Source organism: Ornithodoros turicata, chromosome 10, assembly GCF_037126465.1.
Source record: "Ornithodoros turicata isolate Travis chromosome 10, ASM3712646v1, whole genome shotgun sequence".
In the NCBI taxonomy this organism is placed as follows: Eukaryota; Metazoa; Arthropoda; class Arachnida; order Ixodida; family Argasidae; genus Ornithodoros; species Ornithodoros turicata.
Window position 1 is genome coordinate 9,124,859 of NC_088210.1, and position 72,089 is coordinate 9,196,947.

Sequence of the window (72,089 nt, forward strand, 5' to 3'; positions counted from 1 at the left end):
GATGACTTTTTGAGCGCAATCGCTCTCAGTGCGACGAAAGGAGGTTCCGAAGCCAGCCCACAGAGTGATAGTAGAAAAAGTAACAGTTCCTAAATTGGGAGAGGGAAAGCATTATCGCAGCGAAAGTCGGACGTGATAAGCCATGCCTGTTTTATCTCCCTCTGCGACATCGGGGAGGGCTGGGTTTCCAACCTCCTTTCGTCGGACTGACAAAGATTGCGCTGAAAAAATCATCGTGCGCTATTCTGTGCGACCTCCGTAACGCATGATGTTCGGCTATTTTTTCCGATGAGATAGCTTCTGAATATCCCTGTTAATTGTCATTAATTTGACTAAATTAGACACGCTCTTTACATTGGTGGGGTAAAAAAGTGACCTTTACTAGGCAAATTTCCGACTTAAGCTCGCAAAAATTTACATAATTAAACTTACGTTACACGACATTCACACGAGGAGGTGGCAAAAACCGAGTAAGAACAAATGCCATTGACCGCATAACTCTAGGTGGTGTAGTTTTTTTATTATAATTCAATGACACGTTTTCTGAGACACCCTGTATACAGCTACTTTGAAGCAAAAGCGGTTCACTCAAGAAGGGAAGTCCCGGGCAGACAATTTGAGTAGAAGGTGTCACTGACGTCGCCTTGTTTCTGCTATGCGTTCTTTCGTATAAGCAACATCCATAAGGTATATGAAGGGGGGGGGGGATCAAAATATTCCTTCGATCGCAAACTCAATGTACAGAGTGAAGATGCGCTGGGGAACCACGAGACGTGTCTGGTCTCTGGGGCACTACGTAGATGACGTCTGTCCCCGTAGCCCTGCACTCTTAGAAATGAACTTCACTGCACTGCATGCTCCTTGGCAATCAGGATCTCTGATAATATCATCGTCTGCCCTGATTTGTTGTAAACGTCACTAAAAAAAATCTTTTTTAGTGACAATTATAAACAGCATAAGTGGCACAAAAGAAAAAGCGTACGCCTCCCGTTTTCAACAAATCAGGGCATATAACGATATCATTCGAGATGACAGTTGGCTTGGAGCATGCTATGCGGTGAAGTTCATTTGTAATAGTGCACGGCGCGAGGGCTCGTCGTTAGGGCTGAGAGCCAAGGTGCTCCCAGAGTTTCGCAGTCAGGAAGTGTTGCCCTCTGAAAGTAGATGAAAATAGGTCACATTGGGCCTCCATTTACCAGGTCAAAAACAGTCTTTTAGCGCCACGTATTATGGAAAGCATCACACATAAGAATGTGTCTCACGTGCTCTCTGAAGGCATGGTCGTGCACCGCTGAGAGCTGAAGCCTCTCGCGTTTTCTGTAAGCCTGGTATAGGCGATCTCATATATATGAGAGCAGCAAGGATTGGTTCATTCCTTGCAGTGCAGGATGGAGTAACGAGCTGGATGAAGCAACTTCCTCGATGTGCGTTGAGAGTGGTGCACCTCTTCATCGCTGTACTCGTGCGGCGACGTGCTCGATGAAACCGGCAACTCTAGCTAGCCTCGGTGGCCCTCGAAACATCGCTACGACAGGCGCGTTTGTAGTCGACATCCCCATCATGGTCCTTTTAAACTTTCGGGGCATCTTCCTCTTTACTTACCAGTCGATGTTGTACAGATCCTTTTTTTTTTCAAGAGTAAATGAAGGCAAGTAGAGGGCATCTTCAAGGTACGGGTAATATGCCATTTGAATTCCATTTGTTCAGGACGTTCCGGTTACATCTTTGGTGGAAGCATTTCATTAGACGTTCTTCTTCTTGTATTCCAAAAAGTTACCAAGTCGCCATGTGCCGATGTTCAGAAGGGAATATGGCAGTTGTTGTGTTCCCGTTTGGATAAAAGCTCTACACCTTCCGGTGGCTTAAATGGAACAAAAGTCTTCATGCATGGAATAAGCCTGTTAAAAATAAACCAGCAAAAGTCGTTTATTAAATTTATGACTATTGCATCTTACTTTAGCAATACTAACCACAGCCGCCTCTTCGACAGACGGGTGGTGTTTTATTATTTTTTTTTCAAGGTCCGAATAGCCCTCCAAAATAACGACACGTCACAAAATTAACCTCGCTCAGTCACACTCGGTAGCCTCTGGTCAGTTCGCGCGCGTGTCGGTCACGTGATCTTCCCAGTTTTCGTGCAGCAACGAGGCAGGAAACATGTCCGTGGCTGTCGTCACGCCCCCAATGCGAGATCCGCACTGTGATTAGTTTCCATCACACTGAAGGGCGTCGTGCAGCAAGGTGTATGGCCGGGATTTCACGAGTGAGAGTAAAGTGCGGAAATGGTGTGAACAATTCAGAGAAGGGCGTGCTGTCATCAGGAGTTGAGCTTATCCACGATAACGCCCGCCCTTAATCTGCGACATCTACTCTGAAACTCATCCAGCAGTTGAACTGGGAGGTGTTCACCTACCCACCGTACATCCCTTGACCTGGTGCCGTGTGATTTCCACCTCTTCAGTCGAATGAAGCAGTGTCTGGGAGGTCAGCGGTTCAGCACGAACGAGGAGCTGTAGACCGCCGTAACAAGATGGCTCAGTGGACTGGCGGCGGCCTTCTATGACCAGGGAATAGAAAATTTGGTTCCACGCTACGACAAATGCCTCAACCGGAATGGCGATTATGTTGAAAAGTAGAATAAAGACATTTGCTCTAGGTTCCGTGTTGTGGCTGTGTGGACATTGAAAAAAAAAAAAAAACCCCTCGTGCACCCCTCGTGCCTACGAAGTATGAGAGCATAACCCCTAAAAGCACCGCTTTTACTGTTGGAAAGACGACCACGTTATAATTTGTGAGTCTAACAGCTTTTGCAGGGGCACCACAGTAATAATATATGGTCGTTTAGGCCTTGAAAATATGCGGCCATCAACGAGAAAAAAAATATGTAGGAATACAAGGGGAATAGCGTCTAATCAAGTGCTTCCACCAAAGATGTAACCGGTAGGCACGAAGTCAACAAATGGAATTCAAATTGCATAATATTCGTACCTTGAAGATGCCCCCTTCGAGAGAATACTCACTTCAAAATTAAACAGCAATTCATCTACTCATGAAAACAGAAATAAAAAATGAATACCTGTGGAGCACTGACCAGAATTTGGGCGCAAAGTATTAAAGAAAAAAATGCCCCAAAAGTTCAAAAGCCACGACCACATGGAGATGAGATCTCAAAATCTATAATAGTGTACAAAAAATACGTAAAGCACGTTCTTCTCTATGTAAACCAAATTTCTTGACAACACTACTTACGATGCCCCATAGCCCTAGTCTCTTATTTGTTACATTGCGACATTGTGACAGTCATTCCCAGGACCGTTTTTCTTTTTTTCTCCTGCACTCCTCAGCAACGTTTTGCACCAAAATGCCCGTGCACCGAAATGTCCGGATCCCGTATCGGAGGTTGTGAACTACCGAAATTTCTCTCCTATAAGCCGCACCGCAGATAAGCCGCAGGACGCGTTTTTAGGAGCATTTTGAAAATTTTCTGGCAGATAAGCCGCGGGCAATAAGAGATGACTAATTTGCGCGACGAAGGAGACCATATAGAGAAGGCCATAAACACCGTGGTCCATACTTCGGGGTTAGCACAGTGTGGTCAGTGTGAGGTCAGGTCTATAGAGTTCTACAAAGATCGGATTGTGCACTTGTCGGGCGTTTTTCATGGATTGATGGGTCAGTGGTCTCCCAGAAGACGTGAATCACTGTCACCACTTTCCTTAAAGCTGCTTGGGGGGAATGCACCAGGAAGATCAATCTACTCGAATCTGGACCCGTCCCTGTTACGCACTGTTCGTGCATCGGCAGGGCAGTGCTCTTCCAGGGACACTGTCGGCCCTTTCGTTAAAGCCGGCGAATGAGGAAAATAGCAGGAAAAAATAGTCATCACATAAGCCACACCGGTGGATAAGCCGCAAAGCGCCCGCGAGAAAAAAAAAAAAAATCACGCATCATAAGCCGCGGCTAATGCGCGCGAAATTACTAACCGGCCGTTCCATTTTGTCCCGCAAGGGGCGCCGGTGACTGCCAGTGATTTTCAGCGCCTCCTGGACGAGAGCTATACATGCATATAAAACATGTAATTCGAGTTACAGGAAGAGGTTGCCGAATTAATTTTTAATCCGATTGAGCTATAGCTAATCTCGACTTACCTGTCGAGATGTAGATGGGTAGAAATCCAGCGAACCGGTAGAGATGTAGGAAGGGAGTTGCCTTAAGCGGCTTCTGTCCTGAGGCAACTCCCTTCCTGTCGAGATGTAGACATGGCTGATCATGTAGACATGTCTCCACCCCATAGGGGTGTTATCACCTTGGTGAAGAAGGACGACGATGACGGACGTCGGAATAACCAACTAAGGAATCACCATAGACAATGAGAAGGATGATACAAATTGCTCGCAATGCAGGCTGTTGTCTGTTCCTGTTGCCCATTGGTCCTCGTCGTTATCTTGTTACTTCGTTGGTGCTTCTGTTTGCTGTTGGTCGCCAGGTAAGTGCATCTTCCTTGCAGCTCTGTCGCAAGTTTGACCTCAATAACGTGTTACTGCATCTTACAACATCTATGCGGTAACTAAATACAAGTATGACTATGCCTAGCTACCTGTGTCTTCTTGTCGTCAAAGTACTGATTTGTCGTTTTCTGCATTTCCTCCCAATTACCGATTTCTCTCGAAACGGAATGAAAATGGAATTTGGTTTTTGACAAAAGCGTATTTTTTTTTTCAGGCATGAAGTTCCTCAACGTCGCTGTGACCATCTTCTAATGTTTCTGCCTGGTGGCCACAAAGTTTTTCTTTTGCCTTGTTATCTTCGAGGACAACGATGTCCTCAGGGCCGTCTACATGCTCTTAGGCCTGGTCTCACTGTTCCTATTCGCAATAACAGACGAGGACATCAGGGCCAGATTGTGGAAGAGTGAGACCGAAGAAGACATGATTCCACAATTGACAGTGGACCACTCAGCATCGGCTCACACGCCCACGGGTTGGTCCCAAGAAAGCTCTACGACTGTAACTGTGGGATGAGGTGGTGACGTGCTTGTAAATAGCGTTCGCTTTTCTTGTTTTTCTCGTTCTTTTTCGTTTTTTGTTTGTTTGTTTCTTTTCGTTTTTTTTGTTTTCGTTTTTTGTTTTCGTTTTTCTCGTTTTCTGTTTCTCTTTGTTTTTTGTTGAAATTGAAAAAAAAAGAACAAAAGGTAAATCAAACAAAAACTTGTACATAGCGTTTTTTTTTATGGGGGGGGGGGTTTGGAGGGCGTGACTCCGTTGGATGAGGGTCATCCAACTGAGTCACAAGCGAACCGGCCTCCACGTGGCGCCCTCTGGAAACGGCAAGCTAGCCGGCTAACGGTTCGCACTGGACAATTTGTCCTGGACTCGATTACGTACTAGCCCTTGGGAACAGGAGTGTCCCATGGTGTCGGCCCTGACGTACGCGGGACAACTACCACACAGTTGTGAAGTAATGAGTTGAAGGTTACTGGATGGAACTACTGTTGCCCATGTATTCCAGATGAAAATTTTGGAAAATTTGGAAATTTGTATAGATTTTATTTGGAAACTCTTTAGGAAACTCTGGAACTTTGGAAACTCAAACCACCTTAATATTTTTTTTTCCAAATATGTGGCATTTGCATTTAATCACACGTCCTCTACGCCTACCCCCCGTATGGGGGCAAAAGGTGGCCATTACAGTGTCGCATCGTTCATTAGGTTAACAATGCACCAGTTATGCTACTCCGTCATCGTGATAAGTACAATGGAATTGTGGCGGCCAGTGGACGACGATGACAACGACGTGCCTCTGCTGGCGCGCGCCACTGCGCCTGCCAGCCAGTTCTACCGGCACCGTCCTAGTGTGAGGCCAAGGCCATCTGCCCGCTGGGACATTCCATCATCGCCGGTCAGGACTCATGTAGGGGAACACCACCTCCTCTATATTTGGTGACCCGAACAACGAACACCATGTTCGGCGTAATTTGGCCATTCACCATCCTAAATTTTTCGGCAAACCAGCAGCGAACCACCACCTAGCAGGCAAGTCACACCGGGAACACTGTTCCACCGGGGACCCACAGGGAGACCACAGCAAGCTCAGCTTACGGCCTCCACCTGCTTCATGATGGTCCTCCCCGGCAGCAACAATCAACGCTCAGCAACAATCACTCAACGCAATCGGCAGCCACTCAACAGAATCAGCAACCATTCAGCACTCACACCTCATCTCTGGAACCTGCCCGGATCGCAGCGCTCTTGTTCCCGCCATCCCGCTGCTGCTGCATCAACAGCCACAAGCACAAGCCGTGTGCCCAGTCGTCCATAATCTAAGAGCCGTCATCATTCTCCTCTTCATGGTATCGACGCGAACCTCAGCCGCATGCACCGCTCCGCGTCTGAGGGGGGGAGTGATGTGGCGGCCCGTGGACGACGATGACAACGACGAGCCTCTGCAGGCGCGCGCCACCGCGCCTGCTAGCCAGTTCTACCGGCACCGTCATAGCGTGAGGCCACGACCACCTGCCCGCTGGGACATTCTATCATCGCGGGTCAGGACTCATGTAGAGGAATACCAGCGTCCTCTACAGAATACACAAGTCCCCCAACTGTATAAAATAAGATAAAATATATGTATAAAATAATATATGGCCAGTGTGATTCATTACAGGTACTATAAAGCAGCAGGCAAACTGTTAATATTGGCAGCAGCATTTGAAAGCTTATTCCGAACGAAACCCACACTGCGACAGATCGACGCCTGGTCGTCGTCGGGCAACAGTGTTACATGTCCCCCAACATCGGCTAAGTCATGGGCTAAGCAGCCGGCTTCATGAACTACTGCTGTCTTTGAAAAGTTTGTTCGAACGAGATAGTTCCCGAGATATATATTCTCTCAAAATATAAGAACATTGGAAGAGACGAGCCACCCTAGCGGCACTTAGGGGGAAAAAAAAAGAACCAAAGAAACGTCGCGATGATAACAAGAGCTGATGGTATTGCAGCACAAGTGGGACGGTCTAAGCACACTCTCCCTTCACTTCGCCTGAGTGCCGCTAGGGTGGCTCTCCTCCAGCTCCGCAGGTCGCAGGCGCGTTCAAATTAACTGTACTGCGAGCTGTACATCGTGGAAATAAGCAAACGAACTCTCTGTGGAATCACTATGAGTGTCACCTACGCAAAAATGCACCACGTCCGGCAATCCGGTGGTGATGGTAGCGGTCCACAGATGCCGCTGCACGCTCCCATTGTTATTGGCATGTTGATGTTCGCCGCCCTGCATGGCGACCTGCGGAGTTCGTGTGGGGTCTTAGACACAGGGTTGCCCGTAATATTAAATATGTATTATCTAAGGAACTACGAGGCGGATTCGAACGAAACTTGTGGCGTCTGTATGCTGAGCGCCCAGGCTATCAAATAAGCCAGCTGTATAAAATTGTGTGCCAGCTGCTTGACAGTACCTTTAAGTATGCAACTGAAATCCTTTGTACACGCTCGAAAAATAAAAAGTTGAGCTGAGCACGTACTCGGGGCCACGTGCATAGCAGCACACTACAGTAGCAGCTACAAATACTTTTTATGATCATTAAACGTATTCCTGCCTTATGTGTTTAAATGAATAGGACATTATGAGACTCACCTGTAGCAACCATATAAGCATCTGTGTCCGAAGTCCATTTGACGACGAATCTCAAGTCATATACGCTTTGCAGTACCCGTAAACCCACACCAACGTTCTGGAGGTTTTCGATCAGATAGACGTCCAGCATACCCGTATCGGGCTACCTGACAAAAAACAAACATCCACTTTGAACGCGAAGGAAGACTAACCTATAAGAGAACTTGTAAATGGCGCCACGACGCTGTGGCAAGGAACAGGCGAGGAAGGAACGGATTGGCTTGGCTTGACTTGGAAACCAAGCAATGTTGTCCCGCCGTCACCAAGTCCAAGAGCGAAGAATGGAGTAGGAAAAGTGCACGCTAAAAACGACAATATTGAAGAAAAAAGGGAAGAAGAAAGTATCAGATGTTACTATAATTAATAGAGGGAGGAACAGGAGCTTTTCCGTTTTTATGATGCAGCGCAAATAATTAAGTATTAGTCCATCTGATTGCCAAGTGACTCTGTTAGCGAAGCAGAGACAGGAAATACGAAGTGCGAGTGAGATGTAATACGCCACTGAGAGTTCCGGTTGAATCTGCCTATTTTGGCGGAAGAGTCTGGGTTGCTCCTTGGAGCGATCTTCTCACGGAGGAAGGAAACACAGGAGCGGCCCTTCCAACTTTTTGCCATTGGGACGGTCGTGCCTGCATTCTGGGATGTTCCTGTCTACCATGTGACCGCTCACGTGACCCCAAGAGCACGCGCAGGGCAGCTCCCGAAGCAGACGACGGGAGTCGTGATTGTCTTGGAGTTCAGGTGGGGCTAGAAACATCATTCGTGACACCGACGTTTGTGTGACGACGTGGCCACGTTTTGTGGGTTTGTTGCTGAAGTGGTAACGCATGCCAATTATAAAACTTGTTCAACAACGGAGGGAATCAAATGAACGTGCAGCTGTAGCACAGCGCCAGCTTGCAAACGAACGATTCAAGATGACTCCCTCACAGACAGGGATACGAAACAACCGATGAAGTACGTACTTACGAATGAAACGTTATTCCCGTGACAGAGCTGCTTTCTGTGGAACGACAGCCGTAACCGCGGTAAGAACACGGTAACAAAACGTTGTTTCCGGGATGGTGCTCACATTTTAAGGGTAAATGACTTTGGAAAGGCATAAAAGCACGGAAAGCAGCGTGAGCAACAAAGCGTTGCTAAACCGAAACTTTAGAGAGGATCACGTGGTGGACAGGAAGTAATGGCGGTTTTGACAAGAGCGACTGCCAGAGGGTCCCACGGAAATCTTTTCGGGGCGGCCGCTCCTGTGTTTCTCCAAAGCTCCCATTGGAAGACTCCGGCACTCTATTTCCAATCTGCCAGTAGAACACACTTACTCCCGGCGGAGCAACGATACTTGCTCCGGAAGCGTTCCGAATCTGCCATTGGAATTGAACATTTGTCGTCGGAGAGATGATCTGCATTTTCGCGTTAACAAAATTTCGCGGTCGCTCCTTTGCGCACTCGTGCTAATTAATTAAAAAAAAAAGGTTTCTCTGCCAAATACGCGTACGATGAAATAACCACGCAATGTCCCCCGTCAGCGGGTGAGCTCGGTCACTTGCATCCTCCGGGCGCTGAGTAAGGACGGCCCCTCTCTGTGTTCTATTGTTTGTACGGGGAATGCGCATGTGTGGTTGGAAAGGGACAACCAGTTATAAAGTTCATTGGCAGCCATCTCTTTCAAGGGAGACTTCGGAAGGATTCAAAAAAATAAAAATAATAATAATAAGGTGAGCATCACGCAGCGGTCTGTGGCAAAAGCTGTGTTTTGATCCCTCAGCGACGTATAGGGCTCATGAACAGCCCGCGAACTCAAGTCGTACCATCTCATTCTTAAGTGCCCCCCCCCCCCACACACACACGTCTAGAGATGCGAAGCCCCCCAAAAAACACCGGAAATTTTGGGGAAAAAACTTTTTTCGTTTTTTTTTTCTCGTCTCCGGAAAAATTAACCAAAACGTCCAGGCGACAAAATTCAAAAATGTAAATTTTCGTGCCTTCGATGCGTTCCAACCCGCCAACAGTGCCTTAGGTGCCTCTAATCCGCCAACAACCACCAACTTAGAGCTCCGTCTGGCTATTCCAAGCGATCGCCACCGCGTTCACATAATATCGGAGTTCTGGTCGGAGTGGATCGGGTTGTTCCAATTACCTATCGCTGAGTAGCCAGCAGTCTCATGGGATGGTCTGCTCCGCATTTATGCCTAGAGGGTGGACACTACTAAGGTTTCAGGCTCATTGTATGCTGTGGTTTGGCCGGCAATGCTTCGACTCAGCAGTAACCGTGTTTGTTTTCATTTTTTCCAATTTTTCGGAAAAAAAAACCGAAAAAAGAACCGGTTTCTTTTGCGATCCAAAATTTCCGGAAATTTTGCATCTCTACTCATGTCTCAACATCATACGCATTTCACTCATCTTTTTGTCTTTGCATGTCTTTAATCTATCTCGTCCTGCTTTCACCTTTTGTTGGTTTATCCTTTATTTTCCGGATTATTTTGTATTATTCTTTTGTTCTTTTCGTGGTTTCGCGGAATAGCAAGCCGACATGGCGTTCGGCTGACTCTTTCCTCCCTCCTTTGTTTCCTTTTGTTGTAATAAATATATCCCGTCTTTCAAATGTTTCCGGCTAATAAACTGAAATGAACAATATTCACGACGACGTTTACCTTTTCTTTTTTACTTTTACAATGTTTACGAAAACAGTAACGTAAAGATACGACAGACAAATGCAAAGTAAGATAAATATTTCCCAAAATAGTTGCGGTGAGCCCGAGTACGCAGGACGCAAGGAAGAGAAAGAAGATGCGTTGGTGCAATGGAGGAAGACCGCCGGCGACGCGAGCGTCAAATTTCCGTGTACACGGCCTTCGCGTGTGTCATCGCTGCCGTGGTGATCATTGCCCTGCTGGTTGCCGTGACGGCCAAGAAAGTCGTCCACCACAAGGCGGAGCGCTGGCCGGCTGGACCCTTGCCCTTCGACAGGCGCTACGACACGGGCGACCTCCTGAAGGAAGTGACCAACAGAAGCAAACCTGCCGTTTGTCCCACCTGCCAGTGGAATGACGCGTACCTCTTCGACTCCGAGAAGGAGTACAAAGTCAAAGACGTGTGCTCCAATTTTTACGTGCACGCGTGCAACAAGCGGTGGCTTCGGGGCACCTCCCTGGCCAATCGTCCCTATGCCGAATTCAGTGCGGGCCAGCTCATGCTGGACGTGGACTACTTCTTCAAGCGGTTCCTGTCGCTCCGCGGCCGCTCGGAGAACAATTTCCTCGCGCAAGCAATGTGGGTTTATGACAGGTGCAACGCCAACGACAGCGATGTTGAGTCCATACAGAGTGTTTTGAGCTCCCTAATGTTGCAAGACTGGCCGTTTGAGAACTGGGAAGGGGACCTGGTCTGGCACGTCGCGACAGCTGAGAGGACACTGAGGTTACAGCCGCTGTTTGAGGTAGTCTTCAGGAAGAACACCAGGAGTGCTCTACCGGTTATTCTGCGAGCACCGAAGACGTTGCATCAAAGGTATCAGCAAGGTGGCTTCGATGAACAATCTTATGCAACATATGTGGCCGCGTCTCTGCAACGTTATACAAAGAACAATGCGTCGGCGATAGCTCATGGCATTGTTCGACTGGAGAAGGCAATTGAGGCGTTTGCGGCGCAAGAAACGCCGAGCAAAGTGTTATCGTTAGAACAGCTATTCGCGAGCGAACGCTGGAACTGGATGAAATATTTCGACGTGGTATTCGATGGCAAATATTCCATGCTCAACCACACCATGATCGTCGTGCAGGATCCCGTGTTCTTCGCCAACTTGAGGCACATATTTGGAGGTCGCTACGACACTTCCGTGATCAACTACATCGGCTACAAGGCAGTCGCGGAATTTTCTCCGTTCTTAGGGGACCCCTTCTTGATGAGGTTGTCGCACGGCTACCGCCTGCCAGATCTGCATGAGCGACAGGTAGCTTGTATGGCCCTCTTGGAGAAGGTATACCCGTATGGATTGGGCATCGCTGCCAAGCTGACGTTGGGAAAAGAATTCGCGACAACGTACCGAACACACTTGGATAGTCAGATGCAGTTCTTCTTTTCTTTGTCGCGGAAAGTTATCGTGCAGTTGGTGCAGTCGCACAAATCGTGGATCGACCCCGTGGACACTGCCACGGCCGTTCGGAAGCTGCAAGCCATGCAGCTCCATTTCGGCACCCAGGCCAACCTGATCGAGTACGAGCTCTACCGCAGGACCCGTCCGGTTAAAGGCAACACCACGATCGAAGCGGTTCTGGGTCTGTACTCGCACGCTTCCGCGCTCTACTGGGACGTGGCGAAGGACGCAGGCTTCGACAACATGGTAGAACAGGACGTATTCCTGCCAGGATCGCTTTACCAGGAGGCGGACAACCGGCTGCTCGTGCCTCACGCCGTGGTTGGATTTTTGAACCATATCAGTAACCAGGTTCACCCCATCTTGTATCCGGCTGTTATGGTGCACATCATGCGCGGAGCACTCGCAGCTCTCGCACCGAGCGCTTCCTCCTTCGTTAAGGGTGAGCTGAGGAACTGGTGGAGTGTCAGCACGAAAGGGGCGTACGAAAATATTAGCAGGTGTCTCCAGGCCCAATACCCTCGCATGTCCTCACCGGAGTTGAACCTCTTGGACAATGCCCTCATGTACCCTCTGTTTCTCATCTACAAGGCCTCGCTCGAGAAACTCAAAGGAGTGCACGCCTCCGTCAATTCCGAACAGCTTTTCTTCTATAATTATGCCGTAGCGCTTTGTGAAAGGAAATCGTCCGGACCGATGCAGGGGATGTGGCGTGTGAACGTACCGCTACGGAACTTCCCTGCTTTCAGCCGGGCCTTTGGGTGTCAATGGAAAACTTACATGAATCCCGCAGAAAAGTGCATCATGTGGGCGATATCGTAGACAGGCAGCGCAGCTCTCCATCCAAAGTATCAATAAAGCGTTGCTCCAACTATAGTTCACCACATAACCCAACTACGGTAATTGCAATCGCGTTACACAAATGAGTTTCAGTAAACTGTGGAGTCGCTGTATGTCGACGGGCGATTCGAAGGTACAGCTTGGGGGGGGGATGGGGGGGGGGGGACGTTTACGGGAACCGGAGTGTCATATTTCACCATCGGAGCGACACGCAGGAGTGAGTGCATTGCACAACTAATACCCCTGTCACATGACACTTTCGATGTGGATTGAATTCGATCCGCATAGTCTCTCTCAAGAGAGTTCGGTGGCCGATGCTGCTACACGGTCCAACTGTAAGCGTATTGAAAGGTTCAGGCTCAGGTTCGTCTAATCCCTTTCGGCGCAGGGCAGGCACCTTGAAATGCTGCCACAGGTGAAAAGAAAAAGAAATTAACAGAAAAAAAAACTTGGAAACACAGACACAAATAACTTGGCTCTATATAGGCGTTCCAGGCAGACTAGTGTCCGTAACGTGGTTTTCCGTGTGCTGCTTCGCTTTCGCTGAGGGTTTGCTTGGCTTTGCTTGTTCGTATAGGGTCTCCCGGTCTGTTGGATGGTCCGCTGGTGCTAGTTGGTTGGGTCCTGCCGGTCCTGGTCTTGGATCGCTGACCGGACTGGCATTGGCGCTGGCTCTTGCTACCGTGTTAGTTTCTAGCATGTGCAGAGCAGTTTTCGTTTGTTCCCAATTTGTTAGGTGGCGCTTGCATCTGTCTGCGATATCGCTGGGGTTTTCACCATTTTGAGGGTATGGACAGAGCGCCGTTTGGATGTCTAAGCCCTCTAGAAGGGTTGTGTGGACGACCGGGCGTTGCAAAATCACTTGTTCTATGTCTTCTTTCTTGATCCCGCAAAGCATACATGTCTCGTCGGGGTAGTCGAAGAGCTGTGCGATTCTTTCTCTGGTCAGAAGGGCGCCTGTTCGGGCCTGGAATAGCAAGCCGTTTTAGTGGTCACCTCTGTAGTAGTTGTATGGGGCAGGTTCTCCTTTATATTTATTATAGAGGATCATGCTTTGTTTTTTGTTTGAACGTTGTCTCCAGCAGTGATGTTCGATTGCTTTCATTTCCTTGTTGATTCGTCTGTACCATTCTAGTACGTTTTTTCTTCTTGTGTCGTGTCGTTCTCTTACTGTACTTGGAGTTTATTTTACTCATACGTTTGATCCAGTTTGTTTTTGTGCCCCTATAACGTAGATGTTGGAAGACTCGTTTTAAGTGTCTGTTTTCTGCTAGGTGGGTTATTCGCCCCAGGTGACGTGTTTTTGATCCGGCCTCCCTGTATTCGAGGCTGGACCACGACAGTTCTTCTTGAACAGCTACATTTGCTGTGGCAAGGTTTCCTCCCCAGTATCCATTTACCTATTCCTCTCTGGTGGCGTTCCAACGTTTTGATAGTACCGTTGCTGTAGCACAGTGCTTCGTTGACATACGGTAGGTACCGTTTGGGACAGCTACCGTCTTCCATGGTACTCTGCCTACCGCGTACGGATTGTCGGGGTGGCGAGCCAAGTGCCACACATGTCCTTTCCTCTGTTTGATGTCGCTACGGCTATACTTTGTTTGTTTGTTTGTTTGTATATTATACGTTCAAGGCCCTCACTTGAAGGAATTACAGAACCGAGTGAGCATTTACAGAATACACGTGTAAATTGTGGCAACGAAACACACAATGACCGTGGTGTGAAATCACAGACAACAGCCCGACAAGAAAAAAAACACACACACACACACACACACACACACACATATATATATATATATATATATATATATAGGGTGAGGTAAGAGGATTATCAAACGGCCACGAAGTTTTACAGAAGTTCAAAAAAAGACGCGGAAACAGATTTTAGGGAAGTTACAAACACTAGTTTATTACATAGGGAGGGAGACGTTCAAAAGTAAAATGGGCAAGGGGTCGACGTTTCGACAGTGGCACTGTCTTCGTCAGGACAAAAGATGCGTAGCTGGTTACACATTACTTAAATAGGTTTGGTACATGACGTCATAATCGGTACGGGCACGACACAGGCGTTTGTCAATGAGTCAGATTCGGGAATATTCCAGAAGGTCAAGGTCAAGTCGAAGGAAGTCCGGGTGGTGATGTCATTCGCCGTAGGTCACTGTCCGCTTTGGGGAAAATTCCAGGCAGGATGAGCGCTGCTTCAAACTTTGCTGAAAAAAAAAAGAAAAGAGAGGAAAAGAAAAACAGAAAGGAAACGAAAAGGAAGAAAGTGTAGCTCATCTAGGCGGCCAGATTTCTTACCGTTGAAAGTGCTCCCAGATCTTCGTTAATGGTTGATTGGAATTTGTAAATGAGATAAGATTCGCGTTGTTCCCTGCACCGATCTGAGCTAAAATTTGACTGGAGAATAAAAAGTGACACATTATTTAGTGAATGACCTGGTTGCTTGAAATGGCGAGACACCGGGAGGTTTGGCTTTTTTGTAACGTCAGATCGGTGGTTGTTGAACCTGATCCGAAATGATGGTCAGACTAAAACATCATTTCGGATCAGGTTCAACAACCACCGATCTGACGTGCAACATAGAAAGGACAAATGCATACAATGCCTCAAGGTGCCTAAGAAATTAACGATGAAAGATGGAAGTCATTGGAGAGGTTAGCCAGACTGTAGGACTGGAACCCACATCTTCTGGATTACCAGTCCAGGGCTCTACCACTTGAGCTAAGCTAACACGCCTTCCAAGCGCGCGTCCATCTGAAGGGACAAATCAACCCCTCGCTCTCACTCATCCCCCTTTCACTCTTACATTTTCCTCACTCACGCACATTATTATACGACGGGACCGACGTAAGCGGCAACTGCTGAATATGAGACAACTGTTGTTCCAGCCCCGCAGAGCATCAGTTGTCTCATGTTCGAGAAATACAGCACCGAAACATAGTACGCACACGAAATGAAACATTATGGGCTTTTGTTACCTTTTGGTCTGGCTACATTGGGATTGACAAGTGGACAGATCGGGACAGATGCTTAGAAGTGACTTCACTTATCGATACTACGACACAATGAATTTGTAAGCGTCCCGCATCTTGAATGGTTGTTGCAGCGCGACGTCGAAATGACGTGTGGCTATTGTCGTCAGGGCATGAGCGCGAAAGAGTACAGTGAATATCCGTTCGGTTCAGAACGATTATTTACTTTTTGCGACAACTACACTCTTAAAAATGAACTTCACCACATAGCACGCTCCTAGCCAGCCATCACCCCAAATGACAACGTTCTCGCCCTAGATTTGTTGAAAACGGGAGGAGGAGCCTATTTTGTGCCGTGCATAATGAGCACAAAATAGGCTCCTCCTCCCGTTTTCAGCAAATCAGGGGCGAGAACGTTGTCATTCGGGATGATGGTTGGCTAGGAGCGTGCTATGTGGTGAAGTTCATTTCTAAGAGCTATCTGGACGGGAGGCCAACAACGGCAAGCTACCCCGACCCCCCCCCCCCCTCATTTCTAAGAGTGTACGTTTTGAAAGCTTTCACCGTATGTAGCGAATTACACTGCGTTAGAAACCACTGCACCCCGTATACCTATTTATTACCCCTTCACCACTAAGAAGGCGAAATTGATTTGCTTCCACACAAGTTTCGTACGAACACCAGCAACATATAACTTCATATGGCAAACTGCCTGCAGGTGTAGTCCGTTCGGGCATTCGTCTACAGTTAATCAATCTTTTTTCTTCCTCCTTGGTTCGGTTTTTTAACATCTGCTTAACCCAGGGGTTGCTATGCCCCAGCATGCAGAATGGTGTTCTTCTGCGCAAAGACAAGTCTCGAAAACTGGACCCAGATGCTTACCGTCCGATTATATTACTCACGAACGATTATAAGATCTTAGCTAAAACTCTTCTATTGCGCGTTTCACCTCTGTTGGAGAAGGTGTTACGTCCTTGCAGAGCATGTTCCGCCCCCTGGCAGGTCCTCAGACCTTCATAGAATCGTTCTTCGCGGTGCCATCCGCTGGATTAACAATGGGCATGCCCCCGCTGTGCTGGCGTCCTTCGATCAGTCCAAAGCATTTGATCGTGTACGCCTTTACTTGGGTCCCGTTTACATTTTTAAACCGGATAAATGTGCTGCAAACCGATGTACTTCCCGTAGCTGCTTCCCGGAGAACGAGGAATCAGTCACGCGTTTTGTACCTGCAGAGGAAGCATTCGCGGTGGTTTCAAGCACACAGTAGCAGCGTTCGTCAATAAGACCACGGTGAACCCCTGCACTTCACAACCTCAAAGCATGGGGAGCTCCGAAGGCGAAGCCACACTGGACAAGGAACAGAGCATTGCGGATCTCTCTGGATGTGGCCGACGCTGTTTGCAACTAGAGATGCGAAGCCCCCCCCCCCCTCCAAAAAAAAAGAAAAAAAACGGAAATTTTTGACAAAAACGTACTTTCAAATAAAAACAAAAACAGTTATTTTCGTTTTTTTTTCCTCGTCTCCGGAAAAATTGCCCAAAATTTCCAGGCGACAAAATTCCAAAATGTAAATTTTCGTGCCTTCGATGCGTTCCAACCCGCCAACAGTGCCTTAGGAAGGCCTCCATAGCTCCCCGCATTCGCGGCAGTAGAAAAATAAAATCACGTAATAGTCACGTGGTATTACATCGTCAGGCATCATGACGGATGCCCATTGGCCGAAGGAGGTTGCGCGCTCCGGGATTGGTTGACAAAGTTTCGAAATATCTGACAGCTCACTTTTCGCGGGCAGTCGGCCAGGCGGGCAGCTCCAAGCAAGGTCGCGGCCACGGTGCCCTCTACTACACGCCTTCGGGCTATGTAGGGTACGTCTGGAATAAAGAAGAATAAAGAAAAAAAAAACACCCGCACAGCCCAAGCAGCACAATGTACTGAAAGTCGAGTGCAATAAGGGTGGGCGGTATGTGTCTTAACAATGTTCTTTGTTTCACGAGTCTGTTCAAGGCTTTCCACCTACACTCTTAAAAATGAACTTCACTGCACAGCACGGTCCTAGCAAACCATCATCTTTAATGATATCGTTATCTGCCCCCATTTGTTGAAAACGGGAGGCGTACGCCTTTTCTGTGACAATTATGAACAGCATAAGTGTCACAAAAAAGGCGTACGCCCCACGTTTTCAACAAATCAGGGCAAATAGCGATATCAGTAAAGATGATGGTTGGCTAGGAGCGTGCTATGCGGTGAAGTTCATTTTTAAGAGTGTACCCGTCCACCCCTACTGCACTCGATTTTCAGTACATTGTGCTGCTTTGGAGGTAGCGCAAGATAAGAGAAAGCCAGACACATGGGCCGGCTTCCATATCAGAAAATCCCTTTGTGTCTCGCTATCTCAGTTCCTGTTGGCCTATATTTCAGCGTTCTTGTGCGTGTGTGTTTCGCAGCCTTGTTTCCAGGTGGTGGAGCTCAGCGGTGCTACGTACCAGGAAGAGTAGCAGGCCTGCTGAGCATGGCCAACCTCTCTTTTCCCCATAAACAAACAAACAAACAAACAAGCGCGATACACGCGCGAGCCCAGCTGGCAGCCCTCCCCCCTTTTTCTTCTGCCTGTTCTTTTGGTTTTTCTACAGTCACTGAATAGTAACTCTAGTTTTTTTTTTTCTTGCTTTTCTGTTTGGGCGGTTCAGTGAACTGCTATCGCATGCTCCACTTGTTGTACTCGGTATTTTTCTACATATGCATCCACATGCGCAAGTGGGCGTTGCAGTGTACGTTTTGTAACTCGCCAATGTCCCAGTTTCTCTTCCTCATTCCGCAGGGTATATAGTCCGTGTGAGAGACCGTCCTGCACATATTCTTCACGCTATTCTTCAACGTTGGCTCTGTAACATGTATGTGTTTTCATGAGTATTTCTACATTATGCATTCTGTTGTTGGCTCTACTTCTTTATTAGGGAGCGTGAACGGCGTTTCCTTTTCTGCTCACTGTACTTTGCCCGCTATTTTGCGTATTTTTACATGATTGTTGCAGATATTACACGCGTATTCGTGATATTCTTGCATGTGGGTTCTGTTGCGTGCATATGTTGTCATGGGTGTATGTCTTTTTTTTTTTTAAAGTCCGAAAAGGAAGTCCGGAACTCTCCATCAAGACCTTCGCCTTGGAAACAAAGAGACGCGATCGAGTTAGAGCATCGCTGCAGACAAATAACCTTTTGGTAGCTGAGGAAAGGTGCAATTGGAAGATGGCACGATACGCGTGCTCCAGAACTGTCCCATACAACTACCATGTATATCTTAGACCCACTGCACGGGCCAGTGGGTCGGGCGGGTAAAGCCTTCTTTTTGCGGGCCTCGGCTGGGCACGGGTTTGACCATTATGGGCCCGTGCACGTACATTGCCTGGGCTATAGGTCGGGCTCGAGGCTCCTGTTACACCACTGTTTAGCCAGTATCAATTTTAGAGACCGCATCTTTGGGCCGGGCCGGGCAGCCTATAACTTTCTCGAGCTCGTGCCGGGCCGGGGCCAGAAACCTAGAAATTCTTCGGGCTTGGGCCGGACCCGGGACAGGTATGGAACAGACGGGCGAGGACCGGGCGGGTAAATCAAAGGAAGGCGGGGCTCGCGCCGGGAATGGCCCTAGGAACGCGGCTCGTGCAGCGCTCTAATCTGTCTACGCGTAGCAGGAACAAACAAGGAACATGCATCACATCACCCAGGCATCACCAAGTCGGCTTCTGGAGCCAGGTTATCCTTTCCCCTCTTTCTTTCTTTTTTCTTTGCAATAAACCTATATCCCCCTCCCCCCAGGCATCACCCATCATTTAATAAACTTTCACATCCTCCCCAGGCAACCCGCGAGGAGGCCAGCAGGAGCATAGAGCTTTTCGCTCACATGTTCATCTTAATGCACTTCTGGTTATACCATACGGCTGCGCCTTGCAAAAGTGGCACTTAAGTCAATCGAGAATACATGACTGCGCAAGCCATGTGGTCGACGAGGGACGATTACCTCTGAATGCATGGTTAGGCGATGTAGGGGAAGCTTCTATAATTTGGATCCCCGCATAAAATGGACCGATGACATTTTCGCCGAACTGTGCGACTGTAAATGGGTAGAAATCCAGCGAACCGGTAGAGATGTAGGAAGGGAGTTGCCTCAGGACAGAAGCCGCCGATATTTCGAACAGAGACTGTTCTTCTTCTGGGCCCAGAAGAAGAACAGTCTCTGTTCGAAATATCGGCGGCTTCTGTCCTGAGGCAACTCCCTTCCTGTGCGACTGTAAGCGCGACTGAGCAGTGACAGTCTCCATGTAGACGAATGCATTGGTAAAGGTAGTATTGGTTGCCGTCGCGTTGATGTGTCAGTAATACGTTGTAGTATGCATCCAGGGCTTGCTTGGACGCATCTCATCCTGTCCATTGTGCCTTGGGGTAGTGGGCCGCACCTCATGTGGTGAATTTCCCTCATTCATCATCATTAATTTATCTGTTGTTGTTGTTGTTTATGTTTTGTTGGATTGCTTGTACCCTGTGAGAATGTCGTAGGAATGATATTATGGCTTGTGTACTCCGGCTTTTGAGTCACTTCATGTAATTTGTGTGTGTTTGTATCCTCTGAGGCATTCTGCGTTTTGTGATGCTGCTGTTTACACTCTTGTGTACTGCTGGGAAGTACATGCACTAAGAGTTTTCTGAGGCGCAGTTATTCAGGTACTCAAGCACATTTTCCGTTGGATGGTAAGTCATGGGGCTAGTTCACACACCCCGCAACTGCGGGCGTGGACCGCACAGCAAATTGCGCCATTTTCTCGTCGAAGCGAGCATTCTTACCTCTATTGGTTCAGTGCGCGTGTCTTTCATTGGACAATGGCACTTTTGCTCTATTTTGCATTGGGACTAGAGTGTGGATTTACTGTCATTATTCCCTTCCAAGATGCCGTCTCGACATATTGTGCGGCACGTCAGCTGTGTTAAAGTTAGTGGAGCTCAGAGAGAGTTGCCTAATTTGGACAACGACATCTGCAGTGACTGTAGTTGGGCTATGACACGACTACCTTTGCGTACTGTACACGTGACCTCGCCTTGTATGATTTTTTTTTATCTGTGCATATTTGGTGTACGCTATACGAAAGGCGTTTCAATGAGTGCTTCATACGTGATTGTCGGCGAGCCTTTGAGCTGTAATGCTTAAAGCAAAAAGAAAATGATCGGCCTCGGTGGCACAGTCGGTAGCGTGTTCGCCTTCTGATCACGAGATCGCGGGTTCGAACCCGGCCGAGGACGCCAGCAACTTGGTGGCAGGGTACAAGTTGCTTAGACACGCCGTCTTCCGCCAGGGACGTTAAATACGGGGTGCCGTGTAATGAGCTTTCATCGCACGTTAAAGAACCCTCAGGTGGGCAAAAGCAATCCACAGACCTACCGCTGTGGCGTCGCTCATGATGTCAGTTTTCTCGCGACGTAAACACCCAATTATTATTATTAAAAAGAAAATGAAACAAAGCCTTCACGTAGAAGGTATACAGGAACGTCGATGTTGAATTCCGGGAGCAGCTTCCTTTATAAGACCACTAGAGGAAATTTCGAAACAAAAAGGAGATAAATTTTATCGAGAATGCAATGCCGTTACCGAGATATCCGTGGCCGATTTTGTTCTGGTTCGGGCTTAATAGTTTAGGCGTAAATCGCGTTTTCCATTAGGGGTTCCAGTTTAGGCAAACTTACCGGCGGTATTAGTAATAATTTGTTACCACAGGAAATCTTGCCTACATTCGTATTGATGTTGTGGTAGCTATAGCGCCTCTGGCTAACCGGTCAATGTCTCACGAGTACATACGTACATACTCTAAGCAAAAAGGGGTAAAATTGGGAGTAATTGCAACTTCTAGTCCCCTAGATTGCATTTACTCCCCATTTTAGTCCCCCGACACTGACATTTACACTGCAAATTCTCACTAAACGTCGCAAATGGCCTTTTCAGTGCAATAGTCTCCGTAAATATGTGCTCTTGGTCGATCTGATGGCATACGGCTGTATAACTTATCCAACTTTGCAATTTTCCACCCACACGGAGTAAGAAACTGCGCTCCTTTCACAGCAAATTGTGCTCCATGTATGTATGTCGCAAGATTTGATACCACTCGATATATCGTGGTTTGATTCAAACTATTTTCATGCATGCACACGAATTACTTACCTGGGACTCTTTTGAACAGAGCGTGAGATACTCAGTGACGTTCATTTATACTCCCGAAAGGGACTGTTTTTTCTGGATATGCATTTAGTGTCCACAAGGAGTATTTTTTCCCTTAGAGTGTAGTTTAGCATGCGAGAGAAAGAGGACTGGTGTGACAAAGATAACTGAGGTGCTGGCCTTCTTTTCCAGTGAGGCCTTCTACGATGTTCAAGTACAGCTTCTTCTGTCTGTTCGTTTGCCTAATTGGTAAGCCTTGGTCACACGTCCTTATTCTGGCAGGTTGTCTAGCGACGTAAAGCCACGAATGATCACTGCCAAGCTATTCTTACAGAAGTAAGATACATATACGACGAATTTTCGATACATCACCCTTCATCGTCAATATATCATTTTTGTTGTTTTTTTCTTTCGATACCTACATTTTGCAATATTCCGAAATTCAAAACTACGTGCAGCGACAGTTCCTTTTGAGTCGAAGTCTTGGCACATTTTTGTACCTCGAGAACCCCCCCCCCCCCCTCCCTCCCAGGAAAATGTGATCTGATGTGATTTGAAGTTCTTTTTCTTTTTTTTTTCGCAAAAGCAAGGCATGCACGGATAGCTGAACGTGTCGGTCACGTTATTCTCGTGTTGCAACACCGGTATGGGTTGGTTTTAAAAAAGGACTCGCACACGTTACCGAAAATAAAAAAAAAAGGGAACGAAATAAGTTACTCAACAGCGGAAACGAACGAGTTCTCGTTGCTCGTTAAAGTTGGGGTCCGCAGGGAATCCGGAATTATAATAAAGTGAATATGATATCCACTTGGAGATGCCTTCCAAGAAGAAAACACACACACACAAAAGTTCCCGATGTCCGTTTGTGTTTTGTTTTTTTCTTAAAACAGCAAAAACATGGGATTCGAAACCAACTGCCAGCTTCCGATTGAAACGGCCTTTCCCAGCTTCGCCCGTTCCAGTGACGTAACGGAGGGTGATTACTAGAAAAGTAACTTATTCATCTTTTTGTAAGGAAATATACGTTACGAGGTACATATGCGAGACAAGTAGCTAAATCTTTACTTCATTCCTAATAAAAGGTAAACGATTTACCCAGGCCAGTAGCGTACCAGCCTGCCCTGAAACGCGCACTACAAGTGCCTGCTTCTACAATTCATTTTTGGCCTTACTAGCACATCTATCTACTCATGTGAACATTCTGCACACTCCCCACTAACCCTTTTTTTCTACTTCTCGAAGTCCTAGTTGGCGCACAGATAGGAGGGAATGGTGGACTCCCAGACATCGAAGAACAACAAGGTACGCTGCGCGCTCGTTGCAATCCTCGTAACTTCACCCTGTGGCAAAACAGATACCGCTACAGCCTTTTCGTGTTAACGTCATTCGGGTCTCGAATGACATTATTTTTACGAAGTTTGCGTCACACGACATTTGCTAATGATATTAAATGCCACGATGTCGATGCGTCCCACTCACTAAGTAAAATATAAGCTACGCTACTTTTAAAAACTGAACCCCCGTTACACATGCTGAAAATGCATGTGCTGTAGGGCAGCGTTTCCCAAACTTTTGGCGGTGAGGGACCCCCGGAAGCGATGAGAACCAATTCACGGACCCCCCCCCCCCCCCCCCCCCCACACACACACAAATATACCGGAATACGCGCTGTGTACACTGCATTGCAGACCGCGTTTAATATGCGCGACAGGGTATAACAAGGAACGAAATTACATTTGTGCAAGCATTAACATGGTCAAGTAGACAGAAGCGCAAACTTGTATGTATCTCGAGTACGCAATCAAAATACAGTATTTTAAATACTTTTTCCGGTATTTTGGTACTCTACTCAATACTTTTTGTGACAAGTATTGGTAATGTATTTGAAATACTTTTTTCTGTATTTGCTACTCAGCACTCGAAATACTTTCCTTCCCTCGTCAAGCCATATCCAGCACACTTCCCATCGTGCTGAGATTTTCACCTCCCTGGAATTTAACCCCCTCTCTTTCTTTCTTTTTACGGGAATTCGCGAATCTGTCATTTGTCCTCTTGTACAATAGGCTGGTCCCAAGCTTTGCCTTGCTTGTCAGTAGCCAGCTTCGTCAGAAAACCGTCCCTACGCATATTGCAAGGTGAATCACCAGGGGATAAGGTACAAGAGAATCCCGGCATTTATTTCCTTGGGTCACCGAAGCAATAAACACGCGCCAGAGGTTGAAAGACCCGAACGGACATACATGAGGGATGACGAAGTTTTGGGTCAGAACATATCAACAAAGTTTACATGGGTTCACCGAAGTGCACCAAACATTACTTCACACCAAGACGTTGCAAATGAAAGATATGCTTAAGCATGGCCGATGAAGTTTATTCCTTTCATTTGTTAGGACACGTTCAGAATACGCTTTTCACTTACTGCTAATACTAAAGTACTTTAAAGAGTATCTTAAATACTTCTTAGAGTATTTAGTACTTTACTCAAATTACTCTCAGTGTTGAGTATTTTGCACTCTATTTAAATACTTTTTACATAGAGTATTTAGTATCTTATTTCAAATACTTTTGCGCAGTATTTTGTACAAGTCTGTTAGTGAAGCGAAGATGACTTCCAACGCCGCGTTCAGTGCGAGGTATCATCTGTGGTGCCACAGTCGCTTCAAGAGGTCCATAGGCTGCCAAATATAAAATGCGCTAAACACAGGAACACTCTCAGTCAATTCGAACTAGAAGCAAAACGATATGACGCACCGTATTTCCCATGCTAGCCAGTCCATAATCAGGAACCTCGTCAGCTGCTGCGTGCTTTCGATACAGCTTCAGAAACGATTCCGGACTGGTTTCTTCGTCTTGTTCGTATGTGAATGACGCGGACAAACGTGCACTGCAGGACTTTTCTATCAGAAATTAGAAGCTAGCCGTTGAAGCCTGCTTGTAGCAATTTTGGAAGTTCCGGGTGTTTGGAAATCGGGCAGCATGTACGAGCGCGCGTTTGTGGGGACGATGTGAGAGACGGTCGCGGACCCCCACGGACACTCTCGCGGACCCCCAGGGGTCCGCGGACCACACTTTGGGAAACACTGCTGTAGGGGACACGGCTATTTAAAATCAGTACTTCGTGGTTTGTCTCATCTCAAATCTCCAGGTGTTGCAAGACTATTTCGTTCGAGCGATAAACACTTGATGCCCGTGGTCCACCTTCTAACACAATATTGGCACAACACTTTCAAGCGCAGCAGAGGTAATGTGGGCCGCGGAAGTACACTGTTAAAAGAGAACTTCACCACATAGCACGCTCCTGGCCATCCATCATTCCGAGTGATATCACTCTGTGTCCTGATTTGTTCAAAACTATATGAGACAAGCATAATGTGTCCAAGATAGGCGTCTCCTCCCATTTTCAACAAATCAGTGCCCAGAATGATATCAATCGGAATGATGGTTAGCTATGAGCGTGTTATGTGGTGAAGTTCTGTTTTAACAGTTTAATATTATGTAATATAATAATATCATGTGCGTCTTCCTCTGGAGCAGTTCTATGTATTTCATGTCGATGTTGGCTTATTTAAACAACATGTTCAGTTAACGTATTTGCCAACGGTTGCCAAATCCAAGATCAGGATAATGGCGGCACCCCTGGTTCGGCTCCCGAGAAAAGCTCACAACACCGCTCGACTCTTTTTAAATGGAACGTGTAGTCAATCAAGTCAAGGAAGTTAGTCAGTGTAAAATACGTAAAAGGCTCTCCTGACCTAACCTTGTTCAGTCTCGACGGGTGCATATTCTACATGACCTGAACCACTCCCCAACGTGTAAAATACGAAAAAGGCTCTCCTGACCTAACCTTGTTCAGTCCCGACGGGTGCATATTCTACATGACCTGAACCACTCCCCAACGTGTAAAACACGTAAAAGGCTCTCCTGACTTAACCTTGTTCAGTCCTGACGGGTGCATATTCTACATGACCTGAACCACTCCCCAACGTGTAAAATACGAAAAAGGCTCTCCTGACCTAACCTTGTTCAGTCCCGACGGGTGCATATTCTACATGACCTGAACCACTCCCCAACGTGTAAAACACGTAAAAGGCTCTCCTGACCTAACCTTGTTCAGTCCCGACGGGTGCATATTCTACATGACCTGAACCACTCCCCAACGTGTAAAACACGTAAAAGGCTCTCCTGACTTAACCTTGTTCAGTCCCGACGGGTGCATATTCTACATGACCTGAACCACTCCCCAACGTGTAAAACACGTAAAAAGGCTCTCCTGACTTAACCTTGTTCAGTCCCGACGGGTGCATATTCTACATGACCTGAACCACTCCCCAACGTGTAAAAAACGTAAAAGGCTCTCCTGACTTAACCTTGTTCAGTCCTGACGGGTGCATATTCTACATGACCTGAACCACTCCCCAACGTGTAAAACACGTAAAAGGCTCTCCTGACCTAACCTTGTTCAGTCCCGACGGGTGCATATTCTACATGACCTGAACCACTCCCCAACGTGTAAAACACGTAAAAGGCTCTCCTGACTTAACCTTGTTCAGTCCCGACGGGTGCATATTCTACATGACCTGAACCACTCCCCAACGTGTAAAACACGTAAAAAGGCTCTCCTGACTTAACCTTGTTCAGTCCCGACGGGTGCATATTCTACATGACCTGAACCACTCCCCAACGAGTAAAACACGTAAAAGGCTCTCCTGACTTAACCTTGTTCAGTCCCGACGGGTGCATATCTACATGACCTGAACCACTCCCCAACGTGTAAAACACGTAAAAGGCTCTCCTGACCTAACCTTGTTCAGTCCCGACGGGTGCATATTCTACATGACCTGAACCACTCCCCAACGTGTAAAACACGTAAAAGGCTCTCCTGACTTAACCTTGTTCAGTCCTGACGGGTGCATATTCTACATGACCTGAACCACTCCCCAACGTGTAAAACACGTAAAAGGCTCTCCTGACCTAACCTTGTTCAGTCCCGACGGGTGCATATTCTACATGACCTGAACCACTCCCCAACGTGTAAAACACGTAAAAGGCTCTCCTGACTTAACCTTGTTCAGTCCTTACGGGTGCATATTCTACATGACCTGAACCACTCCCCAACGTGTAAAATACGAAAAAGGCTCTCCTGACCTAACCTTGTTCAGTCCCGACGGGTGCACATTCTACATGACCTGAACCACTCCCCAACGTGTAAAACACGTAAAAGGCTCTCCTGACTTAACCTTAGTCAGTCTCGACGGGTGCATATTCTACATGACCTGAACCACTCCCCAACGTGTAAAATACGTAAAAGGCTCTCCTGACTTAACCTTAGTCAGTCTCGACGGGTGCATATTCTACATGACCTGAACCACTCCCCAACGTGTAAAATACGAAAAAGGCTCTCCTGACCTAACCTTGTTCAGTCCCGACGGGTGCATATTCTACATGACCTGAACCACTCCCCAACGTGTAAAAACACGTAAAAGGCTCTCCTGACTTAACCTTAGTCAGTCTCGACGGGTGCATATTCTACATGACCTGAACCACTCCCCAACGTGTAAAATACGTAAAAGGCTCTCCTGACCTAACCTTGTTCCGTCCCGACTGGTGCATATTCTACATGACCTGAACCACTCCCCAACGTGTAAAACACGTAAAAGGCTCTCCTGACTTAACCTTAGTCAGTCTCGACGGGTGCATATTCTACATGACCTGAACCACTCCCCAACGCGTAAAATACGTAAAAGGCTCTCATGACCTAACCTTGTTCAGTCCCGACGGGTACATATTCTACATGACCTGAACCACTCCCCAACGTGTAAAATACGTAAAAGGCTCTCCTGACTTAACCTTAGTCAGTCTCGACGGGTGCATATTCTACATGACCTGAACCACTCCCCAACGTGTAAAATACGTAAAAGGCTCTCCTGACCTAACCTTGTTCAGTCCCGACGGGTGCATATTCTACATGACCTGAACCACTCCCCAACGTGTAAAATACGTAAAAGGCTCTCCTGACCTAACCTTGTTCAGTCTCGACGGGTGCATATTCTACATGACCTGAACCACTCCCCAACGTGTAAAATACGTAAAAGGCTCGCCTGACCTAACCTTGTTCAGTCTCGACGGGTACGTATTCTACATGACCTGAACCACTCCCCAACGTGTAAAATACGTAAAAGGCTCTCCTGATTTAACCTTGTTCAGTCCCGACGGGTGCATATTCTACATGACCTGAACCACTCCCCAACGTGTAAAATACGTAAATGGCTCTCCTGACCTAACCTTGTTCAGTCCCGACGGGTGCATATTCTACATGACCTGAACCACTCCCCAACGTGTAAAATACGAAAAAGGCTCTCCTGACCTAACCTTGTTCAGTCCCGACGGGTGCATATTCTACATGACCTGAACCACTCCCCAACGTGTAAAACACGTAAAGGGCTCTCCTGACTTAACCTTAGTCAGTCTCGACGGGTGCATATTCTACATGACCTGAACCACTCCCCAACGTGTAAAATACGTAAAAGGCTCTCCTGACCTAACCTTGTTCAGTCTCGACGGGTGCATATTCTACATGACCTGAACCACTCCCCAACGTGTAAAATACGTAAAAGGCTCTCATGACCTAACCTTGTTCAGTCCCGACGGGTGCATATTCTACATGACCTGAACCACTCCCCAACGTGTAAAATACGTAAAAGGCTCTCCTGACCTAACCTTGTTCAGTCTCGACGGGTGCATATTCTACATGACCTGAACCACTCCCCAACGTGTAAAATATGTAAAAGGCTCTCCTGACCTAACCTTGTTCAGTCTCGACGGGTGCATATTCTACATGACCTGAACCACTCCCCAACGTGTAAAATACGTAAAAGGCTCGCCCGACCTAACCTTGCTCAGTCTCGACGGGTACGTATTCTACATGACCTCAACCCCTCAACGTGTAAAATACGTAAAAGGCTCTCCTGATTTAACCTTGTTCAGTCCCGACGGGTGCATATTCTACATGACCTGAACCACTCCCCAACGTGTAAAATACGTAAAAGGCTCTCCTGATTTAACCTTGTTCAGTCCCGACGGGTGCATATTCTACATGACCTGAACCACTCCCCAACGTGTAAAACACGTAAAAGGCTCTCCTGACTTAACCTTGTTCAGTCCCGACGGGTGCATATTCTACATGACCTGAACCACTCCCCAACGTGTAAAACACGTAAAAGGCTCTCCTGACTTAACCTTGTTCAGTCCCGACGGGTGCATATTCTACATGACCTGAACCACTCCCCAACGTGTAAAACACGTAAAAGGCTCTCCTGACTTAACCTTGTTCAGTCCCGACGGGTGCATATTCTACATGACCTGAACCACTCCCCAACGTGTAAAACACGTAAAAGGCTCTCCTGACCTAACCTTGTTCAGTCCCGACGGGTGCATATTCTACATGACCTGAACCACTCCCCAACGTGTAAAACACGTAAAAGGCTCTCCTGACTTAACCTTGTTCAGTCCCGACGGGTGCATATTCTACATGACCTGAACCACTCCCCAACGTGTAAAATACGAAAAAGGCTCTCCTGACCTAACCTTGTTCAGTCCCGACGGGTGCATATTCTACATGACCTGAACCACTCCCCAACGTGTAAAACACGTAAAGGGCTCTCCTGACTTAACCTTAGTCAGTCTCGACGGGTGCATATTCTACATGACCTGAACCACTCCCCAACGTGTAAAATACGTAAAAGGCTCTCCTGACCTAACCTTGTTCAGTCTCGACGGGTGCATATTCTACATGACCTGAACCACTCCCCAACGTGTAAAATACGTAAAAGGCTCTCATGACCTAACCTTGTTCAGTCCCGACGGGTGCATATTCTACATGACCTGAACCACTCCCCAACGTGTAAAATACGTAAAAGGCTCTCCTGACCTAACCTTGTTCAGTCTCGACGGGTGCATATTCTACATGACCTGAACCACTCCCCAACGTGTAAAATATGTAAAAGGCTCTCCTGACCTAACCTTGTTCAGTCTCGACGGGTGCATATTCTACATGACCTGAACCACTCCCCAACGTGTAAAATACGTAAAAGGCTCGCCCGACCTAACCTTGCTCAGTCTCGACGGGTACGTATTCTACATGACCTCAACCCCTCAACGTGTAAAATACGTAAAAGGCTCTCCTGATTTAACCTTGTCAGTCCCGACGGGTGCATATTCTACATGACCTGAACCACTCCCCAACGTGTAAAATACGTAAAAGGCTCTCCTGACTTAACCTTAGTCAGACTCGACGGTGCATATTCTACATGACCTGAACCACTCCCCAACGTGTAAAACACGTAAAAGGCTCTCCTGACTTAACCTTGTTCAGTCCCGACGGGTGCATATTCTACATGACCTGAACCACTCCCCAACGTGTAAAATACTACAAAGGCTCTCCTGACCAAACCTTGTTCAGTCCCGACGGGTGCATATTCTACATGACCTGAACCACTCCCCAACGTGTAAAACACGTTAAAGGCTCTCCTGACTTAACCTAAGTCAGTCTCGACGGGTGTATATTCTACATGACCTGAACCACTCCCCAACGCGTAAAATACGTAAAAGGCTCTCCTGACCTAACCTTGCTCAGTCCCGACGGGTGCATATTCTACATGACCTGAACCACTCCCCAACGTGTAAAATACGTAAAAGGCTCTCCTGACTTAACCTTAGTCAGTCTCGACGGGTGCATATTCTACATGACCTGAACCACTCCCCAACGTGTAAAATACGTAAAAGGCTCTCCTGACCTAACCTTGTTCAGTCTCGACGGGTGCATATTCTACATGACCTGAACCATTCCCCAACGTGTAAATTACGTAAAAGGCTCTCCTGACCTAACCTTGTTCAGACTCGACGGGTGCATATTCTACATGACCTGAACCACTCCACAACGTGTAAAATACGTAAAAGGCTCTCCTGAGTTAACCTTGTCAGTCTCGACGGGTGAATATTCTACATGACCTGAACCACTCCCCAACGTGTAAAATACGTAAAAGGCTCTCCTGACCTAACCTTGTTCAGTCTCGACGGGTGCATATTCTACATGACCTGAACCACTCCCCAACGTGTAAATTACGTAAAAGGCTCTCATGGCCTAACCTTGTTCAGTCCCGACGGGTGCATATTCTACATGACCTGAACCACTCCCCAACGTGTAAAACACGTAAAAGGCTCTCCTGACCTAACCTTGTTCAGTCCCGACGGGTGCATATTCTACATGACCTGAACCACTCCCCAACGTGTAAAACACGTAAAAGGCTCTCCTGATTTAACCTTGTTCAGTCCCGACGGGTGCATATTCTACATGACCTGAACCACTCCCCAACGTGTAAAACACGTAAAAGGCTCTCCTGACTTAACCTTGTTCAGTCCCGACGGGTGCATATTCTACATGACCTGAACCACTCCCCAACGTGTAAAACACGTAAAAGGCTCTCCTGACTTAACCTTGTTCAGTCCCGACGGGTGCATATTCTACATGACCTGAACCACTCCCCAACGTGTAAAACACGTAAAAGGCTCTCCTGACTTAACCTTGTTCAGTCCCGACGGGTGCATATTCTACATGACCTGAACCACTCCCCAACGTGTAAAACACGTAAAAGGCTCTCCTGACTTAACCTTGTTCAGTCCCGACGGGTGCATATTCTACATGACCTGAACCACTCCCCAACGTGTAAAACACGTAAAAGGCTCTCCTGACCTAACCTTGTTCAGTCCCGACGGGTGCATATTCTACATGACCTGAACCACTCCCCAACGTGTAAAACACGTAAAAGGCTCTCCTGACTTAACCTTGTTCAGTCCCGACGGGTGCATATTCTACATGACCTGAACCACTCCCCAACGTGTAAAACACGTAAAAGGCTCTCCTGACCTAACCTTGTTCAGTCCCGACGGGTGCATATTCTACATGACCTGAACCACTCCCCAACGTGTAAAACACGTAAAAGGCTCTCCTGACTTAACCTTGTTCAGTCCCGACGGGTGCATATTCTACATGACCTGAACCACTCCCCAACGTGTAAAACACGTAAAAGGCACTCCTGACTTAACCTTGTTCAGTCCTGACGGGTGCATATTCTACATGACCTGAACCACTCCCCAACGTGTAAAACACGTAAAAGGCTCTCCTGACTTAACCTTGTTCAGTCCCGACGGGTGCATATTCTACATGACCTGAACCACTCCCCAACGTGTAAAACACGTAAAAGGCTCTCCTGACCTAACCTTGTTCAGTCCCGACGGGTGCATATTCTACATGACCTGAACCACTCCCCAACGTGTAAAATACGAAAAAGGCTCTCCTGACCTAACCTTGTTCAGTCCCGACGGGTGCATATTCTACATGACCTGAACCACTCCCCAACGTGTAAAACACGTAAAAGGCTCTCCTGACTTAACCTTGTTCAGTCCTTACGGGTGCATATTCTACATGACCTGACCCACTCCCCAACGTGTAAAATACGAAAAAGGCTCTCCTGACCTAACCTTGTTCAGTCCCGACGGGTGCATATTCTACATGACCTGAACCACTCCCCAACGTGTAAAACACGTAAAAGGCTCTCCTGACTTAACCTTAGTCAGTCTCGACGGGTGCATATTCTACATGACCTGAACCACTCCCCAACGTGTAAAATACGTAAAAGGCTCTCCTGACTTAACCTCAGTCAGTCTCGACGGGTGCATATTCTACATGACCTGAACCACTCCCCAACGTGTAAAATACGAAAAAGGCTCTCCTGACCTAACCTTGTTCAGTCCCGACGGGTGCATATTCTACATGACCTGAACCACTCCCCAACGTGTAAAACACGTAAAAGGCTCTCCTGACTTAACCTTAGTCAGTCTCGACGGGTGCATATTCTACATGACCTGAACCACTCCCCAACGTGTAAAATACGTAAAAGGCTCTCCTGACCTAACCTTGTTCCGTCCCGACTGGTGCATATTCTACATGACCTGAACCACTCCCCAACGTGTAAAACACGTAAAAGGCTCTCCTGACTTAACCTTAGTCAGTCTCGACGGGTGCATATTCTACATGACCTGAACCACTCCCCAACGCGTAAAATACGTAAAAGGCTCTCATGACCTAACCTTGTTCAGTCCCGACGGGTACATATTCTACATGACCTGAACCACTCCCCAACGTGTAAAATACGTAAAAGGCTCTCCTGACTTAACCTTAGTCAGTCTCGACGGGTGCATATTCTACATGACCTGAACCACTCCCCAACGTGTAAAATACGTAAAAGGCTCTCCTGACCTAACCTTGTTCAGTCCCGACGGGTACATATTCTACATGACCTGAACCACTCCCCAACGTGTAAAATACGTAAAAGGCTCTCCTGACCTAACCTTGTTCAGTCTCGACGGGTGCATATTCTACATGACCTGAACCACTCCCCAACGTGTAAAATACGTAAAAGGCTCGCCTGACCTAACCTTGTTCAGTCTCGACGGGTACGTATTCTACATGACCTGAACCACTCCCCTACGTGTAAAACACGTAAAAGGCTCTCCTGACTTAACCTTAGTCAGTCTCGACGGGTGCATATTCTACATGACCTGAACCACTCCCCAACGCGTAAAATACGTAAAAGGCTCTCATGACCTAACCTTGTTCAGTCCCGACGGGTACATATTCTACATGACCTGAACCACTCCCCAACGTGTAAAATACGTAAAAGGCTCTCCTGACTTAACCTTAGTCAGTCTCGACGGGTGCATATTCTACATGACCTGAACCACTCCCCAACGTGTAAAATACGTAAAAGGCTCTCCTGACCTAACCTTGTTCAGTCCCGACGGGTACATATTCTACATGACCTGAACCACTCCCCAACGTGTAAAATACGTAAAAGGCTCTCCTGACCTAACCTTGTTCAGTCTCGACGGGTGCATATTCTACATGACCTGAACCACTCCCCAACGTGTAAAATACGTAAAAGGCTCGCCTGACCTAACCTTGTTCAGTCTCGACGGGTACGTATTCTACATGACCTGAACCACTCCCCAACGTGTAAAATACGTAAAAGGCTCTCCTGATTTAACCTTGTTCAGTCCCGACGGGTGCATATTCTACATGACCTGAACCACTCCCCAACGTGTAAAATACGTAAATGGCTCTCCTGACCTAACCTTGTTCAGTCCCGACGGGTGCATATTCTACATGACCTGAACCACTCCCCAACGTGTAAAATACGAAAAAGGCTCTCCTGACCTAACCTTGTTCAGTCCCGACGGGTGCATATTCTACATGACCTGAACCACTCCCCAACGTGTAAAACACGTAAAGGGCTCTCCTGACTTAACCTTAGTCAGTCTCGACGGGTGCATATTCTACATGACCTGAACCACTCCCCAACGTGTAAAATACGTAAATGGCTCTCCTGACCTAACCTTGTTCAGTCCCGACGGGTGCATATTCTACATGACCTGAACCACTCCCCAACGTGTAAAATACGAAAAAGGCTCTCCTGACCTAACCTTGTTCAGTCCCGACGGGTGCATATTCTACATGACCTGAACCACTCCCCAACGTGTAAAACACGTAAAGGGCTCTCCTGACTTAACCTTAGTCAGTCTCGACGGGTGCATATTCTACATGACCTGAACCACTCCCCAACGTGTAAAATACATAAAAGGCTCTCCTGACCCAGCCTTGGTCTGTCTCAACGGGTGCATATTCTACAAGTGAAAAGCTCACTGAGGCCTCCCTGTGCGTGAAGTAGGGCGCAGGCCTTCTGCTATCTTAGAGGTGTTGTGCACAGGAACTGGACGTTATTGGTATGGTGACGGCACTGCAGCGAAGGCTCTAGGCAACGGTGGCACTGAGCAATGTGAGAGAGCATGCTACAGCTTGTGCGTACCTTTAGCTTAGGTCGGGACTATAGCAAGAACAAAACGGAGTCACGTCACCACTTGGGTGTGTCGTGAAAAAAAGAAAGAAATAAAAACACGGTGCCAAGTCAGCCCGCGCTTAGTCTGCGAAGGGATAGAGCCTGCATTTAGGGTGCAACATTCGCATGTGCGAACGATGACCCTATCTGCACGTACCTCTGGACAGGACATGCAGAAGATTGACCACCTTGCTTTTTTTCTTCTACTCAGTGTATGAAGCTATTGTTGTAGGAAAATTTAATACGATGTGGAACGGTCAGTACATGGACAGCGCCTCAAAACAATATTTACAATTTATGAGCTATGAGGCTACGAGGGGCGATATATACATTGCTACGCTTCTATGGGAACCCAGTATCTGTGGTGCGTGCTCCTGGTTATTCTGTCGGAGCAAGTCGTTCTGCTTGTACTAACTGTTTGCTAAGACATGTTTCCCGTGCCGTGGTAGTGCGTATATACTGGTGTCTCGCGATACCTGAACAGGATAAAGGTGTGTAGTAACGTACACCGTTCAAACAGGCGTTCACTCCGTAGCATAAAGCCAACCACTATTCCGAATGATATTCTATCTCTTGATAAGTCGAAAACAGAAGGAGGGGCCTATCTGGAGCATGCATAATGTGTCCCAGATAGGCGCCTCCTCCCATTTTCATATAGTATCATCAGGAGTAACAGTTATATTCACAACCAGTTTCTTACATGCACTGTCAAGTGGCGACACTAAAACATAAGTATTTTTTGTTGCAGACGAACTTATCAGTGACGAGTTAACGAAAATGCTCGGTAACTACTGCTTTTCTTGCTTTTAATTTTGTAATTTTTGTGCTTTGAAAGCACCTTACGCAGTAAAGGGATAGGCCTAAAAACCCTAAACCAAGAAGGCGGTTGAAGTTTGGTAAGTCAATTTCAGTTGGTATTCCTTGAATACCGATAATGAAAAATGTGTAGCCTACATGTACAGCTCGCATGAGAGTTAACCATTCCGGACTCTGGTGTCGCTTACTAGAAATAATGACGGAGAGTGTTTGTTTGTATTTACAGTTAGAGGAGCGGCCCTCGTTATGAAGGCGTTGTTACAGTTAGCTTTGACGAGAGCCGTACATATCTACACTCTTAGAAATGAACGTCACCGCATAGCACGCTCCTAGCCAACGACCATCTCTTATGATATCGTGAAAACGGGAGGCGTACGTCTTTTTGTGACACCTATGCTGTCCATAATTGTCACAAAAGAAGGGGACGCCTCCCGTTTTTAACACATCGAGTCAGATAACGATATCATTCGAGATGATGGTTGGCTAAGAACCTGCTATGCGGTGAAGTTCGTTCTTAATGGTGTACTCTACGTGCATGTGTGGTTAGCATCGCTTTTGCACTCTCAGAACAGAACTTCACCGTACAGCACGTTGTGCGCCAACCACTGCCACGAGTGATAGGGTTATCGCTTCTGATTTGAAGAGAGAGAGGGGCGTACGCACAGTTGTAGCAATTATCATATATCCAACTTGTCACAAATAGGAGTACCCCCGTCGCTCTTGGAATCAGAAGCGGTAACTCTATCACTCATGACAGTGGTTGGTCTCTTGGTCTCTTTCTGCAGGAGGCGGGTCTTGCTCAACGACCCATCTAACACTTTGCTCTCCACGACTAGCTCATGCACCATCTACGCATCTCCACCCTTCATCCTCTATCCTCCATTCGTCTTTCTCTTCTTCTTTTCTTTTTTGTTTTTGCTATAGTCGTGACGACGCCGACTTCTGTGTGACCAACAACGGCGAGCCGATCCTGGCATTACCCCCCTCCCCCTCCCCCTATTCTGTTCTGAGAGTGACCTCTGTGAGACCGACGACGGCGAGCTCATTCAGCACTACCACCATCTGAGGGAGTGGGGTATGCGACTCAGGGGAAAAAAGAAACAGAAACCCAGGAGCATGTCTTAAGTTCTTTTTCAATATCACGCCGCGTTCAAAGTGTCTTAGCATAGGAAAACACACACACAGTTTCGACGGGTCAGAGGTGGATGATGATGTCGGTTAGGGTCAGGTCGCTCGAGGGTAGCGGAGCAATACTATCTAGCTTAATGTACTGCTGAATGAGCACTCTCGAAATTGATGTCCTCTTCTCGACTCCCTACGCACTTTATTATTATTATTTATTATTATTATTATTATTATTATTATTATTGCTACAACCAGTATACCCTCTGTCTCTGCGCCATCCCCGCCGTCTTTTAAGGAAGGGGGGATATGTTTATTAAAGATAAAGCGAAGGGGGAAAGGCCAGACAGGCCAAGGCCGACTTGCTATTCCCAAAAGAGAAAAAAGAAGCAAAAAAGTAAAAGAAAAAGTGGCAGGAGACGATGAGGTGGCTCAAAGGCTGGAAGGGCTGTTTATGTTCCACTTGGATAACCATTCTAATTACGAAGGAATCTAGACATTTACATGTTTTGGACGAAGCGGCACAGAAACATGGTTCGGACTCTCGTTCACCACCAAATCATATCCTTCTCAGCAGACCGGCTGTTCTAGATTCGTTCGTCACGTGCTGCTTGCGACGTACTTGTCTGAAATCCCACCCGCGGCCTAGCTGCCCCCTATAGGCGTTGTCGTACGCGAAGGAGCCGTACCACTATCCCAACCGAGGGGAGGCCGTGTTTCACACAACGCCATCAATGAGGAGAGATCAACTCCACTGTTCAAACAGGAACTTCACCACGTAGCACGCTTCCAGCCAACCACCATTACCGAATGGTATCATTCTGTGTATTGATTTGTTGAAAATGGGAGGAGGCGCGTATCTGGGACACATTATGTATGTCCCAATTGGGCGCTTCCTCCTGTTTTCGACAAATCAGGAGACGGAATGATATCATTCGGTAATGGCAGTTGGCTAGAAGCGTGCTATGCGGTGAAGTTCTGTTTGAACAGTGTGTGATACTTGGGCGTCGTCTGCTAGGATGGGCACACAGGTGGCACGAAAGTGTGCACGGCGATAGCAATGCATCCTGGACAGGTCCTGGTCACACGTCACAGCAAACGTCAACGCGCACATGACCTTGAAGATGGCCGCGCACGTGACCAGCTTCCAAACCGTTTGTAAACAACCTCGTTTGTTGTTTCTGTACGACGTTTCGGATCTTTCGACTGCTGTAATTATTTTTATCCAATACTCTCGCAGTAAAACGCGCAGTTTTGTACATAAGGCCTCGTACGGCTGACGACTTCCAAAGCTGTGGTGACGACCGCGCGTTAAGACGCACTGAGCCGATGCGATGTACTTAAATTAAGGAGAACTGGGCTACCATGTCGCGGAAGAAGCACCACGTAGCTTACGCTGGCAAAATACGTTCATCTCTTGGCTCTATACCGACAGGAATATGTCGGCAAGCGGTAAAACGACCTGTAAACAAAGTCACATGACCTCAATATGACGTTTTCTATGACGTGCGACCAGGACAAGATGTCGGTTTTGCAACAAGCTGCTCAAGCACGCTTGAGGGTAGTTACAAAAATGGCGGATTTATGTCACCCCTGTGGATGGAGGAGAGAATGCTAGCAGACGATGCCCAAGTATCATAGATGATCTCTCCCGATTGGTGGCGTTGTGTGAAACAGACGCCTAGGGTGCCTGAATACTAGCTCCCTCCCACGGTGTAGGGTGGAGTCACCCTTTGTAGAAGCGCATGCCGCCAAGCCGCATATTGACTACCACGCTTACGATGCATGAATGCTATGCACTAGAGCCCTGCACCATCCGCGGATGGAAGCGGATATCCGCGGATATCCGCAAGATACTTACGGATTCGGATGAAAATTCCGAACTTTCTGCGGTGTGCGGATCGGATGCGGATACGAAGGCAGCGGATCGGTAGCGGATCGGATGCGGATATACCGCGTGCTGTAATTTTTCCACCAGCAATTTATTTGTATTGCGCTGCGACAGCGAGCGAATGCTCGGGTTCACCTTTGACCATGCACGGCCAAGACGGGAGGGAAGGCATTCTGGCGTCTCGAACCGCGCTAGCACCGACGAGGTAGCGTTCCACGCGTTACAGAAGGCTCTCCGTAACGCGTTTGTTGAAATTTTTACCTTTGCTGGTCGTCGTGAGTCGTTCCGTGACAGCATGGAGGCATCCGAAATTATACCAACATATGCTTCCGGCGGTCTTTACGCGTCCTTCGAAACGTGCGGATTTTGCGGATCGGATGCGGATGGTGCGCTTTGGTCAGCGGATCGGATGCGGATGTAAACTGTTGTGTGTGCTGCGGATGTGGATCGGATGCGGTAACGGTTGCGCGGATGCGGGTCGGATGCGGATGCCAAAAATGTCATCCGCGCAGGGCTCTACTATGCACTGATTTTTTAAAACCTCCTTTGCTACAAATTTACTCAGCTCTAAAATGCACTGCGTCGCTAAGCGTATCGCTGCACTTTTGTGAGCGTACCGCGAGCTGTGCGTTGGAGTCAATATGGCGGAAATTCGTAGTAGACGACGCGGTTGTCTTCGTCCTATGCAGAGGGAGAGCTAGTACCCTAAACAGGCACCTTACACGGCCACCCCTCGGAGACGATAATGGTACAGCTCCACCGCGCGCGACACCGCCGATAGGGGACAGCTGCCTGGGCCCACGGGCTGGAGATTTCGGACAAGTATATCGCAAGCAGTACATTGCCTCTGTATTCTGGAGCATTGTTTTTTTTACATACTAACTTAAATCCATGATGGTTCCTTAGACCTTTTGGACATGGCTCCGACTTTCCTAGGAGGTTAAGGAAGGAAGGCCATCGCACCATGAAGAACGAAATGAAAGTGTGTATTCAAGAATAAACGTTCGACGACGCCTTCAACACCATGGATAATTGTTCTTCATTTACCGTGGAAGCTTTGTAATCGCCGAGGCAATCCGCCTCACAGTTAAAATAAATACGACGTGAGTGTGATCATGTGTGTTGGCCGGGTATGCCACGATATATCCCAGCGTTCAAAATCCCTGATTACAAAACCCACAGTACCAAGAATCACAGATCGCGAAATCAAAGCTGTTACGTACACCTGCGAGGTCTGAGAATGACCGGGTTTCAAAGTATAGGACATCGTTGAGCAACGTGGCAGCTTGGCGTGTTTTCGACGATCATCGAAGCCTTTTTAGTGAATGAAACGCACATTTAAGCGGAGGTTAGGCTTAGCATGGCGGATGCGCTGGAGCAATGCAACAAGCAGACTTGTACGTAACGAGTTAGTAATTACGTTACTAGTAATCAATTACTTTTTCAGTATTTTTTAACGTAATCAATTAATTTTGCGAGCAAGTAATTTTCGAAGTAATCCGATTACAATTTTCGGTAATCGATTACTGAGTAATTGATTCAATGAGTGATGATAAGTGAATGAGTGTATGATGAGTAATTGAATCAATTACTGAGTAATTACTGAGTAATTGATTGCTTTTTTAGCCTTCTCTCAACAATGGCAAACGTTTTCAGCAAGCCAGTCTGTTCTTCTGTTTCACCACCAATTCGACTGAAGCAATGACGCAGAGGTCACTGAGACATCCGTCTCTAGTCCACACGTGTTACACGTGCTACACACCCGTTATTACCACAGTAATATGATAATCCCTTACAACCGTGACCTACTGGAGCAACAGCAAAATAGGTGTCTGTATTGATAAATTGTGAGGGCTGAACGTAACAATAGTAGCAAAACGAAGCCGAAGTTTCGCTCTCGGTTTAAAAGTATATATAAATCTGTAATAAACGCGTGTATGTGCTTTGTATGTTGCTTTCAGATGTATTTGTGAATTTCACTTATCATGTATGTTGGTGTCTCATATTGGAATTTGCAACAAGAGCTGCATGGTTGCATTCACTGCAGGCTTGTTGGCTTTGCTATGGCCCACAATTTAGAAGTAACGGGGAAAGTAACGCATTACATTTTTCATCGGTAACGTGTCACATTTTTTATGAAGTAATTTGGAACGGTAAAGAATTATTCTTCGTGCAGCAGTAACAGTAACTGTAATCAATTATTTTTTCGAGTAACGTGTACAACTCTGGCAACAAGCAACGTTTGCATAGGTCGGCGCAATCATGATCGCCATGCCTTATCAAAGCCTGATGATCGCGTTCGTGAGTGCGATCACGAAGCACTAGCAAAGCTGCCGCAATCATGATCCAAAGCTGCCGCAATCATGATCAGGCGAACCTAGAAGCGATTGAAACCCGTAGCCAAAACGAAAGGCTCAAGCTTCTATACCTTATCCTTCATGATCACATCAAGTGCAGGTTGAAACACATTGTCGAGCCGAAAGATCACCTGCCATTAAGAGACCGCCATGCTTTTTCACTGAAAGAGTTCCGTTGTGAAACAGACTTATTCAGGCATTCATTCCTGCCAAGAACAATCTCGGACTGGAACCAGTTACCGTCCGACGTATGTGCCGCCAAATCATTTGTGCAGTTTGTAAAGCTTCTAGAAGCTCATCAAAAGAACTAATGAATTCCCAGATGACTAATGCTTGGTTCTTGCGAGTGTCACTCTTTACAACAGCGTTCTCGTACTGCTCTTTTGTATTGTTCATGTATTGTAATGCAAGCTAGCAGCTTTTAAAGGATTTAATTCCCACTCCTGTTATGGCTCTAGTGAGCCAACAGTATTGTGAAATAAATAAATAAATAAATGATCGCGCCGACCTATGAACGTTGGTTGTCACGATACACTTATATTGTGCTGTAGTGAGACCAACCAATGTTAGTTCAGGTTCCTTGAGTACAGTTCCCCTCGCGTGTTCTAGGCGCTGTAAGCATTCGACTGTGTCGATTTGGGATATTGAGGATTCTTAACTGTGGAATATCGGGGGAGGGATAGTGGGGTATGGGGACCCTTGCGTCGTTCCAACGACTGATGATCCAGCTAGAAATGCTTCACAGTATAAATTTCGACGAAGAGCGGAAGAAGGTGTCGATACAATCCTTACAGGGTAACAACAACAAAACGCGTTTGAACGCTGCCGACTGGGCTATGTATAAAGCGGCTCCTCTCGGCCGCTTTTCGTGTCTGCTGGAAGCAAGAATATATGGAGTAGTTTTCGCTTGAGAACACTTCCATGAAAACACGGTTGCGAGCAAAAGGTGCCCAAATCTTTTATTGACCCCAAAATCTGTACCATGGATCCTTGAACTGTAGACAGCGAACGGTCGCACCATTTTTTGCCACTATGGAAATTGATTGTGAAGAACGAGGAGGAGAGGACGTGGCAAGGACTCCAGTTTCTCCAAGCAGGAAATTGAAACAGCCCCCCCCCCCTGCTCCGGAAAATCGTAGATCCGCCCCTGGGTCAGATCCACCACTGCATGTCCCTGGGACGTCTGCGGTAATGCATGAAAGAAGGAACCGACATCGCAAAGGGTGCCGTACGTGTACTGGAAAGGAGATATGAAAAGAAAGGTGAGAAGCAGCAAGGGGGGAAATCGGGCATCATCATCAGGCATCAGGTGTAGCGCGCCCGAGCAGTTGAGTTAGGCCTTGAGTTGCCTGCGGAGGAATGCAACACGCTTAGAACGTTTGCGTTTATGCCCAACATTAGGCCTCTCCCTGCTTGTAAACAAATGACCTCATAGTGTTCGACAGCTCCACAAATTTGGTAGAGTTGAACTATACTCTTAAAAATGAACTTCAGCATTTTTGTGACACTTATGCTGTTCATAATAGTCACAAAAAAGGCGTATGCCTCCCGTTTTCAACAAATCGGGGCAGACAACGATATCATTCGAGATCATGGTTGGCTAGGAGCGTGCTATACGGTGAAGTTCATTTTTAACATTGTACGCTCGAAGCTAGAGGTGAACAAGGTCGCGCCAGAAACCCACGGTCTTGAGGGGATTACGATGGTCCCTGAAAGGGACGCGCCTTCGATCCTACTTTTCTTTCAATAGGAGGCAGCGAACAAATGCCCGTTGACGGAACCCAGCAATCTGCTTCCGATTGGTTTCGGCTTCAGTCTGTCTACCAACGTCATAATGACGTTTCTCTGGTAGAGCTCTATTCGAACGTTATGCATCTTACTCCTTCTGAGCGTACAATGCTTCAGCTTCATTTCAATGCAGCGGTTCTTACTTCCTAAATAAAATACTGTCACTGATGGGATGTCACGTTTTATGGCAAAAAGAACACCATGAAGGAACCAGAGGAAAATTAAGAAAATATGTGGACGTGAGAGAAAAGCAACTTAAAAGTAGCTTGGAACTTAACTTAACTAAAAAGGAACTTAGTTACAGTAACGAGTTACTTGTAACAAGTTACCTCGATCTGTGTGTGTGTGTGTGTGCATCAATGAGCAGAACCAGGACTGAAGTAGACGGTATTGTACAGAAATTGCCTTATTTCAACATAATTACAACTAATAACGGCATATGTTCGTTGCACGTGTGTTCGTTGCGGCACATGTTCGTGTTTGTTGCTCGTTCAAGAATGTGTGGCGCTCTGGCGTCCGTAAAGCCCCAGGATAGATTTCGTCTTCCGGAGTAGTAGTATACGGAGTGGTCCATTTGATTCCATTCGCCACCAGGGCTGCGCTACCATCGCGTCTGGGCAGACTTCACTCGCGTATTTTTTTTCCACGCGCGGCAGGTGGTGCGTGTGTGGAGGGTTGTCAGCGAGCTTACCGGCAGGGGAGGGCTGCGCGTGCGCTTATCGTAGGGTATTTTTTAGCCTGGGCCGACACACTCACAGTTTTTTTCACGCTACAACAGGTGTCCAGTAGACGGCTTACATGCAAGCATAGACATGCAAAGAGGAGTCATACACAAAAAGTACAGGTTGAAACATATTTATTAAACCCAACAGTGTTGGCATGTGCCAATACTGCTGCCAATTGTGATGCCAATTAGGCGAAGGAGGAAAACCCAGCCGAAAAACCTTCACAACCTGTAACAGAAGAAACAAAACAAAAGACAGTACCGGTAAAGAATATACTTACTCATTACCAATTTCACAGCTTCCATATGGGTAGGACTCAATGGCATTAAAGAGGTATCTCTTATCATACGGCATGAGGGCGAGCTTAGTTGTTTCCACTGTATACACGCTATTGGTGTTTACTACATATGGTCCTTTGCGGATGACTTGCCTTCACACTATTAAACAAAACGTCTTTATATACATCGTGATGCAATTCCGTACGAGCAATACTTTTCTTGACACCTTTTGCTCTAGCAATTTGGCTATCATCACTCAATCGGATAGAATACATTTTTGCTTTCAGAGCAACCACCTCTTCAATTATCCTACCTCCGTCTCATCTTTGAAGCGGAGCAATGGCCCTTTGTTTTTATTGCTATAGAGTGGATGATCAGTAGGATAGGACGAAAGATCAAGGTGATCATCTGCAATCTTTTTGATTTTCTCTTCATACTCTGACGTATGAAACACACCAGTGATAGAATACATGATGGTGATGGGACAATTCAATTTTTCCAAGAGAGTGCAATAGATAAATTCATACATTACCAGCTTACTGTAATCTAAAATACAAAAACCAATCTGCATTGGAAGGCTACATTTTACCTTCCTTTTCTTCATCTCATACAACGCACAGTTCTCTGACAATGTTCAAATCGAATGCAATCATTTCAGGAACTATATCTTTCGACCTCTTCTTTGGTGAATGCTGTCTTAATTGATCTAAATTGCCTGGGGAAAGTAAACAGTGACCATAAAGGGCATTACAGCTTAACTTCAGTACCTGCTTCTCAAAGTCTGTTTGCACTGCAATGCGTTGCCTAATGTTCATTTCGATATACGAACCAAAGACTGTACCGTGACGGAATTTCAATTTTGCTCCATAAATTTTGCTCACTCGCATACCTAACCTGCAATATAGACTCAGCAAATAATAATGTACAACATATTCTGTCTTATCATTATAAGTTAGAAATAACTTACCCTGTCCTGCAGGTTTGAAATTCAACTGGGGAGCCATTCTCATCAAAGTAAGCTACCTGCTTACTTTACACGTCACAAGCTGTTGGGCTGAGCCATCGCGACAAGCTCCACCTGAACGCTCCGCCCATTTCTAGGGACATTTATCCCCAGCGCATACACAGCATGTAGAGCATCACAGCTTAGACCTACAGTGGCGCTGTGTACCGGATTTAAATAGGTTGTATGGGGAAAAAGGAGAAACAATAGTACATCGGTTTAAACGTGCAGGAATAATTATGACGTCCTGATATTATAGTTGCTATAGAATATGTCTCATGAACGGAGCTCTGGCAATTTTGACGTGACATGTTTGACAGCGGGCTGCCGCCGCCGCTGTCTTTTTTACAGTCAAAAAGTGGCGCCACACCCAATACCGTGCTTCAATGAAGAACATTGCTCTTTGAAGCTGTCCCCTCGCTGTCCCTAGATTTTCCCTAGCTCACGGGGTCATGTTAAGACGTACGTCATTTTGACGTAGGCAGTGACGTAGTATCTTACTCTTTGCGCTGAAAAGTAAGCACCGAAAAGAGGGTGATTACTTTGAACGGGGACGGCGGTAACGATGAGAATGGCATACATGCCTCTGACCATGACTTTTATTTGACTCCAAATACGTTTCCACGACGGCGGAAATGGTGCATAGTGCATTAATATTTGCATTTCGTTGGAAGAATGGTCGGTCTATCCATGCTCATTGCCATGGTTCGTGCTTCACCACAATGCACCGCTCTCCGATGCAGAGTCGTTCGTCATATCGACGATTGAAGCGATGACGTCTATCATTAAACTAGTAAGAGTCTGTCCCTTACACAGACAGAATTAAGAATAATGTAGTGGTCGTTTCATGCTATTTTCTCACACGACTCATTACATATGGGGGGGCGCTGTCAGGGTTGTGGACAATGAAACATACGAATGCAAGGCGAAGACAACGAAATCAGTGTCAGTTAATAACAAATGGCGCCGCAGAGGCGTTGCGCATAAACAAGAAATGACATAAGAAACTGTAGTAGAATAGATAACTGGGGGAATAGTAATCTTTTCGCGGCCACTCCGCCTGTTCAAAATCTTGGGCACACACGAGCGGCACCTCACTGTTTACTTGTTCGCTATCTCGCTCACAACGCGATCGCTACACAAGATTGTTTTCCTATTTTTACCCCGTGGAAGTTTTTTAGATATTACTATCAAGCAAGTGAACTTGTCATGACCACTTTTCCTCCGCATTCCTCCAACCTTCTCTTTCAAGTTGTAGTCTTCCGTTTCTGGGGAGACAATCTAAGGGCGGGAAGGGCGGTATCCTGATGATCGTATCGTGAAAACACAGACACAGCAGCAAGGCTGGACGATCAAATTTTTCGGATTTTGCGCAGTGGTAACTTTCAGAGGAACTTGTTCCTTTTTCAGGGAACTTTGCCAAAGTAACTTAAGTTAAGTTCCAAGTTACTTGTAACTCGCTTTTCACTAAATAACGTCCACGTATATTCTTGTTTTCTCTCCGGTTCCTTCATGGCATTGTCTGTCATAAAACGTGATATTCAATGAATGACATTATTTTATTCAGGAAGTAAGAACTGCTGTCATTGAAATGAAGCTGAACAATTGTGCGCTCACAGGGAGTAAGATGCAAAGCGTTCGAATAGACCTCTACCAGAGAAATGTCATCATGGCATTGGCAGACAGACTGAAACCGAAACAAATCGGAAGGAGAGGGCTGTGTTCCACGAACGGGCACTTATTTGCTGCCTCCCATTGAAAGAAAAGCAGGACCAAGGGTCGCGTCCCTTTAAGAGACCATGTCGTAATCCCCTCAAAATCGTGGCTCTCCTGCGCGACCTTGTTCACCTCCAGTTTCGAGCATAGCTCAATTCTACCAAATTTGTGGCGCTGTCGAACACTATGACGTCATTTGTTTACAAACAGGGAGAGGTCTGTTGTTGGACATAAACGAAAACGATCTGAACGTGTTGCACTCCACCACAGGCAACTCAAGGTCCAACTAAACTGCTCACGCGCGCTGCACCTGCGTAATGCTGTTTTGTGTCCGAAGTAACTTGGGAGTAACTCGTTCTTTCTTTTAAGTAACTGAGTAACTGCGAGTTACATTTCAGGCTTAAGAACTTCGTTATACTAACTTAGTTACATTTTTCACACGGTAACTTAACTTGTAACGAGTTCTTTTTGACTGCATTTGGGCTCTCCTTTTCTTCATTTTCAAAAGACAAGTCAATACGCAATCCAAACAGCGAAAAAAAAATGTTCCGACGGAAACAGGACTATTAGGGGAAGTGTAAATTGGATTAGTGGGGTAACAGATTACACGATACCGAGGTTACACCTTTTTATAATGATAACCGTGAATGGGCTGAGTATGATTATGTCAATATGGCCCTGCATGATTTCAAAGCATGATCACGGTATCGATCCGTACCGATCGTTCACCGTATCGATCTACCATATCGATCACGGTGGCTCACATGTTGAGATGTCCCCCTTCGCTGGCTTGGTTTCTAGTTATTATGAGAGTTCTATGGCCTGCAAGCGACAGTGGCGGTCTCCTGCGGATGACGTCATGTGAATAAACCCTATTCATTTAATAAGGCAGGCATAGTACGTTTAATGATCATAAAAAGTATTTGTAGCTGTGCTGCAGTGTGCTGCAATGCACGTGGCTCCGAGTTCGCGCTCAGCTCAACTTTTTATTTTTCGAGCGCGTGTACAACGTATTTCAGTTGCATACGTAAAGGTACTGTCAGGCAGCAGGCATACAATTTTATACAGCTGGCATATTTGATAGCCTGGGCGCTCAGCATACAAACGCCACACGTTTCGTTGGAATCCGCCTCGTAGTTCCTCAGATAATACAGATTTAATATTACGGGCAACCCTGTGTCTAAGACCCCACAAGAACTACGCAGTTCGCCGTGCAGGGCGGCGAACATCAACATGCCAATAACAATGGGAGCTTGCAGCGGCATCTGTGGACCGCTACCATCCCCACGCCGGATTGCCGGACGTGGTGCATTTTTGCGTCGGTGACACTGATGGTGATTCCACAGAGAGTTCGTTTGCTTATTTCCATATATTCTCTCAAAATGTAAGAACATTGGTACAGCTCGCAGCACAGAAGGGACGCGACCCTCTGTCCTACTTTCCGTTGAATGTGAGGCAGCGAACAGGTGCCCGTCCGTGGAACCCAGCCCTCTCCTTCCGATTTGTTTCGGTTTCAGTCTGTCTACCAGTGTCATCATGACGTTTCTCTGGTAGAGATCTATTCAAACGCTTTGCATCTTACTCCCTGTGAGCGCACAATTGTTCAGCTTCAATTCAATGGCAGCGGTTCTTTGTTCCTGAATAAAATACTGTCATTGATTGAATATCACGTATGGTAAACAGTGCCATGAAAGAACCGGAGAGAAAGCAAGAAAATATGTGGACGTGAGTAAAAAGCGAGTTAAAAGTAACTTGGAACTTAACCTAAGTTACTTTGGAAAAGTTACCTGTAAAAGGAACGAGTTCCTCTGAAAGTTACCACGACGCAAAAGTACCGAGTTGAGTTAAAAGTTACCAAAAATAGGAACATAGTAACTTAGCCGGCTGTGCTGTCTAAGGTTTAACCTGGGTTTTCCGAAGACTTCCCAGACGAATATCGGCACAGTTCCCACTGAAGTCGGCTTCATCCGTCCCACATATGCTGCGGGGGTGGCTGCCTTGCCTCTGCGTCGCGACATTTGTTTCGTTTTATTTTTTATTTTTTCTCTAAGTGCCGCTAGGATGGCTTTCTTCCCGCTCCGCAGGTCGGGGGCGCGTTCAAGCTAACTCTGCTTCGAGCTGTACCAATGTCCTTACATTTTGAGAGAATATATGTGGGGAACTACCTTGTTCGAACAAACTTTTCAAAGACAGTTCATGAAGCCAGCAGCTTAGCCCATGACTTAGTGGATAGAGGGTTTGGGGATATGTAACACTGTTGCTCGACGACGACCAGGCGTCGATCTCTCGCAGTGTGGGTTTCTTTCGGAATAAGCTTTCAAATACTGCTGCCAATATTAACAGCTTGCCTGCTGCTATACAGTACCTTTAACGAGTCACACTGGCCGTGTTTTATTTTATGTATATATACTATATATTATTTTTTGTTTTATACAATTGGGGGACTTGTTTATTCCATTATATTTATCACGATGATGAAGTAGCATAACTGGTGCATTGTTAACCTAATGAACGATGCGACACTGTAATGGCTACCAACAGTTAAATAAAAAATAAGGTGTTGATATTCTATGTTTTGAATCAAATGCTAAAAATTGTGCTTTTCGAAAGCAGTTCCTAAAGAGTTTCCAAATAATATGTATACAAATTTCCATATTTTCCTAAATTTCCATCTGGAATACATGGGCAACAGTAGTTACATCCAGTACCGTTCAATTCATTACTTCACAACTGTGTGGTAGTTGTCCCGGGCACGTCAGGGCCGACACCATGGGACAGTCCTGTTCCCAAGGGCTACTACGACGTACTAGCCCTTGGGAACAGGACTGTTCTCAAACGCCGTGCTCAACAGAGCTCAGGAGAGCTCCAGACACTACTGGATCGTATATGGGCCTTGGACAGTATCGGTATATCGGCGACCGAAACACGGAAAGACAGTCACGTACTGGAAGAATTTGAAGATTTCATTAAGCTGGACAATGGACGATATGTGGTGTCGCTACCATGGCGCGCAAACGTCTCCATGGAACCCAACCGACAGATAGCAGAGCAACGTTTTGCGCAAGTCACCAGGAAACTGTTGAAATCTCCCGATCTCGCCGCCACGTACGACAGCGCCATACGCGAATACCTACTCTCGGGTGTGGCAGAACGAGTATCACCTGATGCCCACAACAACGACCAAGCGCATATTTACTATATGCCTCATCATGCCGTAATTCGGGAGGACAGGATAACAACCAAGGTCCGGATCGTGTTTGATGCCTCTTCGCATGACGACTTCACACGATCGCTGAACGACAACCTCGATCCCGGACCGAACCTCAACCCGAGCATACTCAGCCTACTCCTGAACTTCCCCCTCCATCCTATTGCGTTAGTTGCCGACGTTCAAAAGGCTTTCCTTCAAATCGCTATTCGTAAGGAAGGCCGAGATGCGCTCCGCTTCTTATGGTACTCTACACCACCAACGTCGGATCAGCCATTGCCTGACCTCGAGACATGGCGCATGACAAGGGTGACATTCGGGACAGCTCCCAGCACATTTCTCCTATCAGCAACATTACGTCACCATCTCCGTTGTGTTGCGGAAGAACACTCCGCAGCCGTCGACTATTGTTTCTTCTGCAGGTGATACAGCGTCCAAGTATCTGTTTGACTCTTTGGCGAGCACGGATTATCCAGAACTCTTCTCGGAGCTGTACCAGAGTGTCACGGACGCCGGAATGGAATACACGGTGATGCGCGTCGGTGATCAGGAGCTTTGCGTAGTGTGAGTACGACGGTATGATGTCCGGGTGTTGCTCCGAGAAGGCCTGTTAGCTGGCACTCATGCGCACGCCTAGTCTTAGAATGAGTTTGCTGTCAATGAATGGTTGCAAGTCACTTATCTTCGATGTTTTGTGTGGTCTTTAGAGAGGCAGTCTAGCTCCTCGGGGAAGCTTGAGGCTTGGAAGTATTGAATCCAGTAGCACTGAGCATTTACTATTTCTTCCGTACCCAGTGGGCCTCGGTTGGTGTTGCGCCTCGCATTTTCGGTGAATCGAATCACCCAGGCCGGTTGAGGTCGCTGAAGTTTTCGATGGGAATCAAAGATTCCTCAGGTGCAAGCGTAGTGAGCACGGTTGGAGTATCCTGGCATGTGTCGGCTGACTGTGCTACGGTCAGTCTGTGTTTTCGTGTGCCGGCCAATCTTCCGAAGCTTGTTGTAGCCAGGATGGCCCTTCCCACCATAGCTTTGAGCTGATTAAATGCTGCGAGGTAATGCCTCTAGTCAGCAGGTGTGCGGGGTTTGACGAAGATGGTACATACGACCAGTTGTTCTGGCCCACATTCTTCCGTATCTCTCGGACTCAGTTTTCGACAAATTGGCCTGGCTTAGTGGCGCTGCCACGAATCCATTGGAGCACGATGGTCGAGTCGGACCAGAAGTGGTTCGTCGTCGTAAGCTTGAAGTTCTCCTGAAGGAACTTCGCGAGTCTGGAGGAGATAACGCTCCTAGAAGCTCCAGACGCGCGAGCGTAACGGTTTTGGGAAGAGCTAGCCGAGATTTTGAAGTGAGAGCCAGCTGACGTACGTAATCGAGTCCAGGACAAATTGTCCTGTGCGAACCGTTAGCCGGCTAGCTTGCCGTTTCAAGAGGGCGCCACGTAGAGGCCTGTTCGCTCGTGACTCAGTTGGATGAGGTCATGCAACTGAGTCACGCCCTCCAAACCCCCCCCCCCATCAACGCTATTTACAAAAATAAATAAATAAATAAAAAGCTATGTACAAGTTTTCGTTTGATTTACCTTTTGTTCTTTTTTTCGATTTCAACAAAAAACAAAAAGAAAAACAAAACAAAAACAAAAAACGAAAAACAAACAAAAACTTAACAACAAACAAAAACAAAAAAACGAGAAAGAAAAAAAGAACAACCAAAACGAAAAAGAAAACGAAAAACAAACGAAAAAAGAAAACGAAAAACAAACGAAAACAAAAAAACAAAAAGAAACAGAAAAACAAGAAAAGCGAACGCTATTTACGAGCCCGTCACCACCTCATTCCACAGTTACAGTCGTAGAGCTTTCTTGGAACCAACCCGTGGGCGTGTGAGCCAATGCTGAGTGGTCTACTGTCAATTGTGGTATCATGTCTTCTTCGGTCAAATTCTTCCACAATCTGGCTCTGATGTCCTCGTGTGTAAATGCGAATAGGAAGAGTGAGACAAGGCCGCAGAGCTTGTAGACGGCCCTGAGGACATCGTTGTCCTCGAGGATAACAAGATAAAAGAAAAACGTGGTGGCCGCCAGGAAGAAACATTGGAAGATGGTCACAGCGACGTTGAGGAGCTTCATGCCTGGAAAAAAACAAAAATACGCTTTTGTCAAAAACCAAATTCCATTTTCATTCCGTTTCGAGAGAAATCGGTAATTGGGAGGAAAACGCAGACGACGACATATTAGTACGTTAACGACAAGAAGACACAGATAGCTAGTTATAGTCATCCTGTATTTAGTTACTGCAAAGATGTTGTAAGATGCAGTAACACGTTATTGAGGTCAAACTTGCGACAGAGCTGCAAGGAGCATGCACTTACCTGGCGGCCAACAGCAAACAGAAGCATCAACGAAGTAACAAGACAACGACGAAGACCAATGGGCAACAGGGACAGACAACAGCCTGCATTGGGAGCAATTTGTATCATCCTTCTCATCGTCTATGGTCATTCCGTAGTTGATTGTTCCGACGTTCGTCATCGTCGTACTTCATCATCAAGGTGATAGCGCCTCTATGGGGTGGAGCCATGTCTACATAGATAACGATAAGCCCTCAGTTTCTGTCGAACAAGGTGTTGTTGATACGGGGAGGGGGGGAGTGGAGGAGGAATGCGGTGCGTTCCAATCGAGCAAGTAGTAGTAAACACAAATGGTTGTTGTTCGGTTGCTTTGATTTTTGACAGGTAGGTCGAGTTTAACTATAGATCAATCGGATTAAAAATTAATTCGACAACCTCTTCCTGTAACTCGAATTATATGTCTTTATAGATGCATGTATAGCTCTCGTCCAGGAGGCGCTGAAAATCACTGGCTGTCACCGGCGCCCCTTGCGGGACAAAATGGAACGGCCGGTTAGTAATTTCGCGCGTATTAGACGCGGCTTATGCGCGATGTTTTTTTTCTCACGGGTGCTCTGCGGCTTATCTGATGACTATTTTTTCCTGGTATTTTCCCTCATACGCCGGTTTTAACGAAAAGGGCCGACAGTGTCCCTGGAACACCACTGCCCTGCCGATGCACGAACAGTGCGTAACAGGGACGGGTCCAGGATCGAGTAGATTGATCTTCCTGGTGCGTTCCCCCCAAGCAACTTTAAGGAAAGTGGTGACAGTGATTCACGTCTTCTGGAAGACCACTGACCCATCAATCCATGAAAAACGCTCCACAAAGGGCAGAATCCGATCTTGGTAGAACTGTATAGACCTGACCTCACGCCGACCACACTGTGCTGACCCCGGAGTATGAACCACAGGGTTTATGGCCTTCTCTATGGTCTCCTTTGTCGCGCAAATCAGTCATCACTTATTCCCCGCGTCTTATCTGCCAGAACATTTTAAAATGTCCCTAAAAACGCGTGCTGCAGCTTATCTGCGGTGCGGCTTATACGAGTAAAATTACGGTAGTTCACAACCTCCGATACGGGATCCGGACACTTCGGTGCACGGACATTTTGGTGCGAAACGTTGCTGAGGAGTCCAGAAAAAAAAAAGGTCCTGGGAATGGCTGTCACAATGTCGCAATGAAACAAATAAGGGAAGAGGGCTATGGGCATCGTAAGTAGTGTTGTCAAGAAATTTGGTTTACATAGAGAAGAACGTCCTTTACGTATTTTTTTATACACTACTATTGATTTTGAGATCTCATCTCCAAGTGCATGGTCTGTCGTGGCTTTTAAATTATTGGGGCATTTTTTTTCTGTAATATTTTGCGCCCAAGTTCTGGTCAGTGCTCCACAGGTATTCATTTTTTATTTCTGTTTTCATGAGTAGATGAGGAATTGCTGTTTAATTTTGAAGTGAGTATTATCTCGAAGTGGGCATCTTCAAGGTACGCATATTATGCAGTTTGAATTCCATTGGTTGACTTCGTGCCTACCGGTTGCATCTTTGGTGGAAGCACTTGATTAGACGTTATTCCCCTTGTATTGCTACATATTTTTTTTCTCGCTGATGGCCGCATATTTTTAAAGCCTAAACGACCGTATAATATTACCGTGGTGCCCCTCCAAAAGCTGTTAGACTCACAAATCATAACCTAGTCGTCTTTCCAAGCGGTGCTTTTAGCGGTTATGCTCTAATACTTCGTAGTCACGAGAGGTATTTTATTTTTCAAGGTGCACACAGCCACAACACGGAAGCTAGAGCAAATTTTAAAATGCGGCAATTCGCAAAAGATTTCAATGCCTTTATGGTACTTTTCAACATAATCGCCATTCCGGTTGAGACATTTGTCGTAGCGTGGAACCAAATTTCCTATTCCCTGGTCACAGAAAGCCGCCGCCAGCCCACTGAACCATCTTGTCACGGCGGTCTGCAGCTCCTCGTTGGTGCTGAACCGCTGATCTCCCAGCCACTGCTTCGTTCGACTCAAGAGGGGGAAATCACTCGGCACCAGGTCAAGAGCTGTACGGTGGGTGGTTGAACTCCTCCCAGCTGAACTGCTGGAGGAGTTTCTGAGTAGAGGTCGCAGTTTGAGGACGGGCGTTATCGTGGAGAAGCACAACTCCTGATGACGGCACCGCCCTTCTCTCAATTGTTCACACCATTTCCGCACTTTACTCACACTCGTGAAATCCCGGCCATACACCTTGCTGCACGACGCCCTTCAGTGTGATGGAAACTAATCACAGTGCGGATCTCGCATTGGGGGCGTGACGACAGCCACGGACATGTTTCCTGCCTCGTTGCTGGACGAAAACTGGGAAGATCACGTGACCGACGCGACCGACGCGCGCGCGAACTGCCGAGAGGCTGCCGAGCGTGACTGAGCGAGGTTACTTTTGTGACGCGCAGTGGCGTAGCCAGACCGCCAAGGTAGGGGGGGCTCGATACGAAAACTTGCCCCCCCCCCGCTGATCCTGGGTGAAACAACACACAATACTTGTGCACACCTCAAAATGCGGTAATTGATGCGTTCACAATACGATTACACAGTGATGTCCATGAGGCGGTGTCACGAGATCGGAAGAATTTTGAAAAGCTCATACTTTGAAAACCACTCAAGAGTGCCGATTAGATAGACTAGATGAACTGTAAGAACTTTCGCGATCGTCACACTGCCCCCCCCCCCACACACACACATATATATTATTTTCTCCTTGGATTTGCGCGATTTGCGTAGGTCCGTCGCGGCAGGTAGGGGGGGCTCGAGCCCCCCCTAGCCCCCCCGTGGCTACGCCACTGGTGACGCGTCTTCGCTATTTTTGCGGGCTATTCGGACCTTGAAAAAGAAAAATACCCCCCGTCTGTCGAAGAGGTGTCTGTGGTTAGTATTGCTGAAGTAAGATGCAATAGTCATAAATTTAATCAACAACTTCTGCTCGTTTCTTTTAACAGGCTTATTTCGTGCTCGAAGACTTTTGTTCCATTTAAGACTCTGGGAGCACCTTGGCTCTCAGCCCTGACGACGAGCCCTCGCGCCGTGCACCCTTACAAATGAACTTCACCGCATAGCACGCTCCAAGCCAACCATCATATCGAATGATATCGTTATCTGCCGTGATTTGTTGAAAACGGGAGGCGTACGCTTTTCTCTTGTGACACTTACGGGGTTTATCACAAAACAAAGCGTACGCCTCCCGTTTTCAACAAATCACGGCAGGTGATATCATCAGAGATCGTGGTTGTCAAGGAGCACGCAGTGCAGTGAACTTCATTTCTAAGAGTGCAGGGCTATACGGGGACTGACAAGTTAGCCTCTGACATACCGGAGCTGGACCCTGGTCTGGAGCACTACGGGGCACTACGGGAGAGACTACTGGAGACTCTGGGGCACTACATATACGTACCACGACGTATGCGTAGTGCCCCAGAGACCAGACACGTCTTGTGGTTCCCCAGCACACCTTCTGTACATTGACTTTACGATCGAACGAATATTTTGATCCCTCCTCCCCCTTTCATATTCCTTATGGATGATATTACTTTTACGAAACAACGCAGAGCATAAATGAGGCGACGTCAGTGACATCTTCTACTCGAAGTTTCTGCCCAGGGCTTCCGTTCTTGAGTGAACCGCTTTTGCTTCAAAGTAGCTGTATATAGTTGCTTGGCAAGTAGAGGAAACAAGAGGTGAAGAACGAACATGTCTTTGAGGAGAGGGACAGCATGGGTGGAACAGACACAACTAGAACACGTACTGATCCTGTTCTCAGCCGTCGCCTAACAGTGAAGGAAATTTGCTGATGGGCTGCTTCTGAACTATGTTTATTAGATATTATCTTCATAGTACGAGTCACATACAGCACAGTTGCTTTGAGGAAAAAAAAACGAGTTGGTGTTCTGTGGTGGAACGTGTCTGGCTTAGGCTCTGTGCCTCAGCCCTCTGCCATATCATACGGAACACGTGCTGTTGCCATGTGCCTCCGCTGTATTGAGGTAACCACGTATACCGTAAGGATAGATGTACCGTCCAACAGCTTCTAAAAGTGCGAAACCAGTTGTACCAGGCTTGATGAACGCTATGGGTGTGTCACTCAGGCAATTCAGCCCTTGAAACAGAGAATTTCGTGCACAGGGTTGCCATGGAGGATGGAGGAGAAGGTGCGTGAAGCCATGAGGGCCTCATGAGGTGAGGGCCCGTGAGGATGAGAACTCGTAAGGCCATGTGGGTCCTCATTAGGCGAAAGTACATGAGGCGCCGTGAGGACATCAGGCCCCTCATGAGGTGAGGATACGTGAGGATGAGGGCCCTCATTAGGTGAAGATACGTGAGGCCATAAGGGTTGCGAATAGCCTCATGAGGTGAAGGCATGTCAGGATGAGGATAGTGAGGCCTCTCAGGATCCCGATATCCTGAGGTGAGGTTTGCGAGGGCAAAATTTTAAATGGAATGTGAAGGCGACTTAGGCTTTGTTACTGGTGAGGAAAATTTTGTGAGGGTGAGTGAGGTCAATAAAGTCTCTGCTTCGTGAGGTGAGGATGAATGAGGCCGCAGGAAAATGCCCACCGATGATCACGGATGGTCATATTGTGGAGGACCGATGACCTGCCAGGGACCGAACAGGCGTGACATGGGTGCAAGCTAGACCTTCTCCAACTGCGGCGAAACGCGTAGGGGAAGCGCATAGGCTAGAATTTTGTAGTCGGAAGTCAAAACCGTTATGGGGGATACGCATCCGGGTCATGCTTTCTTCTTACTTTATCCGGGTCCTGCACCGCCAATTACCCTCGAGAAACGTTTGTAGAACTCGACTGGGAGGCCATCGATGCCGGGGCAGTCCCGTTCGGTATTGACGAAACGGCGCCAAAAAGTTCATTTTGCGTGAACGACTCTGACTCTGCAAACTCGATTTGTTTTACTGGAAGTGGGCACTCTGGGCTAACCACTGGCTCGATGGATGATGACTCTTGATAAAAGGCCGCGCAGTGCTCACGCATTGCAGCTCGAATGTCATCAGGTTGTGTGAGAAGTGAGCCGTCAGCTGACCGGACAACAGCGATATGCGAGGCCGGGTTTCCTGCCACATAGCGCCGGAGGAGTAAGCGGGAGCAGCATGCTTCCCGACACTAGCGTTCGACGTTTCGCTGCGCTGCGAAATTGCGCCAGGAGCGCATTCTCATGGCCATCAGGCGCCTCTGTACATCCGCGATATCAGATGCAGAGTCATGGCTGCGAGAGCCGGGGTGGCGTAGAATAGCCTGAGTGCGTCTCTACACTCCCGCTGTTCACGCGTCCCCCGTCTACTTCAACATCGAAAGCGATCAGCGGCTCCCAGCTTCAAAGCCTCCCAGTGACCGGGCCCATGATCGGGTACGGAACATTTTTTCGACAACCAATGTTGCATATCTTCTTTAATTTCCTGGTCTTCTAGCAAAGACGCGTTCAATCTGTCGCCATCCACGTGAGACCAGGCATTAGTGAAGCCAACGGCGCTTACAAGGCGCTCCAGTTCTCCACACGCCTGCCTACCGTGTTGGCGGTCGGTCGTGCAATTAAAATCACCAGCAAGTATCAAGTTTTGGCTGCCAAAAATAAAAGTGCCTAATCGACGGAAGAAGTGCGATCGCTCACTACGACGTACAGGCGCATAAACATTTGCAATTCGAAATGATCTGCCGTCAATCTGGAGTTGGACCACCCTCCCATCCGTATCGATGTCAAACCACCGGACGGAGCCCTGAAAAGACGGAAAAAATTAAAATACTCGTGCCAACTCGCTGAGGCGAGCCACAGCTGAAGAATGCCTTGACCCCGTGTGAGGTTTCTACAATTTGAATAGCCCTTCCGGATAATGACCTAGTTTCTTGCAGCAGTGGAATATCGACGTGAGACAATTTCGCTCAGCTGACTACTTCCAACTGTATGGCCTATTTGCAAAACCCAGGCACATTTAAGGTGGCGACACGATCGTCAAGCTGGGACATAAAAAAGAGGGATAATAAGAACACAAACATAGAATTGACAGATAATATCTCAAGGGACATCGGGATCGCCGGGCTTGCGCTTGGAATAAGGAGCCGACATTTCTTGAGCAACGATGGCGGCGTCTCCCACTACTTCAGGAGACTCGTCCGAGAAGCCATGCTCCCGTTTACAGCGAGGCTTGCCAGGCATCACAGCACCCGCCTCCAGGTCTACCAACCTATCGGACTCGGAAGACGCGGCACTTACGCTGTCATCATCCACAGTGCTAATCTCCTCAACAACAGGAGCGAAGGAATCACACACGGGGGCGATATCACAGTTGCCGCCCTCCATGCCTACCCGAACCTACCTACCTACATACCCGAACAGATGCAAGAGCGACTGCAGCGGAATAACCGCTGGTTCCCTCTTGAACTGCCACACCTACGGTTACTGCGTCTGCTCCATTAGCTACGGCGGGTGCGGTAGAGCTACACTCCAACTCTACGGAGCGCTCAGATTTGTCAATGGTAGAAGTGCAAAGGTGCAGGCGATATGGTACATTGTAAAACGACGATAAAACCGGAGACACGGAACAAAAAAGACACACGACACGTTCTCAGTGAACTGAGAACGTGTCGTGTTGTCTTTTTTGTTCCGTGTCTCCGGTTTTATCGTCGTTTTACGCTCAGGTTTACCCACAACCGCCGGAACAGGCACCACGGGAGCGTCTAGCGACACAGTCACCGACAACCCGTGAAGACCATGCCTTGACTTTGCAAGAAGCTATGGCGTGGTCACTGCCGCAGCGCTTGCACAGAGCATCACACGACTCATGACCAATCACGGAAAAAACGAGTGCACACTTGTGCAAGACAGTTTTTCTTAACAGCGTATGCACACGTGCTTGAGGCCATCGTAACTGCACGCAACCCGCCTCCCGCGGAGGTAGATGAAGTTGGGAACGGGTCTTTTCATTTCCATCAAAACTCGACGGTTGTCCGTTTCAATGCCCTCCAACTGCTCTTTCTCCGGGAAGGTTTCCCTTGTGACCCTAGTCACAGACCCGTAAGCGCCGCCTCCACAACCTGATCTGGGACCGGACTCGGTACGGATACTACCATCGCTGTGACTAAGTTAGATTCCATGGAAACCTGCCCTTTTCCTGTCATCTCCTGCCCTTTTTTCCTGCCATCTCCTGCCTTTATTGTTTGAGCCGCCTGCTTTGATTTCGCTACGAGGGAGCATGCGCCGCCTCCCAAATGACGCATACTTTTCACGATCTTGCCGACTTTCTTCTTCTTTCTTCTTCACTAAGGGGATCAGGAAGTTGACACGAGACACATTAGAGGGCAGTGTCACCGGAAAATCTTGCGGCCTGCTGACCATGGTTTGGTTGGGGTCACTGGACTCAGCACCAAGACCATTCACATCACTTACATGTCAAACAGACCCTCAAAATGGGGAAGCACGTCAAAGAGAAGGAAAGAAACCCCCGGGTGTGTATTGTCATCAAGCAGGAGAGCTACCTATGGAAGTAGTCCCCTTTGCACAGACACTAGCTTTACGTTTCAGTCTTACAAGCTCGATAACAACACTCTCTAGGAGAGTTTGCTTTTCGTACTGACCATACCAAGCGAACAGTCCGAGCACGGGAGAGCCGCTGCAGAGTGCAGTACGGTCCTAGCGAGCTGGCTAGAACACGATTTGCCACTCATCCTGAACGTGGCGGAAAAGACGAGTAGACGTCAGCCAGCGGCGAGAGCACTCCACAAGACCATACAGTGCTTGCTCACGGACAATGTGGCTACGAAGCCCTTCCCTGACATCCTGAAATATAGCTGCGTCTCCGAAGTCTGGGCCACCGAAAGCCAGCTGGCAACGACGGATCCAAATTTGAAAGTTGATCTCGGTAATTAATAAAGCAAATTGTTTGCGCTTAACGCGCGGAACAGGCAACGCTTCCGGGAACTGTATGGTGGCCGCGCCGTACGCGCGGTAAACGGGCGACTGAAGTGCAAGGCACTTGTCGAGCACCACCGGCAAGGCTAAGCCGCCCCAGTCACGTGTACGGTGCAAGCGGGAAGGTGCTAGGGAACACGTCGCCGACGCCATGTTGATGCAAAACCGTTGGTCACGATGCAAGGGGGAAGACACGTGCTTACCGCGTCCTTCGAGACCCCTTCGTCCTTGAATCCTTTCAGTTTGGTAAAAAAGCGTCCATTTCACAGGCGCCTGTTGGTCATAAGCCCGTGATCCTGAAAGATTATATTGAGCGCGACAGTAGTACATGCCGACCAGCCGGTGAACTGCATCAAGATGGTGCCTATCTGCCAGCTGATAAGCGGATTTCGCTTGGATTCAGGCTTTTTGGGGGTGCTATGACGACTATGACGTCAAAACAGACTCCGCCCGTGAAGCGGCGAAAGATCAATAGATGGCCAAACTCTCTCGATATACGGCTCTGACGCATTGCTGGCGAGGGAGTTGCGTCGGACCCAAGATGGCGGCCTCGCTCGCCGGCGTGGCTCAGTGTCGCTACTCTGCTCCCCTATGTAGTGACTCTAGTCACAACAAGCAACGCTAGCATCCACCCACCTCCGTGGCAATCAGTTTTTTTTTTCTTTTTTTTTTTTTTTTGATGCCGAGACACTCGAGCCTCTAGCTATTCACCGCAAAGTTGTATATCGCCGTCAGCAATGGTGTGTGCTAGTTGCCTCGCGTTGCAAGTTACATGTAGGAGTTGTCAATCGGACAACAAAGCAAGCGCGTTGTGAAGTGCGGCTGTAATCTTTGAAAGCTGTCCCTATGTGTTGTTCGATTTGTCAGTACATTAATGTGTACAATTTGTACATTAATCAATATAAAAGATTAGGAGGACTAATGTTTTGTTCTGCCTTGTTGCAACTTGTGTTCTTCGAAGGAGCTTCGCGCTTTCAAGCGATTCTGATTTACTCTTTTCGCATTTTTTACTTTTTCGCATCTTTTCGCCGTATTTCCTTTTGTCAAAGCACTTATTGTTTGCCTAACAATATGTTTGTTTCACGCAAGAATTTGTGTTTTATGAGGTATTTAGTGTCGAGCACGCCATGAACGTGAGCAGGTACAACAACCGTGCCTACTCGACATGTAGCGTATTCTGCAAGAGTATTCTGCGCATCGTATCTATTTCTTATTTATTTTGATTACTGTTTACTGTTTAGGTTTACAATATACTATGTAATACATCCATAATCTACTACTACTTTCGCCCAGTAGTCACGTAACATGCCCTATATTTTGCAACACGAGAAAAAGAAAGAGCAATTATTGGTACTGTTTCAATTGAAATGCTTTTTGGTCTACTGGTGGAAATCTGCCTTCGTAAAAGAACTGTCCATCAATTCGCCATCTGGACAGGGCGTCCTCAGCTGTGCAGGCTGCACCGAGGATGTCGGTTCAATTGCATACGTGTCAAGGGCAAGAGCACCATGCTGACACAGCTGAAATGTCAGGATTTGGCTCAAATAGTATATTAACTAAAATAGAAAAGAACTGAAACTGAAACTACTGAGTGCTGTGATTGAAAACACTAAAAACCTGCCATACAACCTTATGCGTCTGGAACCAGGATCAAAGGGAGCTAAAAAACAAATACAACCGTCAGTGATAACCCGCACTATGCCAGTGCTAATTGTGAAGTGTTTCACGAAAATAGATATATTTAGCGATAGGAGACACATGCTAAATAGGATTTATTCAGCACTACCCCTAGCTGTACCCCCCCCCGTCTACATATACACAATATATTCTACGCATGCGTAAATTTTATGCATATGCAAGCACAGGATGTATTCTATTCTACACTGTCACACGGCTCATCTAACAACTGTATTGGCACCAATGTTATCAGCAAATAAGGGCTCAAGTCCACCAGCTATATGAAATATGAAATCGCTGCACAGGCTTTACAGGATGCCCAGAGCAAGTTGAACAGGTTGAACGCAGCAGTACACCACTGATATGGGAATGGTTGCTAAGGTTATTTTTGGTAATGTAAAACAAAGCACAAAGAGTTGTAGCAGAAAGAAGATCTCCTGACGACATGGTGCATCAGGCTTCTTTACTTTAGAGGTGAGTTCATTGGAGTTGTTCTGGTATGTTACCCCGGTGAAAGACTTCAGCTGCCACATACACATGGGCAGCCCTGGTTTGAGAGGTGAAAATAAATAACCCAGTATACAACTCCAGTTCCGGTGAATGCAAATGGATGTAGTCCAATAGTAGGAGGGGGAGTCGAGGGAGACCGGTGTCCAGTTAGCTCCATGGGTGTCTGGTTCGAACCCCACAGCGTCTGGTACACCGTCGCGTATTTTCCCTGCGCGGCGCCTGTGCGGAGGGTTGTCCGCGCGCTTATCGGCGAGGGGAGGGCTGCGTGCGCGTTTGCCCTCTCACATTTTTCAGCCTGGGCCAACTTCTTTCATCATTTTTCAATCTGCGCCGAATTTTTTTGCGACTTTTTCCAGTGCGCGACAGGCGGCGCTCGGGTGGAGGGCTGCTGCGGTGGGCGGAGCGTGGCCGGACGGTTGCGTGAGCGCTTACTCGCTCACATTTTTCAGCCTGGGCCGACTTGTTTCATCATTTTTCAATCTGTGTCGACTTCAATCGCAATTTTTTCCCGTTACAGCAGGTGTGCAGTAGGCGATTTACATGCAAAGGATAGCCATACACAAAAGTACAAGTGAAAATATATTTATTAAAGTCATTAGTGTCAGGAATTATGTTATGACTCCGTGTGAAGGAGAAAAACTCAGCCAAAAAGTCTGATGCAATAGCATTGAAGGGTATTTTATTAGTGATAATCAGTGATGACCATTTCTTCGAGTTTTAAGTAAATTTCGTTCGAAAAATATTCGTAACTTTTACTATCCGCGTCATGGAGAATTCACATTACGTTATAGAGTATATAGAAATTAGCAATACACTCGATTAAATTCTTTGACATCGTGAAAGAGTTCTTAACACCTTCGCGTATCAAAGTGAGCCAGCTAAAGCTGCAAAATTACACTTTCTACAACTGAGTTCGTAAATTGCGGCAGCAGTTCAAAGTTTAATTAAACACTTACCGATAGTCACCACTGCTCCGGAATGTGATCTGATAAATTTTAGCAATTAATGTACAAACAAATATATTGTATACAATGTGTGACTATATAGACAGCTTTTTAATCTATATATTAAAAAATTGTACGATAGATTCCTTTCAATACAGTATTGTCAACTGTCCAATAGTCTGAGAAAATATATACACTATGCAATTTAATTCTTAAAATAAGCTTTCGCAAAATATTAGTGATCCTCTTTGTAAACAAAGATTGATGTAACATGCCTCTAAATTTCTATTATCGATTCTTCTACAATTCTTTCCTTCGGGTGTCGGTGTTGTATAGAGTGTGGTCGTGTAAAAATCTCTTTGATTGCCAGCGCTGATTCCATGCGAAGATCCTTGTATGTAGTGTCTCCTTAGCAATCTCCAATCTAGTCATAAGCTGTTTTCGTTGCGCTGTGTAGGATACATTACAATGATGACAAAGAATACAATTATTATTTCAATTATACACTTGTTTATTTCGATAAATTACAGTTCTATTTTATCTCCGAAGTTTTCGTTTGTTCTCTTGATTGATGAATTCCGAAGACATCAAGTAATTTATTCTGATTATTGGGCGCTTGAATCCAGCGTTGATTAACGCAGGTGATATGTTGTCGCCGTGTTTGTATTGCTTCAACAACTTGCACTTTGTTGCGACGAACTTGCACAGTCTCTTATTGATGCTTCCTTTCTTTGTATAAAGATTCTTGAATGGCGTACAAGAGAGTATTAGATGAAAATCATCTGGTGGCCCACCACAATTGATATGTATGTTGAGTTTCAATAAGTGATGATACATCAGACCTTGCACGACAATATTGAACTTCTGTTCATTCGACATCCTTGACTGGTAGAATAAAATAAATGTGTAGAAGCTCTAGTGGAATATATCACGTGATAAGATTTTTTATGTACTTTCCATTTCAACCGTTAGGTGTAATTTCAACAAATCCGTAATGAATCGTGCGATATAGACTGCTTGTATATGATAATTTGATCTGATTGCTTTCTTGATTAATGCAATGCCCATTGCAATGATTACAATTACGTTTGGTCTAGTGTATTTCAATTCTTCGTTAGCAAACCTCAAAAACTCCACCATCAATCCAAGTGGTCCTTCCGATGATGACGTGCAAATATTTTTATAACTATTGTAGATTCGGCATACAAGTTCTCGCATCTTGAATTCCATAATTTGTGCCATATCTCCGAATACGACCATGTCTAGGACGTATTGAAATGCAGCGATAATTGAATCGTTTCGAGACTCCTTCTTTTCGAAGCAGCTTTTATGAGGTCCTCCCATGACGTATGGTAACGAGTACAAAATCCGTCCATCTCTTCAATGTATAGCAATTGTCTGTTCTGTTTTGTAGTGCGCCTCGACATTTAATTAAATCATAATGGTGGTAATTTATTTATTAAAAATTTATTATCGCGTTTAGAATGTTCCACCTGCCGTGAGAATTATGAAATTCAATTTACAAAAAGATGTGATGTGTAAGGAAAAAACGTTTGCTTTCAATGATTCTATGTACAAGACAGCGCTAGAGCCTCTCCTTCCCTAACTTGACTTGCTGGAGTCGGTTTATGGCTTTGTATACCAAGACTATTGTTGGATTCCCCTACTCCCTGCGGGCCGTAACCTTAACGAAAGTGTACGGGAACTCAGCTTCCCTCTCTCACTTCGTTTCACTAGTGGGTCTTGAATGAAAAAGACGTGTTTCTGTGATGTATATTTGCGCTGCGTGGTTACGAAAAATGTTTGCCTAAATTAATTACTGCTTTTGACTTTGTTTCAGATAATCACTCGATTGATATTAATAAAAATATTCTATTAGTTGGGAATGTTGTGTGCATTGATTTCCGCTGTAGCAAACACTATAATTTACCTTTCAGATGAGTTGATTGTGGCTTCTGCGTGTAGAAATTACTGTTGCAAAGTTATCATAAAAATATGTAATTAAATTTGTTTCTCGTTTTCGAATTAGTATTGTTTCTATCACTGAATAAACTTGACTTTCACTCGATTGATATTTTGTTTCCACTATTGGGTCCCCAATGAAAAATACGTGTTTCTGTGATGTATTTGCACACTGGTTAGGAAAATGTTTGCCTAAATTAATTACTGCTTTGACTATGTTTCAGATGATCACTCGATTGATATTAATAAAAATATTCTACTAGATTGGAATGTTGTGTGCGTTGATTTCCGCTATAGCAAACACAATAATTTTGCATTTCATATGAGTTGTTTGTGGCTTCTGCGTGTAGAAATTACTGTTGCAAAGTTATCATTAAAAATTATGTAATTAGATTTGTTTCTCGTTAGTATTGTTGTGTGTTAGTGTTTCTCTCGAATTAGTATTGTTGCGGTGATAAAGAGGAGGCTATTGGGCCGGGCATGGGACACGTGCGCTGGTGCAAGGAGAATTGTGTCTGACGGGTCTGGCCAGAACGGACTTCGACCCTCCCTGCGAGCTTGTAACAATTGGTGTCAGAAGTGGGATTAGAAGTCAGAAGCGCCCAGCGATTTAATTCCGCAATGCCTCCACGTCGACGTAGGCAGCCTCCTCCTGACGTTGCTCCAGCGGAGTGTTCGTCCGGTGACTCGGGATTCGTCACGCTGGATCAATTACGGACTCTACTTCAGGAGAACACGTGCAGCCTGATAGAGCGAATGCGGACGGAGTTTTCTGACACGGCACGTCAGCCTGAAGAGCCTGCCCGTGATGAGATTCATCTACCGCCGTCGTTTCCGTTGGGCAGTGCGAGTACACGCGTTGGAGAAACTCCTGGAACCCTGGGCCTGGGTCGTCTTCAACGAGGTCTGCTGTCACCACAAAGCCGGATAAATTCAATGGTGATATCCCGTGGAGCAGCTATTTGGCGCAGTTCGAGGTAGTGGCAGGTGCTAATGAGTGTGTCAGACGACCAGAAGGCATGTCACCTTGTCTCATCTCTGCGAGGATCTGCACTCTCGGTGCTCCAGGCTCTGCCCGACCCCGAGAGGCGGAGCTTCACGCACTTGACGGCGGCCCCTCGAGCAACGTTTCGGAGATCGTCACCAGCGAGGCCTCTTCCATGCGCAACTGAGAAGCCGGGTCCAGCTCCCAAAGGAGTCATTGAGTGAGCTCGCTTTCGACATTGACAGGAAAGTTCGAGTCGTTTTCGCCGACTGTGCCCAGGATGTCGTAGACACGGTGGCCGTAGGCTACTTCATCGACGCCATAGCCGATGTGGATGTGCAGCAAGCCGTTCGGTTATCGGGGCCCACTGGTCTGCGGGCCGCCCTAACACGAGCACTAGAAGTGGATACGGCCAAGCGTGCGGCCAGAACAACGCAGGGCCTCTCCCGTCCTGTCCTAGGTGAAGCAAGAGCTCTCGCTCCAGTTTCGGACGATGACTCGCCGACATGCGAGGTAAATGCTGTGCAGCCACTCACGTGCTGGAACTGCGGCGGTCGGGGCCACCAACGACGATCTTGCCAAGTCCACCTTTCCGGTCACCTAACACTACGGGAAACTCTGGATTTCGCAGGAGACGTGGCCCGCGGTCGGGAAACGCGTATTAGCTGGGCGCAGGGGGCGTCGTCCAGCTGTAGGGGTCTCTCGTCAAGCGCCCTCAACTTCTGGATTATACATCGACGGGGGGGGTCAACGGCAAGTCATGCCGAATGTTGCTGGACACGGGAGCTTCAATAAGCCTCATTAGCTCGTCGTTTGTTGAGACGTTGCCGAACGCCGACCTCATGCTCTACACAGCCAGTGTGCAAGAACTGCGAACTGGTAGCCCGCGACGTTATACCGGTGGAAGGCGTCGCCGCAGTCTCTTTGACTATAGCGGGACAAGAGTTTTGACATGCCCTCTACGTCGCCGATATCGTGGATCAGTGCATACTAGGATTTGACTTTATGAAAGACCACCAATGTATTCTTGACCTCCGAGAAGGTACTCTACACTTGGGGACCCGGCAGGTAGTCCTTTCTTCGTGCACCACTACTGCACCTGACCCCAACCCCTATGTCCTGTGTCGTCGGACTGTCATGGTACCACCGTATGCCGAAGTGATTGTTCCTGGAACGCGCCGTCCAAGCAACAATGCAAGGTCTCTGTTGTCGAGCAGTGCTTGGAAGGGCCTCTAACCGCTGGCATCATCGTTGCTCGCAGCCTGGTTCGTCACGCGCATCCATTGGTACCAATCCGTATCCTCAACGTGACTCCCTCACCCATTGTGCTTCAGCGAGGACAACGCACTAGCGAGGTGTAGTCAGGTCGTGGAGATACACCCCACTACCGGAGAAGACAGTGCCGCAGATCCCTCCGCCTGTGGTGATTCATGCCTAGCTAGCTATATCGACGAGCTTGTCAACAGTACGGAGCCGGTGCTTTCACAGAGCCACAAACAGAAGATACGCTCCCTCTTTCTAGAGTTTCACGATGTTTTCTCGTTTGCTGCCGCTGACCTTGGCAAGACCACCGCCGCTTCGCACCGTATCGACACTGGTACCGCACGTCCCATCAAGCAGGTGCCCCGACGACTACCACTGAGTAGCCTCGGGGAAGTCGACCAGCTCATCCAAGACATGAGGAGTCAAGACGTGATCGTGCCCTCTTGTAGTCCCTGGGCATCGCCCATAGTGCTCGTCAAAAAGAAGGACGGTTCCACACGATTTTGTGTGGACTACCGGCGCCTAAATGAAGTTACGAAGAAGGACTCTTATCCATTGCCCCGCATTGACGACACTTTACATACGTTGTGTAGGTGCGACGTGCTTCTCCACCCTGGACTTACGCAGCGCTTATTGCAGGCTTGAAGTAGCCCCGGAGGACAAGGAGAAGACGGCATTCACCACAGGCGAGGACTGTGGCAATATAAGTTATGCCATTCGGCTTATGCAATGCACCTGCGACGTTTCAACGACTTATGGAAACTGTCTTGTCTGGGCTACCTCCTGAGGTCTGCTTGGTATATTTGACGCATTATCGTACACAGCAGGACATTGACTGAGCACATAGATCGCTTGCGGCGGGTCTTTCACAGACTACGTACGGCTCATCTGAAGCTCAATCCTAAAAAGTGCAAGTTTCTCAAGCCTTCGTCCTCTACCCTGGGACACCATGTTTTCACCAGCTGGAGTGCAAGCTGACGCAGCAAAAGTTGAGTGCATCCAGTCCTGGCCTGTTGCCAACAGACAAGCCTGCCCTCAGAACGTTTTCTGGGTTTCTGCTCCTATTATCGTCGTTTTGTTCCGCACTTCGCGGAATTAGCTGATCCCCTCTACCAGTTGCTCAACAAGACACGCACCTTTGATTGGCCACCCGCTTGCAACCAAGCGTTCTTTGCTCTGAAATCCTGTCTAACGGAGCCACCAGCACTAGCGTTCCCCTGCCGGACGCTCCATTTATCTTGGACACTGACGCTAGCCAGACCGGCATAGGGGCCGTCCTGTCGCAGGTGCAGGAAGGCGAGGAGAAGATGGTGGCATGCTTCAGCAGAGCACTTCGAAAACCGGAGAGGAACTACTGTGTGACACGGAAAGAATTGTTGGCCGTAAGTCAAATCGGTACAGCATTTCCATCATTACCTTTATGGGCGCCACTTTACACTCAGGACTGATCACACTGCACTCCAGTGGCTGCTCACCTTCCGCAAACCCTGAAGGACAAGTCGCGCGCTGGATTCAGACGCTACAAGAGTACGACTTTACGCCTCATCACCGTTGCGGGCGGGACCATAGCAACGCGGACGCATTGTCGAGGTTGCCTTGTGCCAGCACCGGCGGCCCACCACTGCGCTCAGCATGCCCCCCCAAACACCTGTTTCAATCTCACAGGCGCATGCCACCTGCGCTGTTCGTATCGACAGCGAAGTCAGCCGCGACAAGATGCGTGGAGCGCAGGAAGCGGATCCAGGCATTGGTCCTATCCTTGCCTGGAGGAGAATGGATCAACGTCCTTCGTGGGCGGAAGTCTCACGGGAATCGGTACAACTCAAGAGTTACTGGGCTATTTGGGGATCACTGAGTTACATGACGATCTCCTGCATCGCGTATGGGAATCCGCAGACGGGCGAACCGCACGGAGGCAGCTCTTACTGCCTGCGGTGTTCAGGCCGAATGTTCTACGCATGATGCACAGCAGTGCTGCAGGAGGGCCACTCGGTGTTAAACAAGACCCTTGCAAAGATTCGTGCACGGTACTATTGGCTGGAATACCGGAGGGACGTAGAAGAATGGTGCCGGTCTTGCCGACCTCTGCGCATCTCGGAAAGGACCGCGCACCCGAACAAGATCAAAGCTCCATGAATGTGTTTCCGGGGTGCCATTGAGAGAGTGGCCCTGGACATTTTAGGACCCTTACCAACGACAAACACGTGGCAACAGGTACGTCCTCGTTGTCATGGGACTACTTCACTAAGTGGCCCGAGCGTACGCACTCCCGAACCAAGAGGCGGTTACAGTGACGGAAGCGTTAGTGACCGAATGGGTAGCCCGTTTCGGGGCTCCCATGCAACTACACTGGGACCAGGGTCGTACTTCGAGTCACAGGTCTTCCACGACATGTGCGGGTACCTTGGCATTGCGAAAACTCGCACTACGCCGTGGCATCCCACAGTCTGACGGTATGGTTGAGAGGTTCAACCGTACGATACTGCAGCACATTAGCCTATTCGTGGCCGAGAAACCAGAAGATCTGGGACGATCTCATTCCTCTCTTCCTGTTGTCCTACCGGACAGCACCCCACGAAGCCACCCGGGAAAACGCCCGGCAATGATGCTTACTGGCCGCGAATTGCGTCTTCCAAGCGACTTAGCCCTTTGCGTCGACTCCAGATACTGAGCATACCGCAACCAGCGCCTCGGCCTACCTTCATACACTGCGCTCACGACTGAGATTGTCCACAGGTTTGCCCAGGCACCACATGCAACAAGCCTTCACCCGTATGAAGACACACTAGGACTTGAAAGCGTCTGGGCGGTGGATTCTCGGAGGGCAGGTCCGTTTGCTTATATAATCCCTACACGGAAACGTGGGCTCTCGCCGAAATTGCAGCGTCCCTGGCACGGACCCTACGTTATAATGAAGCGGCTCAACGACGTGGTTGTACCGCATCAAGCTGGCGGGGACGATCCAGACCTCTAGTTGTCCACGCAGACCGTTGGCACCATACCGAGGAGCTTCCGCCGCGCCAGCTGTGCGCGACGCGGGATGCCACGTCAACCGCAAACCGGTGGAGGAGGGGAAGAATAGTGTTGCGGTGGATAAAGTAGGAGGCTATTGGGCCGGGCATGGACACGGCGCTGGTGCAAGGGAGAATTGTGTCTGACGGGTCTGGCCAGAACGGACTTCGAACCCTCCCTGCGAGCTTGTAACAGTATTGTTTCTATCACTGAATAAACTTGACTTTCACTCGATTGATATTTTGTGAGTTGAGAATAATGATTGCCTAATAGTTGTTGTCTGATCTGAAATCTAAATGCAACGTTTCTCGTTGAGTATTGTTTGCACCGATAATATTTTCTCGTTGCTTAGAAAGTCTATTCTTAGATTTTTTGCGTCTATTGTTTTTTGATAGAATTCTTATGTGTTCTTGAGAGTCGAAGATTCCAATGTCTATTTGCGATCAATAAAAAATTCGTCCTCTGTAGCACCGATCCTAAGAATATTTCCTTTTGGAGAAAAGAATGTGAAAAAAAGAGAGATTTCCCCACCCCCACAGATTGACAACAGGTTCCATGCTTTGGGCTGTATAGATGTGAGAAATGACCCCACCGAGCTGCATAGAGGGAGAGAGTGACCCGCCGGGTCTCCGAGCCTGGTTGTACTGTGTAAAGCATAGCTGTGTGGCGTGTTTGGATAGCTCTGTCAAGGTAATGTTATATAGTGCCTGAGTAGGATGAAAATTCTATATTGTTAGCTCGCAAGGTTGATTTTATTGATAGTTCAAAAGTTATATTATTTCAAATTGTAATGTTTGGTAGTTTGTTTTCGCTATTATTTTCCGGTGGTGTTGTTTACATGTTGGCAGATGCATCGTTCAAAGCGTTTCTCTGCTATTCATCCGTGCATGTTATCGTTTTGATTGATTCTTTTTCAATTATTTTCCTGCATGTGTCTGTTGTTTAGATGCACCGTTTAGAGTGTTTCTCTACTATTCATCCGTTGCATGTTTCTTGTTTGGTTAGATTGTTCTTCAACTATTTATCCTTTGTGTACCTCTTGTTTACGTGTTGATTTTGGCTCCCTATTAGCTGTTGATCTTGTTTCAGTAATATTTTCCTGTCTGTTGTTTACTGTTGGCAGATGCGCCGTTTAGATTGTTTCTCTGCTATTCAGCGTGAGCTCTGTGGCTGTATTAAATTATTCATCATGTGCTGTTCAAAGTGTTTCTCTGTCAATCATCCGTGCATGTTGATCGTTGCTGATAGATTATTTTTACATTTGTTTCCTGCATGTGTCTGTTGTTTATGGGATGGTTTTGGTTCTCTAATACCTGTTGATCGTTTTTCTTATTATTTCCGTATGTCTATGCTGTTTACTTAATAAGAAATTTGATTAATTGTGTAATGTTGGATAATCTTCCTATTGCGCTCGAAAATGTTCATAACTGTCAGGTATACGCCTCCCGTCTTCAACAAATCAGGGCAGATATTATTAGAGGCTGATTGTTGGCTAGGAGCGTTGCTATGTGTTGAAGTTCATTTTTTTAATATATTTCTGTGTTGAATTCATCAAACAAAGTAAGGTTTGTAGTGTCTCTTAGAATAAAATTGTATGTGGTTCGACTAGATAAGTCACGAGGAGGATTTTTATGATAGTTAAAATGATAGATTATTCTCCTCCTCTGTTGTTTTTGATTAAGAAAATCTTCTTTATAGTGTTATAGATTTTATTTTCCTCTTGTGGTTCGTGTCCCATGGTCTTCCAG

The 72,089-nt window shown here is 47.1% G+C and overlaps 1 protein-coding gene and 1 long non-coding RNA gene across 2 annotated transcripts; both read left to right on the top strand.

Annotated features, from left to right (window-relative positions):
- The first annotated feature begins 10,468 nt into the window (after window positions 1-10,468).
- On the top strand, window positions 10,469-12,583 carry LOC135369710 (neprilysin-1-like). Its single transcript, XM_064603225.1, has one exon. The coding sequence runs from the start codon at window positions 10,469-10,471 to the stop codon at window positions 12,581-12,583; it is 2,115 nt and encodes a 704-aa protein (XP_064459295.1).
- Window positions 12,584-18,321: 5,738 nt separating this feature from the next.
- On the top strand, window positions 18,322-23,080 carry LOC135370669 (uncharacterized). Its single transcript, XR_010415421.1, has 3 exons — window positions 18,322-18,470; window positions 21,970-22,026; window positions 23,020-23,080. It is a non-coding gene; the product is annotated as an uncharacterized LOC135370669 (long non-coding RNA).
- Window positions 23,081-72,089: the final 49,009 nt, after the last annotated feature.

What these genes read in the sequence shown, in the direction of transcription:
- LOC135369710 (XM_064603225.1), top strand. Translation starts at nt 10,469, where the DNA reads ATGGAGGAAGACCGCCGGCGACGCGAGCGTCAAATTTCCGTGTACACG.